Source organism: Bubalus kerabau, chromosome 19 (genome assembly GCF_029407905.1).
Source record: "Bubalus kerabau isolate K-KA32 ecotype Philippines breed swamp buffalo chromosome 19, PCC_UOA_SB_1v2, whole genome shotgun sequence".
NCBI classification, from domain to species: Eukaryota; Metazoa; Chordata; class Mammalia; order Artiodactyla; family Bovidae; genus Bubalus; species Bubalus kerabau.
This window is the reverse complement of record NC_073642.1, coordinates 21,515,231-21,586,053: the sequence shown is the minus strand read 5'-3', so window position 1 is coordinate 21,586,053 and position 70,823 is coordinate 21,515,231. Positions and strand designations below refer to the sequence as shown.

General features: G+C 52.2%; 3 long non-coding RNA genes across 3 annotated transcripts; 1 reads left to right on the top strand and 2 right to left on the bottom strand.

The window, feature by feature from the left end:
* Positions 1 to 13,423: 13,423 nt before the first annotated feature.
* Positions 13,424 to 16,255, bottom strand: LOC129634410 (uncharacterized). Its single transcript, XR_008705614.1, has 3 exons — positions 16,021 to 16,255; positions 15,483 to 15,611; positions 13,424 to 13,608 (listed from the first exon to the last, which is right to left on the bottom strand). It is a non-coding gene; the product is annotated as an uncharacterized LOC129634410 (long non-coding RNA).
* A 28,616-nt stretch (positions 16,256 to 44,871) lies between these two features.
* On the bottom strand, positions 44,872 to 63,687 carry LOC129634241 (uncharacterized). The gene is made up of 2 exons (XR_008705485.1): positions 62,876 to 63,687; positions 44,872 to 46,455 (listed from the first exon to the last, which is right to left on the bottom strand). It is a non-coding gene; the product is annotated as an uncharacterized LOC129634241 (long non-coding RNA).
* Positions 63,688 to 65,456: 1,769 nt separating this feature from the next.
* On the top strand, positions 65,457 to 68,558 carry LOC129634242 (uncharacterized). Its single transcript, XR_008705486.1, has 2 exons — positions 65,457 to 66,481; positions 68,325 to 68,558. It is a non-coding gene; the product is annotated as an uncharacterized LOC129634242 (long non-coding RNA).
* The last annotated feature ends 2,265 nt before the right edge of the window (positions 68,559 to 70,823 follow it).

The following is a 70,823-nucleotide window of genomic DNA, read 5'->3' as shown; positions in this document are numbered from 1 at the left end:
CTCTTTAAAAAAGAAACAAAAGGGGCTCCACCAGTGTAGGACGACCTACAGGAATCCCAGAAACCTGAATCCAGGTGATCACGTGCCTGATAGCCCCAGTGCCATCAAAGTTAATAACTCAGGTGAGTCCAGAAGGATAAATGTGAGCTGGATCTAGGCCCCAAGCTCACCTTATTCCTATGACACCATACGTTTAAAATAACCTTGCAAACAAGTCACAGAGTTTACCAGCCCACCCAGAGGACAGGCTTATTCCCTGTCAAGCCTGCTTGCTAGTGGGAATAAAATAAATGAAATCACTTCTGCAAACAGACCCTCCTGCCAGACTGATTAAATGCCTCTGAGTGTGTGTGTGTGTGTGTGTCCATCAGCCTCAGCTGTCTAATATTTAGACCCTCAGAGGGCAGGCCGCTAAATGGGATAGAATGATAATCCCAGGGATTTCTGCGGGGAGTCTGGGGGAGACCCAAGCCACAGACTTGCAATATGGGTTTGAATTCAAAATACCCAAACTGGTTTCATGATGACTCTAACTTGGCCCCTGCCTCCTCCATCCTCAGGCCCCATCACCACCCGGGAGAGGGACAGTGACTGTCCCTTTAATTGGCAGGTTCCCCACCTCTTGGGGATAAACACACAGACTCACCCATCTTCTCCAGCCACTCCCCCCTCCCCACTCCAAAGCTGATTAATTGCAGGGTTGGGCACCCAAAACTGGCTGGACCACATTATTCCTGATGTTGGCTCCTTTCACTGGTCGCTGCCTTTAAAGCCACAGTAATCAGCAGCTTTTAGCTTGTCACTCTCCTGACACTCCTTACTTAGACCAGGAAATGGCAAATGAGATGGAAAAAAGAACTTCATTATCTGTTTCGTTCTTTCCAAGAGAGGAGAGTTGGAGGATGGAGAGGAGGGCCTGGCTTCAGGAAGCCACCCCTGTGGATGATGCTCGGACCACGTGGGGATCCTGGATCACAGCCCAGGGCCCACCCGCGGCACCTCCACACACATCACTGACCCGGGCTCCTTGTGGAACACTGGGCATGCAGACCATTCCCCCACTCCCTCGGAGACCTGCTGAATACCCACGCCTTGAAAAGGGCTCTAGGCCCAGGGAGTCCTGGAGGGCTTCAGATGCCTGGCTGCCTCTCCCCTGATGTGACCTGCACCCCATCCCAGCTGTCAGCCCAGAAAAGTCTTGTGCGAAAATTAGGAAAAGGTGCCCCCTCTGGGCAGATGTGGCCATTGCAGAGCACACAGGTCAGGGATTGGGTGCAGGCTGAATTTTAAACCCACTTCCGCCTTTGTCTTCAAGACAAGCCCTAAAACAGGTTGTTATCTAAATGGTGGGGAAACTGATCCTCCCTGCTGTAGGGCACAGACCTCCAAGGGGCCTCTCAGGGTCTAGAAAGCATTATCCTACGTCTCCCGGGAGGCTGTCAACCCACCCTCAAAAAGATGTAGGGGACCCAGCAAAGAGAAGGAGCTGATGACCCCAAGATAGCCCAAACACCTCTGTCTCCAGCAGTCTGGGGAGCTCCAGACCCTGGACGAGGAGGCAGCAGGAGCCAGAGAGAAGTAAGTGTTTTTTTTTTTTTAATTTATTTATTTGGCTGTGCCAGGTCTTAGTTGCAGTATTCATGACATTTAATCTTCATCGAAGCAGGCAAACTGTTAGTTACAGCATGTGGGATCTAGTTCCCTGACCAGAGACCAAACTCAGGTCCGCTGCATTGGGAGTGCAGAGTCTAAGCCACTGGACCACCAGGGAAGATGCTGGGCCAGTAGGTTTTATTAATCCCAAACTCTGTTTTCTGTTTGCAAGATGCTGTCCCATTTTCAAAGCACGTGTGCTTCAAGGATCTTGTCTGAACCCCTCAAACCGGGATGTGGGGAACCAGGGCAGGAGCACAATGTCCATTTTACAGATGTAGCCCAGAGGCTCACAGGATAAGACTCACACATCTGACAAGGCTAGACGCCAGCTCTGGTTTCAGAAGGTCCTGGAGCCCCTTGGGCAGGAGGGGCAGCTAATCCAGCCGCCAGGGCCTCGGAGTCCTCCTAAAAGAAGTGACCTCTAAGCCCAGTGAGTGCCCAGGAGCAGTCCAGGCCAAGAAGGAAGAATGGAGTTCTGGCCAGAAGCAGCAGATGCCGAGGCTCCCTGCAGCTCAGGGAGGCTGGAACAGGGGCCCATGGAGGGAGGGCGAGGCAGCTCCTAAGAGGAACCGCCCCTGTGAGCCCTGCAGGGGAGTCTGGACTTCTGGGGGTGAGAGGGATGTGGGCACAGCTGAGCTCAGAGAATGGGAGGGGAGGGGAGGGAGGTGATGTTCAGAAGGGAAGAGAGGGGAGTGGCGAGGGGCCAGGTTAGCAGGAGCACCCAGCTCTGGGGTGCAGAAAGTCTGGGTGTGTTAGGGGAAGGGGTCCTCTTTTTTAATTCAAATGGAGACACCAGGTTAGCTCTAGTGCTGCAGGGAACCTCATGAGTGTTTGAACCTGAGACCCCGTCCCAGTCTCCTTTTTTTAATTTTTTAATTAATTTATTTGGCTGCATCCGGTCTTAGTTGTGACACGTGGGATCTCCGTTTTGTCATGCGGAATCTTTCATTGTGGGGCATAGACTCTCTAGTTGTCGTGCATGGGCTCAGGAGTTGCAGGGCTTAATTCCTCTGAGGTATGTGGCATCTTAGTTTCCTGATCGAGGGTTGAACCCGCATCCCCTGCATTGCAAGGCAGATTCTTAACCACTGCAGCACCAGGGAACTCCTGCCCCCAGTCTCCTGATAGCCTCCTCTAGACTCTGAGCCCTCTTGGGTCTGGTGACCCTATTTGGGACAAGGAAGGGATCCTCTGGTGGCTCTCCCTGAAACTTTCCCCCCAAGAACCAAGAGCCCTGAGTGCCTGTAGTCTCATGTTGGAACCTACAAAATTCCCTTCCCTTATCTAAGCCTCAGTTTCCTCATCTGTCAAATGGACCACTGTTCTTCCTCCTCTTCTACACCCATCAGCAGTCCAGCGACAGGGCTCCCTGCTGCCTGGATCTCTTAATTCCCCACACCCAGGGGGCCTGTGACCTATGAATGCAGGAAACACCATGTGAAGAGCAAGAACCTGCACTACCTCGCCCCTAAACCCCTCTTTCTGCCTCAGCTGGCTCAGCTGGGGTCAGGGCCTCTTTGGGGCTGGCACCTCCACTCATCGAGGGGTAGCTCTTGGTCCTCCCACATCTGACAGGCCCCCTTCTCCTCCAAGGGGCAGCCAGCGGCTGGGGGTGTCCCTGGCCACCTGCCTCTCTCCTTCCCTGCCTCATCCCCACAGCTGTGGCTACACTCCCACCTCAGCCCTGGGCTTCTGCCAATGCTGAATTCATGTGACATCTCAGGGGCTCCTGGGGCAGACAGATGGAAGGGGAGGTACTCCAGGCCCCCACCCCCGTTCTCCCAGGATGCTCCTCGGCCCTCATTTGCAGGCCCCCAGGCAGGCAGGACAGAGTCCTTGGGCTGAACTGATGGCAGGACCTCAGAGAGGGGCCAGGTGTGTGATGGGGCCACAGGACTGGGCTGGCAGAGGGAGGTCTGGCATAACACAGGGGCATAACACTCCCCACTCTCTGGGAGTGTCAGTGACCAAAGAGCCCAGAGCAGGAGAGAGCTGGAGCAGATGATCCTAGCAGACCTCATGGATGGTCAGAGCTTGAGCAGACCTGGCTTGACTCTCTGCTCTTCCACTTCCTAGCTGTGTGACCTTGGACAAGTAATTCTTCTCAGTTCCCTGGTGCAAAATATTAAAAGGAAATAGTGATATCTATTCTAAAGAGTTGCTATCATGCAATAGATATAAATACCTAACACAGGAACTAATATTTCATAGGTGCTCAATAAATGGCACCATGATTCTTTTTCTTTTTAAATTATTTATATTTTCGGTTGTGCTAGGTCTTTATTGCTGCACTCGGGCTTTCTCTAGTTATGGAGAGAGGGGGCTACTCTCCAGTTATGGTGTGCAGGCTTCTCAATGCGGTGGCTTCTCTTGAGCACAGGTTCTAGGTGCACGGGCTTCAGGAGTTGCAGCACTCTGGCTCAGTAGTTGTGGTTCATGGGCTTAGTTGCTCCGAGGCACATGGAATATTCCCAGATTAGAGATCGAACCCATATCCCCTGCATTGGCAGGCAGATTCTTATCCACTGTGCCAGCAAGGAAGTCCCAGGATGACTCTTTTTATTCCCATGGACGAGTGGAGCCACATACTACTTTAGTGCGCTGGGCTTTGTGACCTTGCGTAAATTGCTTCCCTTCTCTGGGCCGTCCATAAAATGAGAGGCTCGGAGAAGAAACCCAAGGCCTCCTTCTGGTATGAGCTTTACAGTTTGTGGGCATTCTGGATTCATGAGGGGGAGGCTGTGCTGACTGCATCATTCATGAGCTTCAAGTCCTGGGTCCCTGGGGAGATTTGGAGGTGGGAGGAGAAAGTGGAGGAGAGGAGGAGGAGAGGAAAAGAGTGGGAGAGAGGGGATGAGGAAGAGGGGTGGGAAGGGGGAAAGGAAAGGGAGAGGAAGAAAGGCATGAGAAGCAGGGGGAAAGAAAGACGGGAGAGTAGAAGGAGGGCAGAGGAAGGAGGAGGGAGGGGGACGGGGGGATGAGAAGGAAGTTTCAGCTGGGCTGCTCCCTTCTCCTCAGAGGAGACCAAGAATGAGTTAGTTCCCAGTGTACCTGAAGGGTTTCCAGCTTGTGGGAGGTGGGGCAGGGTGGTCTTGCTAGAGGCTGATGTCCAGAGTCTGGTCACTGGGGCTGGGGAGGCCCTTCTGGATTCCAGTAATAAACCATGAGTCACTGCCTACCCTGGCCTAGAGGAAAGCAGGTGAGATGAGATGGTTGGATGGCATCACCGACTCGAAGGACATGAGTTTGGGCAAGCTCCAGGAGTTGGTGATGGACAGGGAAGCCTGGCGTGCTGCAGTCCACGGGGTCGCAAAGAGTCAGACACGACTGAGCACCTGAACTGAGAGCCACTGGCCCATAGGCAAGCTATTATTTCCTCCGGAGTGTGCTCAGGATGTGCACATGTGCCCAGGGTGGTCCTTTCTTTGGAGGCCAGGGGGCAGACCGAGAGACAACAGATCAAACAAGGGTAAAGAGCTTTTCTGACTCTTTCCTAGAAGGAGAACCTTCCCACTAGGCAAAGGTGGCCACTCCCAGGGGATAGCTGAGACTGAGCAGTCTGGGCAGATAGGGGCCCGAAGCAGCCAGTCCCAGATCAGGCTCTTTGGCCATAGCCGTGTGCTTCCTACCCTGCTTGGCACTCCTGCTCACTTTCCTGAATTGCAATTAAACTCAGATGAAGAATCTTCCTGCAATGCAGGAGACCCTGTTTCTATCCCTGGGTCAGGAAGATCCCCTGGAGAAGTGATAGGCTACCCACTCCAGTATTCTTGCCAGGAGAATCCCATGGACAGAGGAGCCTGGCAGGCTACAGTCCAAGGGGTCACAAAGAGTTGGACATCACTGGGTGACTAACAGTTTAAGGATGAGAGACCCATGGCCTTAAATGTCACTTTTGAGCTGTGAGTCCTTGAGAAAGTCACTTCCTTCTTGCAGGCTTAGTTGTCTGCAGGAAAGGGTACCACTGGGAGCACTGAACGCCATACTGTGGGGCCAGGCTCAGTCTATCAGTGCTTAAAGGGCTAAGGAGGGGGTGGAGGCTGAGGTCATGATCTCCTGGAGTCCTCTTCCTTTCTTCGCTCTGTTCCTCCTCTGGCCCAGGGCAGCCGTGCGTGTGTTCATGGTGGGTGCAGGGACCCACAGACAGGCACTCTGCCCACTTCCCTACCGCACCCCATTGTCCAGCTGCCCCTCCGGGAGGCCCACACCCAGTGCATCCTTGGCTGCCTGCATCTCAGCAAACCCCCAAAAATGCTTTGCAGCAGGGAAACGGAGAAAGCAGCATCTTCCTGGAACCTCCCCCAGCATTTAGCGCAGGAACTGGTTATGCTGTGTGTCCAGATATGAGCCCTGGGGGAACAGGGAGCCCCTGGCTGGTGTGAATGGTGGGGACTTGGGGAGGGGGCGGCGGGGAGCTGATGCAGGCTAGATGGATGAACAGGTCTTGGACCCAGAAATAGAAGGTCTGGGTCTCCGGCTGACTCATGAGAGCCTGGGAAACCCTCTTCCTGCTGGGCCACAGGCAGGGGTGGGAAGTCAGGGCCCACAGGGGCTTTGTACCCTATACAATCACAGCCACTCTTCTGGATAAAGGGGCAAACAAAGGGGCCTTCGGAAGTGGCCATGCTGCTCAGCACCCGGGGAGGCCCCAGGAAGCCAGCTCTCACTTGCCGCCCACCCAGGCATCCTCCCCCCATCCCACCACCCCACCCCGGGGGCCAGCTGGGCCCCAGCCCCCTAAAGCCTGGGCAGCTGTGCTGGGAGGAACACCCCCCACACTCTCTGGCCAGGGAGCCTGGAAAGTACCAGAAGAGTCCCCACCAGGAGTGAGTGGGGGAGCTGAAACGCTGCCTTCTTATCTTATCTAGGACACTGACCGGAACTGGTGACTGATGAGGGTTGAGGGTGGGCTTCAGAAAGGCCTTTTAGGCCACTGATGAGGGATAGACCCCCCGAGGGGATGCTGGTTTGCAAACAGGAGGCTTACAGATAGCCCCTCTTCTGAGCCATCCTCCCCACTAGTCAGTCACATCTGCAAGGGCCATGTCCTTAGCCAACTGAGTTCTCATAGAGGAATATTACGCTGGGGTTCTGGGACTATGGGAAGCATGGCCCAAGTGCGCGGATTCAAGATGCAGCATGCCCAGGCTCTGCAGCTCCGGCTTTGTGATCTCAGTGGGCTTCATAACCCATCTCTAAACAGAAATACTGCTCATAGGCTGTAATGTGCATTATATGAGATGATGGGTATCAGGCCCCAACACATAGAATATGCTCTATAAATGGCAGCTAATATTTCTTAGGCCCTGTTTGAATGTGGAATGGTTATGAGTTCTAAAAGAGTTGTATCCAATTTTTTTGAAGTTTTTTTTTTTTTCCTTTTGATTTAATATACCAAGAAAGAAATGGGAAGTTGAGATCAGTTTTCAGAGTGCTTTGGGTTGTGTGTTAAATAGCCATTCGTTCTGGAACACAGAACAGGATTGTAATAAAAGGACATGGACCAGTAAAAAAAAAAACAAAAACCAGAAAAAACAGCAAAAGTAGTGCTCAGACTAAGGCTTCCAGTGATCTTAGTAACAAATGTTGTATATCTGGGTGAAAGTGATAGGGTTCCTTCTACAGTATTCACCTGGCCCTTTAAAAAATTTTTATTTTTAATTGGAGGATAATTGCTTTACAATGTTGTATTGGTTTCTGTTGTGCAACAACATGAATCAGCCATGGGTATACACATGTCCCCTCCCTCTTGAGCCTCCCTCCCACCTCCCACCCATCCCATCCCTCTAGGTTGTCACAGAGCAACGTTTGAGCTCCCAGAGACATTCAGCAAACTCCTATTGGCCATCTATTTTACATATGGTAGTGTGCACATTTCCATGCTGCTGCTGCTAAGTCGCTTCAGTCGTGTCCGACTCTATGCGACCCCATAGATGGCAGCCCACCAGGCTCCCTGTCCCTGGGATCTAGGCAAGAACACTGGAGTGGGTTGCCATTTCCCATTTCCCTGCTACCATCTCCATTTGTCCCTCTCCTTCCCCTCGCTGTGTCCACAAGTGTTTCTCTATGTCTGTGTCTCTATTGCTGCCCTGCAGATAGGTTCATCAGTACCATCTTTCTAGATTCTCTATCTTTTGTTGAGGTGCACGGACTCTCTAGTTGTGGCACACAGGTTCAGTAGTTACAGCACAAGGGTTTAGCGGCTCCATGGCAGGTGAGATCTTAGTTCCCCACCCAGGGATCAAACTCACGTCCCCTGCCTTGCAGGGCGGATTCGTAACCTTTTGGACCACCAGGGAAGTTCAGAGCCACCTATTGTTTAGTGGATGGAAGACACTGCATCAGCTTTGCTCACCCCCAAAGGCAGGGCTCCCAGTAAAGCTGTCTCCACCAAGCACCCAGGATCCACACAAGCCATCCTGTGGATGCTGCAGCGTCTCCCCCGTCTGGAAGTGGGTTTCCTAAACTCACGAGTGTGCATAGGACTGCCCTTCACAGAGCTCTGGATTCACGAAGGATTTCAGTGGCTTCTCGCTAACTTGGGAGTTCGCAGGCAGAATTTCAGAGTGGTGCCAGACAATGCTGATGGGAACAGGGCACCAGGAGCATCGGAGAGGCCCTATGGCCCGGCTGTTTGGGGTCCACACGTACCCTCAGCCCCAAGTCAGGCCATCTTGTAGCTCTGAGGGTGGTTCTGAATCCACAACGCTTCCTCCCCACTCGAGCGCTTGAATGACAACCAGAAGTTCCAGCCCACTCTCCCAAGCCTCTCTCCTTCAGAACTAGGTGTTAGTGGCCTAAGGTGGGCACCCCTGGGTCCCGGTGTACTCTGGGAGCAGGGAGGCCACTGGGCCCCCAAGAGCAGGGGAGGGAAGGCCCTGTTAGCCCCTGTGAGGATGGGACAATGCCCCCCCTTTCCCGGCAGCTGGCAGAGCTGCCAGGCCCTGAGCTTCTGAATGCCCATTGCAGCCAGACACTGGACTCTGTTTCCCAGGCAGCCCTGTGCCAGGCCTGCCACCTCCCAGAGAGAAGGAGCCTTTCTTCCCTGTTGGCCAAAGCAAAGGCTCCCAAAAGAGCATCAGCAGCAAGGGGCTGACCTCTGTTCAGAAAGCTGGGGCTTCCCATCCCCCCACCTTGGGAACCTCGGAGCTGCAAAGGGAAGTGAGCCCCCACCTTTGTGCTCCCTCCTGACTCTAAAGCTACGGGATCCCCAGGCCCCCCTGGCTCACCGCCTCTAGCCCCCACCCACCCCTACCTATTCATCAGGGCTCTGAAGGCCTTTCACAAGGCTCATCCTGTTGGCCTTGAAAGGGGCTTGCATTGAAGCGTGCTCAGGGCTGTGTTTGGAGGGAGAGATTCCAACTGGAGCTACTGTGCCTGCTTTGAAGGTGCTTCCTAAGTTGTCTCAGTCGCGTCTGACTCTTTGCCACCCCATGGACTGTAGCCCGCCAGACTCTTCTGTTCATGGAATTTTCCAGGCAAGAATACTGGAGTGAGTTGCCATTTCCTTCTCCAGGGGATCTTCCAGACCCAGGGATCGAACCTGTCTCTTACGTCTCCTGCATGGGCAGGTGGGCTGTTGACGACAAGCGCCACCTGGGAAGCTGTGACAGTAGTGGAGTGCAGACCTAGCAGGTGGCGGTGACCGGTGGGCCCCGGGCAGGGGCGTGGAGCGGGTCTCCAGACCCAAGACTGCTGTCCCCTGTGGCTCCCAGACTATTTTCTCTAAGGACTCATGCCCCAGCTCCATGTAAGGGGTGGACCGAGGTGACCTGCAGAGGGTTCAGTCACTGCCAGGGTTTGCCGTCCACTCCTGACAGCCCAACTTGGATCCATGGATGAGCAAGTGCAGGGCTAGTGGGAACAGTGGAAGGACTGGCAGTCACTAGGTATAGACTGCTGCTGCTGCTGCTAAGTCGCTTCAGTCGTATCCGACTCTGTGCGACCCCATAGACGGCAGCCCACCAGGCTCCGCCGTCCCTGGGATTCTCCAGGCAAGAACATTTCCTTCTCCAATGCATGAAAGTGAAAAGTGAAAGTGAAGTCGCTTAGTCGTATCCGACTCTTTGCGACCCCGTGGACTGCAGGCTACCACGCTCCTCTGTCCACGGGATTTTACAGGCAAGAGTACTGGAATGGGTGCCATTGCCTTCTCTGAGGTATAGACAGTCTCAGACAAAATGTCAGAGACTTTTTGGTGTGGCTTTTTAGGAAAACCAGGCTGTGGGGTGCCCTCCCCCATCAGTGCAACTCTGGGGGAACCCCGAGCTGGAAAACTAGGGGCCACCAACAGCCTTCTCTATGAGCACATCCACCAACAGCCTTCTCTATAAGTGTATCCACTGTGGCACCCCCGCCCACACCCCCAGGCCAGGGAGAAGGAGCAGAGATGGAGGCAGCCACCGTGTGGCTACCACACATGCGACACACAGGTGCAGAGATACCAAGACCTCACCATTGACAGAACCCTGGAGACACAAAGGTGAGAACCCACAAACAAGCACGAAGTGTGTAACAGCTGTTGGATCTTCATCAGAGGCACTGTGATGGGTGCCTGATCATTTCATTGTGGACAGATACACAGACATACACACAAAGAGACATAAATAGACACACGCTGGAAACCTAAAGACAAACACTTACGGACTCAGACACAAAAGAGGATCAAACACACCTTGGACCCACAAAGATAAACACCCCAGTGGTGTCCCAAGGGATCCAGCCTGGGGGCAGCCAAATACCTTGTCTGCAGAGGACTTGAAAACAATAGTAAAAACACACCTTCAGGTCTGCTTTTTCCCACCTTGCACTGGCAATTCTTTAACCATGTCAGTGATAATATATTTCTTTCCCCTCCCCAAATTATTTTGTTAATTCTAACCTGTTGAATTTTTTTCAGGTGATTTTTGTTGTGGTCAAATATACAAACAACTGTGTAAAAAAAATCAACTGTAGTGCTGGAGAAGATTCTTGAGAGTCCCTTGGATTGCAAGGAGATCCAACCAGTCCATCCTCAAGGAAATCAGTCCTGAATATTCATTGGAAAGACTGATGCTGAAGCTGAAACTCCAATACTTTGGCCACCTGATGTGAAGAACTGACTCCTTGGAAAAGACCCTGATGCTGGGAAAGATTGAAGGCTGGAGGAGAACGCTGGGGACGACAGAGGATGAGATGGTTGGATGGTATCACTGACTCAAAGTACATGAGTTTGAGCTAGCTCTGGGAGTTGGTGATAGACAGGGAGGCCTGGTGTGCTGCAGTCCATGGGGTGACAAAGAGTCGGACACGATTGAGGACTGAACTGAAAATATACAAAACATGCAATGACCATTTGTTGTTTTTTATCATGACTATTTTAACCATTTTTAAGCAAACACTTCAATGGCATTAAGTACACTCACAACGTTGTATAACCATCACCACTATTTCCAGAACTTCTTCATCATCCCCATCAGAAACCTTGCACCCATTAAACAACTTCCATTCCCCCTCCCCCAGCCCCTGATATTCTCTTTCCACTTCCTGTTCCTATGAATTGCCCATTCTCAGTTTCTCATATAAGTGGAATCATGTAACATGCATCCTTTCGTGTCTTAACCTGTTGGCTCTTATAATAAATATGTAGGCTTCAAGTTGGGCTTCCCTGGTGGCTCAGCAGTAAAGCATCTGCCTGCAATGCAGAAGACCCAAGTTCAATTCCTGGATTGGGAAGATCCCTTGGAGGAGGGCAAGGCAACCCCCTCCAGTATTCTTGCCTGGAGAATCCCATGGACAGAGGAGCCTGGCAGGCTGTAGTCCATGGGGTCGCACAGAGTTAGACATGACTTAAGTGACTAAGCAGTAGCAGCAGCGAGCTTCAAGTCAGCACATTTTTATTAACTAATTCTGTGTTCTATATGGAAGTTAATCCCAACAAGTCCCGGATCCACACCACACAGTTGACCCCACACTCGGTTCTGGTGTTTGGAATCAACTGTTTTCAGGGGCAGTTCGTGCCTCCAAGCCCTAGGCTCTGTGATGGCGAAGTTGTAGAAGCAGATTTGAATTTCTTCTTTTTATTAGCATGTAAAACAATGAATCAAAATGTGAGTTGTGAGACCATAATAGTTTTGTTAGGAAAGTGTGAATTTTTTATTTTATGGGAAATATTTCACTGAATTTGAACAGTCTGTTTAGAATTGAAGTTTCTTCTTTTAAAGTTGTTAGTCTTTTATTCTGATTTAATTCTAAGGTAATTGTATTCATTATTGAGGTAGACCAATACATAGGTATATATTCCCCCCTTTTAAAAAATATAAGAAGTATGTATCCACTTTTCCCTTTTTGTACTATAATGATTATTGCATTTTTAATTTTATTTTTGAAATGACATGAATTTATATACAAAATTCAGTCAAAAGAAAATTTTGGCTGCTTGCCATTTATTCATTGTTATTCATTTCATGGTCGTTACTGCTCCTAGTTTTGTTTTATAGAGGAGGAGTGGTGTTAAGTATCGGCTCAGCCTATATGCTAGCTACACCCTGAAACAGACAACTACACCATACACATATTGTCCCTCTCTCCTCTCTCTCTTTCTCTCTCCTTCCCTCTCTGCTAAGTGCCCAAAACCAAAGATCATGCAGTAATCTCCTTAGCGGACAGCAAACCCCATAATGGAAAGGTGGGTCACTTGCCCCCTCCTCGGTTCGGCCCAGGTTGAGCGCTGCCTTTGGGCAAGGTGGGGTCTGGAGTGGATGGGCGAAAGAGCGCCTCGGACATGGACCGGAGAGGACGCCTGAAGCCAGGGAAACCCCCGCCCCTAGCCCCAGGGTCCCATTCCTGCTGCACTTCCAAGGTCTACCACGAGGTGCCGCTGTAGCAAAGCGATCCCCACCTATCCACCCCTTCCGAACCCACGGGGCGACGCTTGCGGAGGGAGCACCCTCTCTGTGCCAGCCTCGTGCCCGGATCTCGGGGTTCCGGATGAGTAAGGTACCGCCTCTCGTCCCGGAGCATCGCACAACCTGGAGGGGGAGACTCACAAGGAAGCAGTGACAGTGCCAGTGGCGGGCGCTGTCTGCTCATATAGGCGGGAGCGACATCGCCAGTCAGAGCTTGCCAGTGTAACCGGGGAAACTGAACCCTGGGGAACAGCAGGAAGAGCCAGGGGCAGGGGAAGGGTGCTCCGAGTGGAGGCAGAGGTGTGCACCGGCCTGGAGGTGATCGAGGGCATAGGGGAGAGGTCAGCAGAGGATTGGTCGCTGAATACTTTTCATTTCAGTTCAATTCAGTTCAGTCGCTCAGTCGTGTCCGAGTCTTTGGAAACCCCATGGACTGCAGCACGCCAGGCCTCCCTGTCCATCACCAACTCCCAGAGTCTACCCAAACTCATGTCCATCGAGTCAGTGGTGCCATCCAACCATCTCATCCTCTGTTGTCCCCTTCTCCTCCGCCGTCAATCTTTCCCAGCATCAGGATTTTTTCAAATGAGGCAGTTCTTCGCATCAGGTGGCCAAAGTATTGGAGTTTCAGCGTCAGTATCAGTCTTTCCAATGAATATTTAGGACTGATTTTCTTTAGGATGGACTGGTTGGATCTCCTTGCAGTCCAAGGAACTCAAGAGTCTTCTGCAACACCACAGTGCTTTTAATCCCAGCCTAAAGAGTTTGGGCTTTATCAGGTAGGACTCTAGGAAGTCACAAAAAGGTCCGGTTGGAGGTACACTTAGAAAAGTATCCTGCTGTTATTTGTATTTTTTTTTTTTTAAGAAAAGAAGCAGCTGCAAATATTAAGAATATGCACACATACAGTCCTGAGTATTCACAGAGTTTATCCAAAAGATACACAGCAATGATAGACATTAGTTTCTTCTGGGAGTAAGACTAGGGGCTGGGCACAGGGGTGGGATGGAAATCTTCTCTGTGTGTATTAGTATTGAATTTTGAGCCATGTGAATGAATCACTTTTCTGAAAAATAAAAATTATTAAATTGAAGATTGTAAAGTCTTTATAATTAAAAACAGATCATGGGGCTTCCCTGGTGGCTCAGCGGTGAAGAATCCACTTGCCAGTGAAGGAGACCCAGGTTTAATCCCTGGTCTGGGAAGATCCCACATGCCTTGGAGCAACTAAGCCTGTGCACCACAACTATTGAGCCAATGCTCTAGAGCCCAGGAACTGCACATACTGAAGCTCCTACTGAAGCTCCTGGGCTTCAGTAGTTGCCTAGAGTCCATGCCCGGCAATAAGAGAAGCCACTGCAATGAGAAGCCTTAGCACCACAACCTCAATGAGAAGGCAGTGGCACCCTACTCCAGTACTCTTGCCTGGAAAATCTCATGGACGGAGGAGCCTGGTGGGCTGCAGTCCATGGGGTCGCGAAGAATCGGAGAACAACTGAGCAACTTCACTTTCACTTTTCACTTTCATGCACTGGAGAAGGAAATGGCAACCCACTCCAGTGTTCTTGCCTGGAGAATCCCAGGGACGGGGCAGCCTGGTGGGCTGCCATCTATGGGGTCACACAGAGTCGGACATGACTGAGGTGACTTAGGAGCACAACATCCAAATGAACAAATGTTTAGGTGTCTGTAGAATGGAACTAGTGCCAACCAGACAATTTACTCATAAAATAAATTATATTCAATGTGAGTGCATGTTAATAGGTTTGATAAGTAGGGGGAAGGGATGCTTAATGGGAGCCATGTGGGACCTGCCTCCATTCCATACTTCCAGGGTATGCAGTTAGCTGCAGCACTGGGACCAACCTCGGCTCCTCAGCCTCCCAGTCCTCGATGGCCTCCCCTTGACCGCATTGATGCCCTGCACGAAGCTGTTAGTCGCTCAATGGTGTCCGACTCTTTGTGACCCCATGGATTGTAGCCTGCCAGGCTGTTCTGTCCATGGAATTCTCCAGGCAAGAACACTGGAGTAGGTTGTCTTTTCCTTCTCCAGGGGATCTTCCTCATCCAGGGATTGAACCCAGGTCTCCTGCATTACAGGTGGGTTCTTTACCATCTGAGCCAGCAGGGAAGCCCTAGAATGTCTCTGAACAGATACAAAGGAAACTGGTGTCAGTAGCCGCCACTGGAGTGGGGAACCAAGGGTTGGGGAACCAGGTAGGAAACTCACCTTTTCTGTCTACCCTTTGTACAGATGGTATATTTCACAATGTACTTAAAAAAAAAATCAGGAAGAAAACATAACATCCTAGATAAACATCCAAGATACCTTGTTATCTGAAGTGATAAATTTAGATTTCAAAATCGTAGGTACAATATGACCCCTATTTTTGTAGAGAAAAATGTACACTGTATCTCAATGTATGTACAGCAAAGTGTTGCACTGTGTGCTATTTTAGCTTAGTTTTATTTGACATTCTCCTGATAAAAATTCCAACAGTAGAAAAGGGGATAAATATAAAAATATACCTCCCCCTCCTGCTTCCCTCAGTTCAGCTCCCTGTTGCCTCTGCTCAGCTCATCTTACCAAAAGCATTAACAGTTATTAAGTCTGGGGGCAGGACTGCAGAGGATATTTTCTTTTTTGTGCTTTTCTGAAAGTTCCAATGTTTCTCAATAAGCATATATGCTGCTAAATCGCTTCAGTCATGTCTGACTCTATGTGGACTGTAGCCTGCCTGGCTCCTCTGTCCATGGGGATTTTCTAAGCAAGAATACTAGAATGGGTCACCATGCCCTCCTCCACGGGATGTTCTCCATCCATGGATTGAACCCACGTCTCTTATGTCTCCTGAATTGGCAGGCGAGTTCTTTACCACTAGTACCACCTGGGAAGCCCCAAGCATATATGTTACTACGGAAATAAGAAAAAATACATACATTTTTAAAGTGCTCAGAATTAAGTGAGGCCTGTCTGGGACTTTGCTGGTGGTCCAGTGGCTAAGGCTCCAAGCCCACAAAGAAGGGGGCTCAGGGTCCATGCCTAGTCAGGGAACTAGATCCCACGTGCTGCAAGGAAGATGGAAGACCCCACATGCCACAACTAAGGGTTTGTTTTCACATGCCCCAACTGAAGACTCCTCATGCTGAAACTAAAAGACTTCACGTGCTGCAACTGAGACCCAGCGTAGCCACAAAAATAAAGAAAAAAATTTTAAATAACAATAATATAATTTTTTTAAAGTGAAGTCTTCCTTCCTTCCTTCCTTCTTTCTTCCTTCCCTCCCCTTCTCAACTCTGGAGAAACAGGCTTGGAGCCCCTCCACCATTGTTTCCATCCACACCAACCTCCCTCACTTTTCTAAGTTCCTGGAAAGGCTTCCAGCTCCATTTTAAATAAAATCCTCCTTCTTCACCTCCTGCTCAGGCCTCATGGTCTCTACCCTCCCCTCCATCCTTAAACCTCAGCCACCCAGACCTCCTTTCAGATGCAGAGCAGAACCAGGGGGAAGAAACCTGTTGATTTTCTCGAGGGACTGAACCCAAGAATTCTGTCTTGTTGGTCCTCAGAGATTCTCTGGAAATGGATCCAAAACACAGAAAGGCAGAAGGGGAAGCAGCCTGAAGACTCCTTTTTCACGAGATCTTGTGTTAAAAACAACAGGCCTTGTTAAAACTGCACCTTAATGAGGCTCCTTCCAGGCCTAATTGTCACCATGGCAATGACCCCTAGCGGCCATCTTTAATTCACTCCGAGTCAGAGTCACCAAATGAACTCCTCCAGTAAATTGCCCGCCAGCCCAGGCAGTCACGCGGCCCCTCCTCTGTCCTTTGGCCTCCGGCACAGGTGATGGGGCAGAAAATTTCCTGACTCTACCTGGCAAGGTCAGGGGAGGGGCTTAGATCCATGACAATACTAGTAATAATAATAATCATAGAAATGATAAGAGCTACAATGCTAAGATAATTTGCATTATCTCTCTTCTGAAAGATTTACTTATTTATTTTTGGCTGTTCTGGGACTTCCTTGCGGTGCGTGGGCTTCTCATTGTGGTGGCTTCTCTCCTTGTGGAGCATGGGCTCTGGGTGTGCGTGCTTCAGTAAGTGGTGGCTCACGGGCTCAGTTGCCCCATGGTATGTGGGATCTTCCCAGACCAGGGATTGAACCTGTGTCCTCTGCACTGGCAGGCAGATTCTTAACCACTGGACCATCAAGGAAGCCCTGCATCATCTCTTCAGAGTAATCCTATGAGGATTGCACTATGACTACCCAGCTTTTTCCAGATGCGGAAACAGAGGCACAGAGAGATTCAGGCAGTAAATGGCAGAGCTGAGATGTAAACACAGACTTAGAGCCACCCTTGGAATCCCCCCACTGGAGATGAAGTTCACAGGGTCACCTGCTTCTCTTGAGCACAATAAATATCTGAGGTTTCCTGTCTACTGCTTTGCAGAGGTGTGATCTTGAGCCACTGGGTTCACATCTCTGAGCTTGATTCCTCATCTAGAAGAGGAAGGCGGATTCAAGTGGGTTAGGGGGTTGTAGCCTGAACAGCCTCATCAGTTCTGTTCAGTAATGACTCCCGACTCCATCAGAACCTTCCTGTTGTCTTTACCCTGGTGTGATTTCAGAAGCAAGATGCCATGAAGGTCAAGAAATAATAAATGTGATCATCTGTGCAAAGCCCCGAGCCCAGTGCCTGCCTATAGTAAGTGTTCAGTGAAAATTAGCTGTTACTGTTTCACTAAGTGAATTAAGTGGTCTCAGCTGTCCAAATGTGGTGATGGCCCTGAGAAAGACCTCCTCCAGGACAGGGCTAACAGTCGGGAACATGGGGGAAAAGGAAGCTGTGGAGATGGCACCGCAGTCTTTTAGGGTGGGTGGGTGGAAGGCTCAGGCAGCTATGGGAGAACACACTGGAAAAGCACATTATAGCTGTGGACCAAAGATGAGAGCCACCATCTTGCCCTGGCCTTGCCCCTAAACATGCTTCCATCAGCCTAACCCGAGCAGGTCCAGAGACCCATCCACTGAGGCACATTCCAGCCAGAAGGAAGCTGTAGAGGTTAATAGGCACTTTCCCTTCCACCAGGAACACTCCCTGGAACGTGCACAGGCTACTTCTGCTTACACCCAATTGGCCAAAATTCAATCACATGCTCATACCTAACCCCAAGACAGGCTGAAAATGCAGTCTTCCTTTTGGGCGTGCAGGGGGAAATGGAGACAACCCAGGCTTTGCCACAAACCTTCAAGTTCTTCACACCACCCCAAGCAATATTTTTAAACTAAAATTTCTGACCATGTCTAAATCCTAAAGACAGTTTCTCTCTGCTGTTTTTAACATGAGTTCCAAATGTATGAGCATGGGTTGTAAAGTCCTGCTGGATCCATCTTCATTACTTCCCACTGACCCTTCATCCTAGCTACTCTGGACCACTGGCCTTCTCTAAATCAGCCGTGCTTCCGTGACTCTACCCCTGTGCCCAGGCTTGGAATGCCATTTTCTCTCATCATCATTTAGTTAGATGATTACCTCCTCTCTAGAGATTTCCAGGGTCAGAGAGGAAGGGGTGAGCAGGACAGATAGGAAAGGCTGTGCCTTCAGACACAGGCTGGAGAAGGAAAAGGAAGTCTGCAGTCCAGGGCTAAAGTGGGGACTGACCTGGAGGTACAGCAGCCTTACATGTGCAGCAGGTGGCAAGCTGGGGTACCCTTGAGTCTGTGAGATGGGAAAAATTATGGGTTCTAATTAGTTCGTCTGCCCTCATTTGACAGATGAGAAAACTGAGACCCAGGACTTCCCTGGTGGTCCAGTGGCTAAGACTTTGTGCTCCCTAGACTGGGGGACAGGGTTTGATCCCTGATCAGGGAACTAGATCCCACATGCAATAACTAAGACTCAGTGCAGCTAAATTAAAAAAAAAAAATAGAAAAAATTGAGACCTGAAGACAGGCAGTAACTTGCCCAAGGTCACACGCAAAGGCATACCATCGGTGCCCATACCACACTTGTATTGTATTACTAGGTTTAGCCTGCATTTGGGTGTTTTATGGGACAAGGGGGCAGTCTTGGGGGCATCATGCCAGGAGGTGTGGTTCATAAAGGGGCTGAATGGGCAGGGGGTACCCAGAGGTCCATTCTCTCAGTTGCAATGTTGGCAGCCCAAGAAACACACACACACACACACACACACCATGGGGCCTGGGACCTGCACTTGGTCTGGGTCTGCAGTTCTCCTATGACTTCAGGAAGGGACACAGAGCCACTAAAGAGAGGCTATGGAGGCCGAGGAGCACCCAAGGGAACACACTTGAATTCATCTGCTCCACTTCTGCACCTGGGTACCAAAAGCATGAGGTTGGTCCTTGTCTCCATCTTTGGTACTTGAGACTTAAGACATCATGTGCCCTCAGTAGACAGTCACAGCCATAATTACAAAAATGAGCTCTGAGTGAGACAGGCCCCCTCTGCTTCTCAGGACTGCTCATCAAGGCTGCTCAGGGATCACTGAAATCCTAAGTTCTGGGGACTCTCACTGAGCCCAGGGTTCCAGAGAGAAAAACCTGCTACCATCTGCCTAAATAAGAGACCAAACAAAGCCTGACCACATCTGCGGGCATTATTTCTTTCCCAACTTGAAAAATAAGACAAAAAGAGATGTCTACTACCTCCCGAAGGGAGGCTGAACAAGAAAGGTGGCTCAGAGAGCCTCAGGACTGGGCATGGGGCCTGCCAAAGGGTATGTGGTCCAGGGCCACTCAGACTCAGATTCACAGGTTGGAGAGAAGAAAGAACATGCCCTGATGCTCCCAGTGCCCACCCCAATCTGGTCTTTATAAGGTTAAAGGGCTGTGAAGCTCTGATCCCAGAAGGTTGGATGTCAAACCATTTCATCAGCTAGGATCTTGACTTCAAATAAAAAAGAAGAGGTAAATGAAAACTCCCCCAAACATGTGTGCCCTGAATGTCTTACTAAGGTTTAGACAGGTTCTGAGCCAATTTTAGAGGCATATAGAAGGTGAGGGCATGGTCTGCCAATGGGACACTTACCTGGCTGAAAATATTTAGCCCAGGGTTTTACCACTTCTTGGGGTTCCTTCCCTTTGGCCTCCCTACCAGCTCCATTTCCCTCCTCCTTAGCCTGTCTGGCCATGTCAGTGCCAGCTACCATTTCCTCTTACTCTCCTGGTCTTCCCTCTGCTCACCAACTTAGACCCCCATTTCTCAAAACGGATCTCTTTGGGGATATATCCAAGGGTCAGTTCTCAGTCATTGTACTTGGCCTGTCAGTATATAGACACTTTCAATCTCTCTTTCCTTCTTAAGGTATTATTCCCCAGACCTCAAGGACACCACTTTCTTGTTCTCCTCCTACTCAATGACTCTCCCTTTTGGTTTCTTTTACTGATTCTCATCTTCCTTGTCTCAAAAAAGTATCCCAGTGTTCAGCTCCTAGAAAAAAATTTTTTCTTTCTACACTCACTCCCTAGTATTCTCATCTTGCCTTGTAGTTTTAAATAAGACCTATAAGGTAACAACTTCCAGATTTAAAATTCCAGCCTGGACCTCTCCCCTGAATGCCATGCCTATAAGTCCAGTTCCTATGGGACCTTTCCCCCACCCAACTATCTGATAGGCCTCTCAGACTTAGCATGTCCAGAGTCAAGCTATCTTTTTTTTTTCCAGTGGCACCGCTTGTGGGTTGTGGAATCTTAGTTCACTGACCAGGGACTGAACCCAGGCCCTTGGCAGTGAAAGCATGGAATCCTAACCACTGGACAACCGGGGAATTCCCAAGCTGATAATGTTGTTGTTCAGTCACTCAGTCGTGTCCAGCTTTTTGCGACCCTATGGACTGCAGCACGCCAGGCTCCTCTGTCCTCCAGTATCTCCCGGAGTTTGCTCAAATTCACGTCCATCAAGTCAGTGATGTTATCTAACCATCTCATCCTCTGCCACCCCCTTCCCCTCTTGCCTTCAATCTTTCCTAGCATTAGGATCTTACCCAATGAGTGGCTCTTTGTATCAGGTGGCCAGAGTATTGGAGTTTCAGCATCAGTCCTTCCAATGAATATTGAGGGCTGATTTCCTTTAGGATTTACTGGTTTGAGCTCAAGCTGATATCCTCATCCCCCAGGTTCTGCTCCTCCTTCTGTCATCTCAGTTCAGGAAATAGAAGCCTTATCCTTTCAGGAGATCAGATAAAATCCCTGTGATCATCCTTGATTCCACCATTTCTTTCACATCCCACCTCCAGTCCCTCAGCAAATCATAGCAGTTTTGTCTTCAAAATAAATGAGCAATAAGCCAATTCTCACCTATCTCCACTATCCTCTTCAGTGTTTAAGGTGGGAGAAGTAGGCAGGGGCTAGAATATTGAAAGAAAGGAGAGGTCTCTTGGCTGAGCAAGAAAATTTAAGTTTTACTCTAAATTATATGGGAGACCATTGGAAGGTTTTAAATATGATGAGATCTGCCTCTTAAAAAAAACTTCCCTAGGTACTGAGTGGGGAATGAATTGAGGGGGCAAAACTGGAAGCAGTGAGACCTGTTAGGTAGCTATTGAGATTTGGTGGCAGGATGATAATGGGGTGCATTACCTTCCTTACATGAAGAATCCCCCACCTCAATTCCCCAGGGAGGAGCGGGTCTCAGAGGCTGGAAGGCGGGCCAGGGTGTGGCTGAACCAGCTCACTCTGTGGGTGAACCCAGCAGAGGCGGTCTGTGTTTCAGCACCACTGGGTGGACAGCTCCTGCCCCATCTCAGAACTGGGAGCCTCTGGGTTCAGCCCTCTCCCAGTGCCCTACATTGAGGCCGGTAGCTAAGGGAAGTGGCCCTGAACTGGGCTTAGGTGAACATCATTCCTTTGGAAACCTCCATTTGCTGCACTCTAAAATGGAGGTGATAACACCGTCACTCCACACCACAAGGCCGCTGCAAGGGCCAATGAGTCCTCTACTCAAGGACTCTGGGCACCAGTGGATGGGGCTGCCTGGAGTGGCTGCACAGGCTTGGAGTTCATTTCCCTGACACTTAAGAATTTAAAATGAAGCTGAATCTTCCCTTGAGGGAAGGAGCTGTTGGAAACCTAATCTGGGGTGTTTCCCCGGGAAGTTCCTGGTCTCCTACACCACTGTGTCACGTCGCTGCTGACAAAGCTCCAGGTAACTAACTGCTGCTCTGCGAGTTGGACAATCAGTCTGAATTGTTTCAGGCACAGTGCAGATTTTCTCCCTCCAATAGCAGTTTCTCCAGGATGAAATGGCAAGAGTTAGGGAACCCATTCCTGCCCTTCCCCTTGCTGGGCAGTAATCAAATCTAGTTTCTCTCAATGTGTTTGAACTGGCTTGGTTTTCTTATTTGGAGATTGACAGAATTCCTTTTTGTGGAGTTGGTGTGCACGGCTTGGGGTCAGCAGACCAAAGAGACCTTGCTGTGCTGACTCAGGCGATCACGAAGACACAGTCTTGCTGAATCAGGGAAGACAGGAGATTTCCCTTTCTGAAATGAACTCTGGGTTTTGGGTCCCCACAGAGGAGCTATCTCTGAGCTTCCCTGAGGGATAAGGGAGCAGAGAGTCAGACTCTAGCCTTGGGTTTACTGGCAAACTACAGCGAGAGCCAACCTGGGCATCTGGAATGCCCCCACACTGCTAACCCTGCATCAATCTGGCTCTTCAGTCTTGTCTGCCACTGCCCAGGTCCACACAGTCATCTGGCCACCCACTTCCCCCTTTCTCCTTCCCTTCCCTCCAGAGTGAGGCCCAGAAGTCCTCTAGGAGCCTCCCCACACTTTGAGAGGGCTCAGTCTTTAGGCCTGCCAGTCTCTAAGAGGACCAGGGCTTAAGTGTCTCAACCTCAGAACCACCCTGCCCCCAGGAGAAAATGAGGTGGATATGGAAGTGCGGAGGTAGCTGGGAGTAGGTATCTTGGTGTGAAAAGGTGGCCAGACTGAGACCTCATTCAAACTCCAGCTCCTTTTCTTTTTGCTCACTCACTATGTGACCTTGGGCAAGTCCCTTTTCATTTTACTGCTCTCAGCCTCAGTTTGCCCAACTGTGAAATGGGATGAATGTGGTTCCTCCCAGGGGACTGCTATCAGGAGTCACTGAGATAAAGTAAGCCTTTTACCACAGCCCCAATGACTCATTAAAATGTGGGTGCCTTCCAGAAAGCAAAGTGCCTGAGGAGAATCTCAGAGTTAAGGGAGACTTCCCTCACCCCAACTAGTTCATTTCCTGGTATCTCTCTAGATCTCTGTGACCTCCATTGAGGACTAGGCAGACATGTTCACACTTATTGTACAGATGGGAAAAGTGAGGCCCTGGAGGTGACCTACTCTATCTAGGATCCCACTCTGGCTCCTCTGACCAAGACTCAAGATGAAGGGAAATGTTCACCCTGAGCCAGAGTTACCTTAAGTGCCTCTCTTCACTTCCAGGGGCTCCAGAACCCCATTTCAGAAACTTCTAAAGGAACTTGGGAACGACTGCTCCTTCATCTTTAAATGAGGAGAAAAAGACTCCTTAGATGAGATAAAAATGCAGCAATGCGTCCAGGATTTACAGACGCCCCAAAGGAACCCACATTTCCGTCCCCCTCCCCCGCCCCAAGGGGCTGATGTTTTGGCTCCAAAGGGTTTATAAATGGAAACGTGTGGCTTCACCACTCCAACTCAAGTTCTCTTGGAACCCCTGAGAGAGCAGGAGCCAGGCTCCAGAAGAGTCGGTGGAGGGGCGGGGGCAAAAGGCATGCGCGAGGAGCCCCTAGGGCCGGCAAGGCCGCCCACACCTGCGCTAGAGTCGCTGGCTCTGACTCGTTCCTTGGGTCCCTTGGGCGGGCAGGAAGCTGAGTAGAGGCATCCGAGACGGGTCCCCCGCTCCCACCCCTACTTCAGATTCCGGTGCCAGACCTCATCCTCAACCCTCGGGGCAGGAGATCCTGGGGTTGGAGAACCCTCCTGCGGTGGGGAGAGAAGATAACCATCTTAGGTCATTCGTTTCTCAGTGTCTGACGCCCGCATTTTCAAAGCCCAGACTCAAACTGGTTTTTAATTAGCCGAGATGATGGATTGTCAGCAGCTCTGATATTTTAAAATACCTTTGAAAACAACTATTACGTAGATAGACATGCATATATACATACCAGGACTCCCGAATTAGCTCTTCTCTCAGCTGCGGACCGCCACCGCAGGGTAGCGGCGGAGAAAACAGCGCGGCAGGAAGTGGAACACAGAGTGTCACGGTCAAGGCCAGATTGCACGTTGGCACCGCCAGGTGCCAAAGGCGCTCAGGTTTTACCCCTTCCCGGGTCTGCCCAGGGGTGGCGTGAAGGGCTGGGGGAAGGATACGGTTTTCACTTCCAAAATGCCCGGAAGAAGGCCCTGGCACCCACGCCTCGCAGGCCACAAAGTCTCCCCGAGACTTTAAGCGAGAAGTACAGGGTGCCTACTCCGACCGAGCTGGGTGCTGAGGGCGCAGCGGTGAAGCACCAGCGCTGGTCACCACCAACTGGGCTTCCCTGGCTCAGGCCGGTGCAGGACCCAAACCTGGGACCCTGGCACTCAAGAAATCTGGCCTCAACGTCAGAGTTATTTCCAAGTAAGGCGCCACACGCTTCTACCTGAGCCCCCAATTTCCCGGCTATCCGACAGCTGCTGCCCTGGCAGGTGCCCAGCCCACAGTGGGTGCTCCGTCGAGCGTAATTCTTGCAGGAACCCGCTATGCTGCGGCGATTCGGGCTCCCCCTGCTGGCGCCCTAGGTAAAGACCTGAGCGCGCACCGGCGGCGAAAACTGGAAAGCTTTTTTTTTTTTTTTTTTTTTTTTAAGCTAGGGGCTCCTCCAATCATTGTCTATCAACCCCGACCCCAGCCCCGCCTCCCGCCAAGGTTGCACACGAGAAGATTCCGGGAAGATCTTATGTTCCTACAACTTACCCTAAATGCAAACAAAATAAAGAATGCATTCGTCTAGCCAACAAATATGTTCTGAGCACTCTAAGATTAACCACCTTGAGTGGGTAGCTGTTTATTTCTCCAGGGGGGTTTCCTAACCCAGGGATCGAACTATGTCTCTCGCATTGCAGGCGGACTCTTTACCAGCTGAGCCACCAGGGAAGCCCAAGAATACTGGGAGCACCCTAAGATTAACCAGCTTGATTGGGTAGCTGTTTCCTTCTCCAGGGGATCTTCCCAATCCAGGAATTGAACCGGGGTCTCCTGCATTGCAGGCAGATTTTCTATCTGCTGAGCTACCAGAGAAGGCAGATTGCTTACTAGCTGAGGTTAACCACCTTGGCCTAATTGAGTGCTTACTGCATGCAAGACATTGTTGGGCTCTTCTACATGTGTTAGTTCATTAAACCCTCACAACAGCGGTAGCAGGATGGCACAATTATCTCCACTTTACAGTTGAAGACATTCAGGCTCCAAGACATGTGTCCAAGGTCACACATAGCTGGTAAATGGCTTTGAATTTAGGCTGTCCCCAGTGCCCAGGCCATCAGCCAACACATTACATATGGGACACTGTGGTTTTAAAAAAAAAAAAAAAAAGACATTGAAATTGGCTTCGAAGCATCTTCTCCTCTAATTTCCCTGAGGAATTTCTCCTAGAAAGAGAAACAGATGAATGTTTCATCTAGAGAGAGATGTAAGGGTTTTCTTGGTCACTTCCTGGGTATGCGTTTCCTTGTGACACCAGAATAAGATGGTTTCCCCACATTTCAAAGAAGTAAAGTTAAAAAAAATTTTTTTTTTTCAAAACATGTAATTCACTAGCAGTTTTAAGATCCCCATTTATCCCTTCAAAATTGTACTTCCTTTCCAGAAGGGAAGAGAATGAGGCTTAATAAAATTCAGTAGCCCATTCCTCACTTCTAAGATGAGCCAAGAACCATGAAGGAAACTGACCTATCACTGCCTCAAAGTGGACCTGTCACACTCTTCCTGAGCATCTCCTTTGTTCCTGGGGGCTGGCAACAGGCCCCAGTAAAATTATACTGTGCAGAGTTGAGTTAGAGAATGACTACCCACCATGGACAGTGTCACAGTGAGAAAGCCACAAACCCAGATGGAAGTCCAAGACTGTTAGAGTAGAGAGAGGCCTTGGATACCAGTGACTCTATCATTTACCCGACACAGGGACTTAAAGGTGCCACAACTGCACCTTAGGCACATGACATAAAATGGGCCATTCCAGTCCCTGATATTGATATTCCAATGTGGAAACTAGAAACTCATTTCACCGCCTTCTACTCAGCCCCAGTGTCATGCCTATACCCTGCCCCAGGCCCAAAGATTGTGTGTGGTTGCCCCTGTTAAGTGGAATAGGAAACGGCAACCCATCCAGTGTTCTTGTCTGGAGAAGTCCATGGACAGAGAGATCCTGGTGTGCTACAGTCCGTGGGGTCACATGGTCAGACAAGATTGACCAACTGAGCATGAACGCATATACTCCCCATTTAAGACTCTAAGGTTTTTTATTTATTTATTTTATTTTTGGCTCTGCTGGATGTTTGTTGTTTGTTTGTTTGTTGGACTGCACACAGGCTTTCTCTAGTTGTGGTGAGTGGGGGCTACTCTCCAGTTTCGGTGCGAGGGCTTCTCATTACAGTGGCTTCTCATGTTTCAAAGCATGGGCACTAGGACTCATGGGCTTCAGTAGCTGTGCTCCTGGGCTCCAGAGTGCAGGCTCAGTAGCCATGGTGCACCGGTTTAGCTGCCCCTCAGCACGTGGGATCTTCCTGGACCAGGGATCTACCTGGTGTCCCCTGTATTGGCAGGCAGATTCTTAACCACTGGACCATCAGGGAAGTCCAAGACTCCTTCTTAAGTTTTTTTGAAGACGGGTTTGTATGTTACTCATCACTGTACTCTGAGCTCTGAGCACAGGATCTGACACAGAAGTACAGGTGGGGCTGAACTATTAACAAACAAATTCCCCCAAAGCATCCCTGACTGGTGATCATCTTGTCCCTATTTGAATCCTCCTGGAAATGGGGCACTCATTACTTCTCCATGAGAGTGCTTCCCCTGTGAGTCACTTGGTAGGTTGGGTTCTTCCTTTTGTAGCTTCCTAGATCTAGTATCACCCACTGAGCCTTTCCCGAGACCTTTGAAAAGCTACTGATTGTATTGAAGCCCAGTTGGAAGGGGAAAACTGGAAAAGGGAGATTTCTTTTTCCATGGGGAAACCCACCTGAGTCCCAGAGGAGAATCCAGACCATGCAGAAGTTGAATTCACACACAAGGGGTAGTTTGTTGGGGTTTACTCTTGAAACTCTCCTGCATGTCTGGTCACGAGTGTCTGGGAGAGGCTGGCCTGGCAACGCTAAAATGCCACTGTGATGGCATTTCAGATCCACAGTGTTTCCCTGTAGTTTCACATCAGTGTGAGCTAAAGGAAGTACATATGTCCACACATGTGTGTGCATGACAGTCTCTGTATCTGAACACAGAGATTCATTCTTGGATTTCCATCTAGGCTAGGCAGGATCCAAAAACATGACCAGGAACAAGCCTATATTCTGGGGAGGGAAGGGGTGTGGCATCACCACAGTGTGCACAAGCCGGTTAATGCCCTAGAGCCAGAGAAAAAATGGGGTCCGGAAAACTAGGGGTATATACGCACGTATGTATGAGTGTATAAGGAGCTTCCCTGGTGGCTTAGCAGTAAAGAATCTGCCTGTCAAAGAGACAGGGGTTCGATCCCTAGGTTGGGAAGATCCCTTGCAGAAGGGAATGGCAACCCACTCCAGTATTCTTGCCTGGGAAATCCCATGGACAGAGGAGACTGGTGGGCTACAGTCCATGGGGTTACAAAGAGTCAGATACGACTTAGTGACTAAACAGCAGCATGAGTGTATAAGAGTGTGTGTGTGTGTTCACAAACAAACCCATCTGGGTGGATAGTGTGAATGCGTAAAGACAAAGACAAATTGGTTCTACGTCTGGGTGACAGTGCATGTGGTATGTGTGTATATTTACAAGCATTTCTAACCTGGTTTTATGACAATTGTCATTTTGTAGCTGAGCGTGTATGTATGCATGTGTGTATATGTGTTTATAATGTAATCCCAAGACTATATATGAATGACTAGGGGTGTTTGTGTATTTAGATGCAAAACCATATTTCAGTCAGGGTCTGGATGATTCTGTATGCGTGTGTGTTTTTCCTGCACACCCCAGCGTGTTCCATATTCCCCAGCCTCACGGACATATGTGGATGTCTGACTACAGAGGCTGAGCCCAGGCAGGCCCCCAGGTGGGCTGAGCATGTAGGAGAGTAAGTATGGGTGACTGCTGTTTACGGGCAACCTCACAGAGGCTTTGTCTGATGCCCACTCCCCATGGCCCCTAAATTCCTCACCCTGGCAGGACATAGGCTGTCCTTCCTTCCAGACCATCTTCCCCCAAGGAGTCCCTTTAACTCGTAGCCCTTTCCTGGCCAGGAGGCTGAGAGTTGAGGGATATTCATCTCCGGGCGGGTTTTTGTTCCGTCTCATGAAAGGCCTCAATGGCTGGGAATACCATTCTAATTACAGGGAAGCCCAGCTTATGTGGGGGACACAAAGGGCTGTGGTCTCATAGCAGCTCCTTCCATCCGTCAAATAAGGCTGTCTAATGACGGGGTGAGAGCTGTGAATGCCTAAAACAAACTCGAAAAGGAGGGAAAATAAAGCCGCTGGGGGCTTAAAATATATTAAATTACCCTGATTAGGAGTCGTGGCTTTGCAGGAGCTGGTTGGAGAGGCTTGGGTCCCGCTATTCACTTGGGGGGGGAGGGGTCAGTAGGTCGGGAGGGGTTCACAGAGCCCGGCCCATTCTCATGCTAACACCAGGGTCGCGCTGCAGGCTTAGTGGGCTGGAAAATAGAAATGAATTTGCCATAATCCTCCTCCTCCTCCTCCTCCCAAGCCCAGGAGAAGGGTTGCTTAATTGCAGCCCCTTAGAGCATGCTGGGCACTGGGGCAGAGCCACACCCTGGAGGCTGGACCTCTCAGCCTTCTCACCCCTCACTCATTTTTCCTATAGGGCAGGTTCAGGGCCTCAAAGCAGATTCCAAAGCATTGGTGGAGGGTGGGGGGGTGTAGTGGGTAGTGTGCATGTACACGAGTGTGCACACACATTCACCCTCCCTCCTTTCGAGGGTGCCAATATTCACAGTCACCCCTATTCATGCCATGCACAAACACAAATACCCCTCCACTCCTCCAAACACACCCCTTCACACACACTTCTATAGACACAAATGCAACTCCACACAATCAGCAGACACCTGTACCCCTTCCAGGGTGAACACACACAGGCCCTGCCATATCTTCACAGGCACCCATTGCATGGACACACACTCCTCCTTCGTGTGTGTCTCCATGTGTGTCATGGACACACAGGCTGCTTCCCAGACACCAACATATCCCTCTAGACACATCCCCTCAAACCACTGACTTAGTACAATTTCAATGCTTACAGCAGAGGAAACTGAGGCTTAGAACACAGCCAAGGGACAGTGCCACTGGTGTCAACCTGACTGCTGCAGGCCCTCGGACTGGTCTCTTTCCCACCTGGGCCTCAGTTTCCTACTATTAAAAGGCGGAGCTTGGACTAAATGTTCTAGAAAATTCCAGCCAGGGGTACATGTGCCTGCAGATTGTGTGGTGTAGTGTTTGTATCTACAGAAGTGTGTGCGAAGAGGTGTCTTTGGAGGAGCGAAGGGGTGTCTTTGGAGGAATGGAGGGGTATTTGTGTCTGTGCATGGCATGTATAAGTGGAAAGGGGTGACTGTGAAAAAATCACCCTTTGGCTAGGAGGGGTCAAAGGTTAGGGGTTACTCCTCCCGCGCCGTCCCTGTCTCTGTACTCAGGTATGCTCTCCACAGTACACTCCACAGTGCACACAGTCACGATTTTCTCGTTTTTGCAGGGTTACAGACTGGAGGGCGGGCCTGGGAGTCCAGTGGCCTGCATCCGCGCACGTCCCGCTGCAGGTGGCGCTGCCGTCCCGCTCACCCCACCCACCTTCAGCCGCGCCTATCTGTGGCTCCATTCGTGCGACTTGGCGGGTTTAGGACGCCACAGAGCCCCACAGTGTGGCGCGCAGAACCCAGGAGAGACATCCAACCCCGCGCTTCCTCTGCCCGGGACGCCCTCTGCCGGCGGATCTCGAACAGACTCTCCCGGAGGAGGCCGGACGAATACACTTGACCCTCGGGCCTGACTCGAAGAGTCAGCGCCGCGAAATTCACTGGCCCCCGTACTGCGCTCTGCTGAGAAAAGCTAGGGAAGCGCTGGCCAGACTGGAACGGAGATTGCGAAAGTAAACTCCGCAGAGGGAGTGTGGGAACCACAAGGCCTCGCCGCCCCCTTCCCTCTCGCGATCTCTAAGAACATAACCTATATTCTTGCCTAGAGAATTCCGTAGACAGAGGAGCCTGGAGGGCTACAGCCCATAGGGTCACACACACACACACACACACACTTCTTTCAGCGGCGCTCGGTGAGCCCTCGGGAATGAATGAACGGAGGGGGCTTACTGTCAGGGGCCAGTGGCCAGGGTGGGCGGTCAGGGGCCCGCCGCCAGCTGCTGGCGAACCTGAACCAATCGGCCTCAGAGTTTCCATCTGAGCCATGGGCGAAGGATGGCTCTGGGCAGCCGAAGAAGCCAGGAAGAAGCCCCAGAACGGAAATAAACTTCCTTCCAGCCACCCCATGCAGAAAAGACAGGGACCGCCGAAGCCTCAGAACCCTCACCCCCCTACCCTTGGGGGTCAGCCGAGGCCGCTGTCGCCCCTCCTCCCTGGAGGGCAGCGCTAATGCTAGTTGCTGACAATAGGGGCACGACCCCCACCCCGAAAGCAGTGGGGGCAGAAAGTGCAAGTGAGATCCTCCGGGCTTGGACACCCAGGCGTGCGGCGCGGTGGGCCGGCATCACTGGGGAACTAAAGAGGCTCGGGTTTAAGGTAGAGGCGGGATTGATTCACTGAACCGAGAAGTTTCAGAAAAGCAGACGGAACAGGAATGGCAGATCCCTCCCCATCTCCTCTAAGAGGTCCATGGTAACTGCAGCGTGAAATTTTCAGGGGCCACCAGTACCTCCGAGGTAGAATTAACACGCAAGGGTCTAGGCAAAAGCCTAGTTTTGAGGTCAAATAACAGGTTTCGCGTGGCCTCTGCACTCCCTTCCCGCGGGAGTATTTGCACTGCTCCCTCAAGTCTGGTTCCGAGGAGTTCTGTTTTGGGGATTTATCTAGGCCGAACTTCCGGGCCTGGAAGCCCCGTGCACTCTTATCTTGGGGACAGAGAAACTCCCCCGGGGCCACTCTTCCAGAAGAGCCCAAATGAAATGCGGGGAGGAGTTGGAGAGGCTGAGGACAAACCACGCTGAGTGGAGCGGACCTGGCTCACGACCTTTGCTGCGGCCAAAGTCTCCAGCGGAGGGCCTCGCCTGGGATTGTAGCTTTTCCCAAACGACTGTCCAGGCCTCGGGCCTGGCTGCACCTTTGGGTAAGGGAACTAGCTCGGGACCCGCGGGGCCCTGATCCGGTTCAACTCCGCTCCTCCTAGGTCTCCTGGGGAGGCTGGATCGGAGCCCCGAGGGACAGCAGATATGGAACCAAGGGCGTGGCTGAGAAGGCTGAAAATGGGGGAGCCGACTGGAGAAGATTGAGCCCTTATTGCCCCCAAATCAGGCTTTAGCCGCGCCTCGGTGATCAGTCCCGGTATTTGGGGAAGCGCTCCTCCCGCCCCCCACCTGCCCCTCACTCTCCAGGCACAGTCAGCCGCCCGGAAATCCGTAGGTTCCTGTGAAAGCGCACACAGCGACTCCATACAGTTTATTCAAAGCAAATTTATGGGAGCAACGAATTCGAATTCCAGAATTTTCTCCACATAAAATAAAACTTAAAGAGGCGACACTCAACCTCTAGACCGTGAGGTGGGGTAGCCTCTTGCCGGCGGAGAAGGTATTTGTTGGATGCCCTGTGGGGCGAGAGGGAACCCGGCCCTCCCGGAGGCACCCCCTCGGCCCGCGGCCTGTTGCCCCAGTTCACAGGGCGAAGAAGGCGCCCTCCAGACTCCATGGCCATAAAAGGAGCCTCAGTGGCCTGGAGGCGGACCAAAAGCGGCGGCGCAGAAATGCCTGGGTTCTCCCAACACAGGAGCCACCCGAGGCCAATGTATAGCCAGAAACTGGAGACAAGGGACTTTCGAGCCGTCCCTAGTTTAGAGCATTTCTCCCGAAGTCACCCTCATCGTTCCCTTGTCTGCCCTGACGCCAAAGGCTCACCCTATCAGTTACCTCCTTTTATCACAAAGAGATGCGGGATCTTGTTTTGTTTTGTTTTGTTTTTTCCTAGAATACTCCAAAAACGAGCGGCTGTATTTGGGTGAATTCCAGTGGGACCGAGCTTGCGTCCTTCGGCGTGATGGCGCTGCCAGAGCTTGGGTAGGATCTCCGTGGGCCCGGCGCGGGCACCGGGAGGGGCTAGGGACTCAGGGCCACTGGCCCTTTCTGGAGAGAAGCGCAAGCCAGAGTTACCGCAGCTCGTACCACCGAAGCCTCTGGTTCTCGTGCTCAGACCCGGCGTTCTCCGCTGTCTTTAGAGGAGAACCCAGTCCCCACCGCAGGTCTGCCCCAAGCCGAGATGGTCACACCTGTCAGCAGTATAGCAAGACCCCAAGGGTTCTACCCAGTCGTCGGCAAGAGACTGGAGCCTGGATTTGCAGTGGCTGCCTGCGTTCAGTATAAAGGGAACGGGCTACGAAACCCCAATAAACTGCGATTTTCTAAATATCCCGGGTTCCTAAACCCCGTGTAACAACCACCAGAAGCTATGCAAGGGCTAGGCGGCAGAACGGGGCTCTCGGCAGTGGCTCTGGGCTTCTATTTGTAAAACAATAAAATCCAGAGAGCCGAAGGAAGACAAAGCCATTTTAAAACGTTCGATTGGTGAAACCTCCACACTTAGCAAACACTTTCATTTTCAGAGCTGTCTGTTGCCGCACACAGGTCCAGAAAATCGATTGTGTTTCCTGGTGAATTCCACCCAGGGAACAGAGTCCTGGGAACGCGCGCGGGTGAACAAATGTTAGAAGGAATGGATGAGAGGCTAACAAGTGAGCCCCCAGGACCAAACGCCTTTATAAACTCACTGGTGTGACTTTGCGGGCATCTACTTTTTTTTTTTTTTTTTTGGCCTGTTTACGCTGCTTCTATACCCTCCGTGGAGCTGTCATGGTTGTACGGGCCTAGCCAGCCTCCCTTTTTCTCCCTTTGCTAGGCAGAAACCTCAGTCGCTTCTACCAGAAGCTCCCATTCGGCCCAGCGGGGCCAGAAAAGGCCCCCTTTCCTTGTACTGTGCAGATCCTTACATCCTGTGTCCTGCGTGCTCACGCCTTAACAGTCAGACACAGGTATGGGGCCCTCCTGGAGAGAGGGGAGCAGAAGATAAGACGTGCAGGGGCCCCAGCCAAGGTTGACAGGCACCACGGACACCTCGGGCCAGCGTTTCCAATATATGGCCCCACGTTTGGGAACTCCTGGGTTTTGTGCAAGTGCGTCCACAGGACCCGGTAGCCAGAACACAGGACTAGCCTTTCCGAAGACCGGGCGTTCTGCGGGCTGCTGACTCCTGTCAATAGGAGAGAGGTGGGTTATTGACCTAGCGGCCTCCTCCTCTCCATCTATTGTAGCAGCTCAATCACGCACTTACCGGAAAGAAAAGCGAGTTTATCTTAGCCTGGAGGAGTCTCGTGTTGCGAGTGTGTGTGTGTGTGTGTGTGTGTGTGTGTGTCTAAAGGGTGGGGGAAGTCCTGCAGCCACGACTGTGCAGATGGGTTGAAGATAGACACTTTCAGAAAAGGGCCAATTTCCCCTTCACAATGAGCGCTAAGTACCTGATAAATGGGGCTGGTGTTTATTCATGAGCAGGTACTTTGGAGATGGCGATTAGAACAGCCGCCCTCGCCGCCTCGCCAAGGTACTTAAAGCCGGGCAGGTGCAACGCTGCGCGCGCCCGGAGCGCACAAAGCCCGCGGCCGCAAAGGCGTGGGGAGGGGCGTGAATGAGGGCCGCGCCGGGCCCCAAGGGCGCGCGGCGCGCTGGCACCTTAGCCCTTTGTTCCCCGTCCGAAGCCAAGGCCACTTCACCAAGGGGCGTCCCGGGAAAACCTCCCCTCTAATTACCAAGAATTCCCCTTCGTCCCTCCTCCCGTAGCCCAGCCGGGCAGCTCTCGGTCTGGCGGACGCAGGGACTCAGCGTGAGACCAGACTGGGCATTTGTGTAAACGCTGCCTGTAAGCTGGCTATTAGCTAACCAGCTAACTCAACAACTAGGAAAGCCACAGAACCCGGGCCTGGGAACAGCGCAGGCACGCGGCTCGAGCCGCCCCCGCCGCCGAGGCGCCACCTCTGGCCGTGCGGGTAACCTCGGGCTTTCAGGTTTTGTTTCAACTCCAAGGGGAGAAAATTGGGGTCTGTCTCTTTCCACAGCTTCCTGGCGCCAAGGTCGTGGGACAGACCGGATCTCGGCCTCGGAGTGGCTCTGGAATCCTTAAGAACCTCCAGCTTTTGCCCACGATCGGCGTCTCGGCGCGCGAGGAGGACGCAGCTGGTGCGCGGGCCTTGGGGGACTGAGAGTCGGGTCCCCAGCCTGCTTGGATGTGAGCGGCCGAGTATCTCCCTTGGAGTCCCATAGGGTAACCTGTGTCTCTCACCCCTCTGGGGCCTTACCCCCATCCCAGGCAGCTAGGGTGCTTCGTATTGGCCATGTCCAGGGGTCTGGGGCACTCAGACAGTGGAGGGGACACTGTTGGCCTGTTGGCCTGATATCCTCAGGCTGTCTGGTTGCCTGTTTTTTTTTTTTTTTTTTTTTTTTTAAATAACTGTTTTGAAAACAGATTTCTCTCCAGTTCGGAGAATCAGAGAGGAGAAATCTATTTCAAGCAAGTTGGATTCCTGGTGGGGAGAAAAATTCTTTTGACCGTAAATAACAGGCAGGGACCTGACCTGACCCATCACAAGGCAGTTTTTTTCATTTTCTACCACAAATAAGAACCAGGCAGCTCTGCCACTCGATGCAAATTGACCAGGTGATTGTAGACATTAATGTTCATTATAGATATTTCTTGGAACCTTGGGCTTAGAATAAATTGCAGATATAAGAATCCCAATTCCCCAGAAAATCCGCCATCTGGGATGTGAGTGCAAACCAAAAGTGGTAACCCAGAGGTGAGGCAGGGAGGCAGGTGGGGGCCAGTCCAGCACCCATGGACCAGATTGTGCCACCATCAGCCAGTCTGCAGCCCAGCACGACCCAGAGCCAGCCTGACGGGCAGCCACGGTTAGCTTAAAGGGATCACTAGAGAAGGAATGGATAAAGATGGTTGGATAGCATCACTGACTCGATGGACATGAGTTTGAGCAAACTCCGGGAGATGGTGAAGGATAGTGAAGCCTGGTATGCTGCAGTCCATGGGGTTGTAAAGAGTCAGACACGACTTAGCGACTGAACAACAGAGAAGCAAAGCTTCCCCTTGTGTCTCCTGCTAGGAATTGAGTTTGGATTCCAGGGAGCAGTGTTCTCCAGGGTTACAGCCTGCATCCCCTGCTCTAAGGGGATTGTGGGCCGCTAGCCTCGGACAGCCTGAGATGTTTAGATGCGGCCCCCTCCTTGGAGTGTCACAATGATTCCAAGGCCATGCAAGTAGCCTCTGCCCGGCAGCCTGGAGTAAGATGGAAGGGGCAGTTGAGGAACTCGGGGCAGAGCCTTGCCACTCCCTACGCCCGAAAGACATGGAGTGGATACTGCAGGGCCCTGGAGGCGAACCTGGGACAGATGCAGCGCGGCTCAGCCTCCTCTGTTGTTACCGTAAAACGCTGCTGGCCCCGGCGTGGGGCCCCAAATTTAGGCAGGAGTGAAAGATTGGAACGAGTGCAGGCGGTGGTGGAGACTACAGATGACGCACCGCAAGGCAGTTTTTATATTTCTATTTCCAAGACCTTTAACGCGCACCCAAAAGATGCAGGTGTGACCAGGAGGAGGGCCAGCAATGCTAACGCCCACGATTGACTTTCTTAGCATTACAGATTTAGAACACATCAGAAAAATAGAATGAATAGACTTCCTGGAGAAGTAGATAAGCCCGGATGTAATCTTTGGCCCTCCTCAGGTTGGCTTCCCCCAGCTGAAAGTTTGTTTTTCTAAGGAAGCTTTTTGGGCAAATGCAGTTTGTGCTCATGTGGGCATGGGGCATCTCGCTCTTGCAAAGCCCCACTAGGCAGTCTAGTGAATTAGGCCATGAGGCCTGCTAAGCTGGAGCCCTGGGCAGAGTCCCTCAGTAGGGTGCCCCCTAAGTCCGACCTTAGACCCGCCAGTGCCAGAACCCTTTTACCAGGAAGAGCTTTATCAAGTTTTGGAATAAGTTAGGGCAGGAGTCTCCTATGGGTTTTGTTACTACAGCTGTTTCATCAAAAATGACTCATACATTGATCAGTTGATGATTGCTCCTGGAAAAGCTGGGAATATCTCAGTAACCTAGCATCCTGCCCATCACTCTCCCAGTGACTGATGTAGAGTGCACACTGCTGAATGCCAAGTTCTGACCAGAAGGCTTCAGACTAGAGCTCAAACTCCTTGACCTGCTGGTCTTGGTATGTGTTAGCTCTTCCTGGGGTCTACCTCACACACCAGCTTCCTCCTCACAGCACCAAGGCTCACCATGGATGGAGTCAGACAAGGTAGCACTCAAGATGGAGCCTGTTATGGGAGAACCCGAGGAAACCCACCTCTTCCTGATCATCTCACATCTTCCCTCTGGGTTTGTGATGAAAGAGATGAGGGTCAGGTTTCTCTGACCCTGAAGAGTCTACAGTAAAGGAAGCAGCCCTTCAGCCCAACACCTTGACATGCAGGACCTGTGAGGCAGTGAGTGGGCTGAGACTACAGTCTGATGTCCGCTTTGATAGTGACCTTGGTGAAAGACCCTCCCCATCTTCAGTTTCCTCATCTGCCAAGGGAGGAGGGTTTTCAAAGAAGACCCTTAACATCTCTAATCTGAGGCTCAAATAAGTGTGAGAGAGGGTTGCACTGGGAACTCCTGCAGACTTCTGAGGATGCTTGGTGTCCTCCCAGGGAAGTGAACATTTCTTTCTGAAACCTGGTCCTTTGATAAACAGTGTGATAGTGGAGTTAGTGGAGCCAAGTTGCCTGGGTTCAAATCTGACCCAGATCTGCCATTTACTAGCTTTGTGGTCTTGGGCCACTTTATTCTCTGGGCCTCAGTTGCCTCATCTCTGAAACAGAGATTGATAATAATTAAGGGTAACTGAGCTAATCTTCATATATACATGTAATGCCCCTAGAAGCATGCTGGCATGGGCAAGCTGTTAAAATGATCTTCCCAGACCCTGGATGCAGTCTCACCCCTTCCCATCCCTCTTAGTCTCCCTCACTGATGATCACCATTTCTGCCCTTGCACCACTGCCAGGATCACAGCTCTGCCTGGGTCTGGGGAGTCTGGGAATGGGATGCAGGAGGGCAGGACTCCTGTGTATTGCCCATCTGATGAATACATTGCCCATTTGATGAGTACATTGCCGGAGGAATCTCTGCCTCAATCCTTTACTTATTTTCTGAGATGGAAGGAAGTTGAGTCATCTCTCTCTCCCCTTCTCTCTCCTCAATTCCACCCGTAGGCAGAAACAGCTGTGTGAAAACACATGCCCTTGGCTCTGAAGGGTGAGCAAGTAATGGAGGCCCAGTTGATCTATCCCCACTACAAGGGATCCTGCTCAGAGGTGAGTAGCGGTGTACTGCACAAAACAATTGACATTTTCTTCCCCTTTCAACACAACAGGGAAGCTCCAAGAATACTGGGTGGGTGGCCATTCCCTTCTCCAGGGGATCTTCCCAACACAGGGATCAAACCTGGGTCTCCCACATTGCAGGCAGATTCTTTACTGTCCGAGCCATCAGGAATAGATGTATGTGTACTCGGTCGTGTCTGACTCTTTGTGACCCCATGGACTGTAACCTGTCAGGCTCCTCTGTCCATGGGATTTTCCAGGCAAGAATACGGGAGTGGGTTGCCATTTCCTTCTCCAGAGGATCTTCAAAACCCAGGGATCTAATCTGAATCTCTTGCAACTCCCGCATTAGCAGGCAGGTTCTTTACCAGTTGAGCCACCAGGGCAGCCCTGAGCCACCCCGAAAGCCCTCTCTAAATACACACATACACGACTGTCAGCTCCCCAAGGGCAGGGGTTATTCTGTTCTGTTTGCTGTTGTAGCTCCAGTACCTAAAGTGATGCCTGCCCACAGAATAAGCACTCACTAAATAACTATTAAGTTAGTGAAAGTAAGAAGTGTCCCCACTGATCAGATCAGCTTCTGTAGCAGGGTCTAGTGTTCATTTATTTTCCTCATCTAGAGGCAATGGCCAGATTTTAAAATAAGAAGGAAAAAAAGAGAACTCTTCATCTCAGATTTCTCTTCTTAGTCATCTTCTGGCTCAGCCTCTAATTCTCTTGATTATCTACAAAGTCCTTCTTCGAACATCCCCCCAACATACAAACATCCCTGTAAGGAGTTAGACTCCAGGAGGGACAAGAGTTTAAGGGTCTGTGTTTAATTCATCACCTTCAAAGACACTAGGGATCCGTGTGCCCTCCTGGGGGTCTGGGTTATCTTGTACAGAATGGAGCAGCTGTCCTACCAGAATCCAGACACCTCCTTAGATGCCTGGTTGAAGCATGTGCTACTGCTAAGTCACTTCAGTCATGTCCGACTCTGTGCGATCCCATAGATGGCAGCCCACCAGGCTCCCCCGTCCCTGGGATTCTCCAGGCAAGAACACTGGAGTGGGTTGCCATTTCCTTCTCCAATGCATGAAAGTGAAAAGTGAAAGGGAAGTCGCTCAGTCGTGTCCGACCCTCAGCGACCCCATGGACTGCAGCCTTCCAGGCTCCTCCATCCATGGGATTTTCCAGGCAAGAGTACTGGAGTGGGGTGCCATTGCCTTCTCCGTGAAGCATGTGGAGACCAACTAGTATCAGTGTTTTATTTTCTGAGGGGAGGGAATGTTGCTTTTTGATAATGCAAAGTGACAGTAACATCATTGTCATTAAAGAAGACTGCTGTTAAAACAATAATGGCTTTCCCTCTTGGAAACATTTACTATGTCTCAGGCACTGGAACAAACACAACATCTTATTTTATCCTTACAACAAGCCCCTGAGATTGATTTACAAGCCCATTTTACAGATGAGGTAATGGAGAGCTGGCAAAACTCATATAGTTTGTAAGGGAGAGAGCCAGGGTTTGAACACAAGATTCCAAAGGTTGAGCTGTTCACCCTCACCTTGTCTACCTTCTTTCTCTGATAAGGAAAGCAAGAGTGTCCATGTGAAAGGTGATTTGGGAGGCATTTGCAGTGACTGGCTCAGAAACAAAGCTCAAATGCTGGTAATCAAACACAGTGAATTTGAAACTAACAGAACATTGTAAGTCAACTATACTCCAACAAAATTATTTCAAAGAAATAAAATAAAACAGCCTGCCCAAATTCAAAGCCCACCTAAACCGCTTTCTGCTGTTACACTGAAGACAGTTTACTTAACCCCTCACATCCCAGTTTTCTCTTCTGCAAAAGGAGGGTAATAACAAAACCCTGTCTCCTTTAGTTGGAAGGGCTGAGTTCATATATATAAATTATAAATTATTTTCTCAGCCTATATCAGAGTAGTATTTATATTGCCCTCTGCGAACTGCTGCCTTAAAGTTCCTCATTCTACCCCTCCATGAATTGGACATCTTGGCTATTGGGACCAAAAAAAAATAGCCGTTTATCCAAGATGTCATGATAACCCAGAGAGAATCACATTAGACTCAGACCAGAAGTTCTCACGAGGAAGAGGAAGGGTCTAGAGCAGACTTTGCAGAAGGTTTTGAGGGAAAAAACGCTTCCTTTTCCCTTTTTAAAAAGATGTAAACATCTTCCCAGGCTCCTCTGACATCAGCTTGTCAGTGATGAATCATCGGGAGCAAAAAGACACGCACTAGGTAGGTCACAGTCTCCATTTTTAGTCAACTTCTTGGTGGCCCGGCTGAAACCTTGCAGGAGGGCCCAAGATCTGATGCAGCTCAGGAAACCTCAGCCCCTCCAAGTCTTCAGAGGACTGGGTTAAATGGAGAGGGAAAGACTAACAGAGACTGAAGGCCTCCCTTCTGGTATTTCTTTTTAAAATCTTAAAGCAATTTGGTTTTTTTTCCTTTCTTTTTAACAGAGTACATGGACCCAGCATTTTCCTGTTAATGCCTGTTTGTGAATGAGACCTTGTAAGTAATAGAACAGAGGGAAGCAGTCCCTGGGAGATCTCTCAGTTTGAACCAGTGTTTATTTAAAACAACAACAGCAAAAACCCCTCAATCCTCAGTGGTTCCTAAATTTATATGTACTTGATTCTTTTTTTTTTTTTAATGAATCCATCTAGAAGCCATTTCATTTATCATGTACCAAGCCCTTGACAGTGCAACTGAAGATGTTAAGAGAAGCAGAGATGTGGAGGAAATCTAGGCAGATCTCCTGGAGGAGGAGACACTTGCTAAAGTTTGGCCAAGTGAAAAATGGAAGGAGTATATTCTTAGAGGGAGAAACTTCATCATGACTAGAATTCCAGCAGTAAGAAATCTGGGAACTATACAGAGAAGCAGGGAAGGAACGCAGAAGGGGAACAGTGTGAATTGAGGGAAAAGCCCATCTCCCCCTCTCTATCTTGCTGCTTCTAACTGGCTGTGAATTTAGAAACCAGATAACATGGATGTTAGGATTGTGTCTAAAACATCAGTATATAAACAACCTCAGAGTGAATATCTGACAATGAAAGGCAGGAATGGGAGGGAGGCAAGGTTTGGGCCACTCAGAAGCCTCCTGTGCCCTTTCAGCCTTGAAGAGTGCTGGTGGGTGAGGTACCAGCTAACACCTGTCCCTGCACAGAATCCAGTAACCAGCCACAGTAGGAACAGCCAGAAGTCCTAAGCCATAAAAAGAGAGGATATCTTACGGGCCCCTGCACCACCACTAAATCACAGCCCACTCCCACCCCACCCACCACCCTTTGGCCCAGGACCTTAATTTAGGTGCTGGAGATGAGGGGGAGGGAATGTCCATAGTTGATTCTCCCTAGAGCCGAGCCACACTCGCGCCCCTGCAGTTCTCCAGAAGGGGCCTCAGGGCCTGGGGAACTAGATTCTAACTGCGGCCCCTCCTGCAGAATCCGAGAGAAGGCAGAAGGCGAGAAAGAGCAAGATCCGGAACTAGCGCGCAGAAGCGGAGACCAAGGAGGCTAAGCCGACCAGAGATGGATGAACTAGACGCTCCTGGGAAAGGCCGGCGACTTCACCGGATAGACACGGGGCACCCTTGCCCTCTGTGCCCCCCGCCCCAGGCCTGGGACCCTTCAGAGCCCTGGAGAGGCAGCGCCCACCCCGCCCCCAGACCCGGCGGGGCTCCCTCCCAGTCTCCCATTCTCGTTGCAACACACCGCCCTCCGCCCTGTTTCTCTGGGTCGCAGAGTGCGGGGCTGGGGGGCGGGGCAGAAGGGGTGCGGCGAACCCCGCCAGGGCTTCTTACCTAAGCGCGAGCATCCGTCCGACCGAGCTCGGTCTGCTGCTGGGACTGCGGGGCTGGGGAGGCTCCCACGGACTCGGATCGCGCCTCCCCCCCGCCCCGAGCCCCCAGGCCCTTCGGTGGCCCCGAGCTGGGGCGCCGGGACCAGGGGACAGGCGCCGCGCGGACGGGAGGAGGCGGCTCCTGCGGGGCTCGGCGGGGCGGGGCGGGGGCGTCTGCTGGGCCCCGCCCGGAGGGGACTTGGGAGCGATTCTCCCTGGAAGGACAAAGGCGGCAGGGGAAGGCTTGGCGCCCCCCAACCCCCATCCCCGGGGCCTGGCCCTGAACTTGAACTTGTACTTGACACTTTGTCCGGAAGGTGGCGAGGGAACCCATCTGAGCTAGGACGGGGGGCTCGTCCGTCCACCTCTCCTCCTGGGGAGGGAGCGAACCCGGCCTCTTCGGCGCCGAGAGGGAGCCCCTGCCTCCCCAGGTGCCCTCAGGGCCCGGTGCGCCCCCAAGCGGCCTTGGGCTAGAGGGTCGTGGGGTTCCTGCCCTCCCCCTCGGAGAATCGGGGTGCGAACCAGGCCGTGGGTCTCCCGCCCGCAGGAGTAGGCGCGGGCCCTGCGCCCCCGCCCTCCACCCCACCCTATCCCACCCGGAGCCCGGCCCGCAGCCGGAGCCGCGCGGGGCCGGTCGGATTCTCTGCACGTCGCGTCGGCGGCCGCTATTCAGCCACTAATTGAACGTTAATGGCAGGTGCGGATGAGGTCACCGGAGCTGGCTTTTCTCACACATTTTTCATGCAAATTCGCGAAACTCTAAACAAATTTAAATAAAAAGCTCTTTGTGCCTCGCGCCCCTCAGTCTTCTCCCTCCCGCCCGGGGTCCTGGCTCCTCCCGGAGCCCTGGGGCCCCGAGCCTGCTGCCCGGCGGAGCGCGGCACGCGGGGGGGAGCTGGGCGCCCAGGGGCAGCGCCGCCTGCCGGACGGCCGGGCCCACCCCGCCGCGCCGCCGGCGGCCCTGACCGCAGCCCCCTGGGCGCGGTGGAGCGGGGATGAGAGACGTTTCACTAGGGTTGCCCGGCAGGGGAGGCTGGTAGGGCGCCAGGCACTTAGGGAGGCCGCGTGGGCAGGGGTTTGAATGCTTGGCATCTGGGCAGGTGTGCCTGTGCCGACATCCTGGCTGCACCCATTCCTGCACCCATCAGCTACCTCAGCCTCACTCTCCCCGTTGGTTAAACAGGAATTAATACAGTGCCCGTTTTGAATAGGGATGTCTGAGGATTAAACCATGATTTAGGACATGAGCAAGCACTTAGTGCCTGGCGCAAGAAAGTCTTGATAATTGTCTGGGGTCCCAGGGCCTTGTGAAAAGGGATGCTGTCATATTGCACATTCATAGAGAACCTTGTCAGGGTCTTTCAGGAGATTTACGAAGCCTTGCATCCCATTCTGGTCACAGAAATGAGATCTGGAGCCCAGCGCCATTGCTTCCCAGCTGTGTGAGTGTGCACGTTTCTTAGCATCTCTGAAGCCTCTGTTAGCTACTCTGTAAAATGGGATTAAGTCTTATGGCAGTGGGGGTGTTTGTCACTATGAGGATTAAATGACAAGACACTGATGGAGGTTTGGGAGCTGCCTCAAAATCCAGAACCTACAGAGCCCCACTTCTGAGAGTAGCACACCTAAGATTGCCACCCTCAAGGCTAGAGGTAAGCCTGGGACCCGGCAGCCAATGGCCTCCGTCCTCTTAGCCAGATGAGCCTAGCCCAGGTCAGGGAGACACTTCCCCAGACCTTGGGAGGGCTTCTTGGATCCATACCAGGGACCCACCACACCTGACACAGCAGGAATTGTCTTTGCTAGTGGCTAAATCTTACTTTCCTCACCCACATCCTTCCCACAGAACTGACCAGACACATGGAAGGCTTTGCAAAGAAACTTTATTTATTGTGAGTTGGGAAGAGTGTGTGTGTGTGTGTATGTGTGTGTGTGTGTGTGTTAGTCACTCAGTTGTGTCCGACTGTGCAATCCCATGGACTGTAGCCCGCCAGGCTCCTCTGTCCATGGAGTTCTCCAGGCAAGAATACTGGAGTGGGAAGCCATTCTCTTCTCTAGGGGATCTTCCCAACCTAGGGATCAAACCCGAGTCTCCCGCATTACAGACAGACTCTTTACTGTCTGAGCCACCAGGGAAGCCCATGGGGGTAGAGAGAGGTGAGGTTTACAGGATGAGAAGAGGCTTTTCTTGCAGAACTTGCCAAGTCCCTCAGGACCATCCAGGGGGCTCCCTCTGGCCTTGCAAGAGCCCCAGTGATTCCAGATCCCTGAGTGAGATCTCTGCTGACTGACTGCTGCTTCTGCAGCTTCAGCTTTCCTTGAGGACCTCATCAGGCCAGACTCCGGGAAGCACTGGGGCAGGCCCAGGAGTGCCCATCAGGCTTCTATCAGGTCTGGGGAGAAGCAGAGTCTGCAGAAGTGTAGGTGACCCGCAGCCAGGGGACTGGGGGGCTGCAGCAGTTAGACCCTCTGACCCCACCTACTCCCACTTCCCATTTCCCACCAGGTGGAAGCCCTGAGCCTTCCCCAGTACCTTGCCCCCACTTTCCAATGCTCATTCAGGCTTGTCTTAACCAGCTGGGTTGTGTCTTTGCCTCCAGGCCACCACCCCCAGGAAGTCCATCTGAACAACCCTTTTGGCCCTGGACAGCTCTGGAGGAGAGGCTATACTAACCAAAGTCTCTATAATCCTCCTCCCCATCCCCCACTGCCCAGTCCAGGGGCAGGGATACTGCAGGAGCTACATGGCATTAGTTAAAATTGGGGGAGGACACCAGGCAAGCAAATACTTGAGGAGGTGAACTTGCAGAGGAGGGGTTAATATCTCTATGAATGGGAGGTGGAAAGGAGGGGTTCCAGCTTTGGGGACCTCCTAGTTGCCATGCCAAGCAGGATTTCTTTGCAGTCTGGAGTAAGACTTCACAGTCCAAGAGAGTTGAGTTTGAATCTTAGTTCTGGCACTAACTAGCTGTGTGACTTGGGACCTAAAACTTAATTTTTCTGGGCCTCAGTGTCCTCATCTATAGAATGGGTGGGTAACAATAATACTGACAGTCTATAAAGTTATGAGGAGTCACTGCAGTCTTCTTTCCTGCTCACTCTGCAAGCTCCACAGCTGATTTGGGTTGACTATAGGTGTCGCCCAGGTCCCAGGGACTACTCTGCAATCCTGTGGATTTCCCAGGGTGCTCTGGGTGGCTACCTGGTCCAGATCTATGGCACTTTCCCCCCCAATCCCACCTAGGGCCCACCCAGGCCCATGAGGGCCCAATGGAGGGCTCCTCCAGTCGCCGTGGCCAGGTCCTGGCCTGTCATGTGTGGAGTCAGACCCACACCTCCCACTCCTGAGACCTTGTGTCCCTCCTCAGAGACACTTGCTGGGCCCCTTGCTTTCTCTGGGGTGAAGCAAACAAGGAAGGCCAGTGGCAAAATTCTTGTGGAGCTCCTACTCCAACTTGGTTAATAGAGGTTAAGCCTGATATATTCAATAACCTCTTTACATTTCTCAGTGAAAGTATTCCACAAGCATGGAAAGAAAATGGAAGACTGCATTCATTCCTTCTCACCCCACCGAGGTTAGTCTTCTAATACACCCAGAATCTCTTCACATATAAGCATATTTTTTACTTTTAAATACACACAAATAAGATCATGCTCTATTGCCTGTTCTGTGATTTATTCTATTCACCCAACAATATATACTGGCCAGCCTTCCATATCAGCTAATATTTAGAGACCTACCACATTCATTTTTGCAGCTGCGTAGTATTTCACACAGTATGAATGGACCACAGGTTCATTTCCATTTCTTTATATTCTTAAAAAATAAATGCTCAGATGAACATTCTTGTACATTCTTCTTTGGGAACGTCTACATGTTAACCGTATAGTAAATTTCTAGCAGTGCAGTTTGCTTGTTACTAAGTACACGTGTCCTTTACATTCTGATATTGCCACATTTCATGCTTTCCCACCAATGGTGTTTGAGTGTCTTAGAAGAGATACGTGATGGTAGAGAAAGGCATTGAGAGAGGCAGCAATGTAAGACACAGGTCATGGAAGCATCCAACCAGCCCACTGAGCATGGTGCTGGACTGGCCTGCTGCCCTGAGGGCAGTGCCTAGTGCCTCTGTCTTGTCCAGGCCTGTGTGGTCTAGTAGTCCAGGGGTACCCTGAGTCAGAGGGGAGTGGGCCCACAGGGGCGCTGGGGGTGGAGGGCGGGCCAGCATGGCTGGAGTCCTGCCTGAATGGTTTCCTGCGGCCATTGTCTCTGCCCTGCCTGGTCTCCTTGGGGGGAGTTTATTTAGGGGCCTTTGGAGAAGAGTTGGGCAGGAGGAGGAGGGTGTGAAGCCCTCACCAAAGGCACCCAGGAACGTGTCACAGGAGGGAGAAGAAAAGGGAGGGAGGACCCATCCCTGGGAGACACGGACGTCAAGAACCCCTGACTAATGAATAGTGAGTTTGCCCTTGAACCTCACTGGGCTTCGCCATTCTCAGGCACAGAACAAGAGCAGAGACACGTCTGAGCCCAGCTGCACGGGGACGGCGGCGGTTCATCTCAGACACTTTGACAGGCCAGGCCTTTTCCCTGCATAGCTCGGATCTGGCTCCCGGCTCCCCTGGCAACAACACAGCGGCATGGCTCCCAGGTCCAGGCCCTGCCTGCTGTGAGCAGGAGGAGGGAGGAAGAGGAGCACCAAGGGGAGGACAGCTGGGGAGAGGGCATCGTTAACTCCTAGAAGGCTGGAGCCCCTTGCGTGGGCAACCACCTGGCACACTGCCCTCAGCCCTCAGCCCTCAGGGGCAGAGATATGGGGCGGAGATTCTGTTTGCTGGAACACCCTGTGCTGGAACAGGCATACAATGTGAGGAGGGCAGAAAGGGTGGCCCACAGAGCAAAGGCCAAGACCTCCGCAAGATGGGTGGGGGGTAGGGGCACGTTTCCCCAGGTCCCTGGCCAAGTCCCAGAAGGGCAGGAGTGGGAGCAGAACCCGCGCTGTGCTCTCTGCCCCAGTCCTCCTCCTCCACCCTGGCCCCTGACCGCTGCAGCTTCAAGACAGCAGCGACTGCATCTTCCCTTTCTGCTTGGCTCTTCTGCCTCTGATGATGGTGCGTGTCCTGGAGCGAGGGGCATGGCTCTGGACTCCAATCCTATGACCTTGGCAAGCAAGACCTACAGCTCTTCTGTCTCCATTTTCAGAGAAGCTGAAAAGAGGCTGTCCCATCACACTTCGCAGGACAATCTAGAGATAAGAGAAATAATATGTGAGAAGGAGCTTGGTCCTCTGGGGAGGAAAGTGTCCTAGAAATCTCATTCAGGTATTATTAGGGCTGAAAGTAGGTATTTCTGCTCCCTGGGGCTGGGGGGAGGAGCTTCTTGAAGCTGTCTCAGAACCTCCTCAGCAGAGCAGGCTGAAACTCAAAGGCAACAGGTTAGGAAGGCTCAGCTTGGACGGGAAGGTAAGACAGACTCACTGTATGCTTTCAAAGAACTTTTCCTGTATCATTGCTCTGCCTTGCTGCAACTTTATGAGAAGGGTGTGGTGATCCTCATTTTAGAATTAGGAAAAGAGAGGCTCAGAGAGGTTAAGAGCTAGCCCAAGGTCACCCTTGTTATACAAAGACCTGAGCCCATGTCCCCTGATTCTGTGGCCTCCATTGTGTCAGCTGTATGGGTGGCAGAACCACCAGGCTGGGGCCCTGGGAAGGCGGGGGCAGGCAGTGAGAAGCAGAATTTCCCCTGTGGATTGCTTCTTGGGGCTTGGACCTTCTGAGTCTGAAGGGCCTGGCCGAGGGAAATAGGACAAGGCAAGTCCCAAGGAGAACAATGCAAGCCCACTGTGAGGGTCTCTGGTGGCAGAGTCACAGGACAAAGGCTAGCCAGAGCAAACAGGAACAGAGGAGGAGGCCCCAGCTCAGAAGCTGGGGACACACTCAGCTAGACCTGTGCTCTCCAGACACAGTCCTGCCCCAGGGCAGGTCACATCCCAGCCTCAGGTCCCGGCCGGCAGTGAGCTGGGTTTTTGTCTGAAGCCTCTGGATGAAGATGTTGCCCTTCATCCAGGGAGCAATCTGAAGGAGACCACACTGGTTGGGTTTCCTGCGAGCCAGGGGGCTGAGGCTGAGGGTTACTGGCAAGTAGCAGAAGAGAAAAAGCAGGAAGAACTTCCAGATTACAAAATGTCACAGCTAAAAGGGACCTTAGGTGTCATCCTAGCCAATGCTCCTTTGCCAAGTCCAGAAAGGGAGAGGGTTCACTCAAGGCCAGAAGAAGTTCAAGTCTCTGACTTTCAGCTAGGTAGGGTTGTGCCTTCCCATGCGACTTGGCATTCTACCAGGCCACCCTGTGTCCTCAAAAGCAGGGATTTCACTCAATGAGGCACAGAGAAGGACCAGACAAAAGAGGTTACTGCTGGCAAAGCACACCACGTGTCAAGGGGTGGCTGCTATGCCTCTTTGAGCAGAAGCCTTCCTGGAAGACACCATTGTGGGACCACAAACCTTACCTGGCTGATGACAAAACAGGCATGAGGAGATGGATCAGAACACAGACCGGCCCCGAAGCCTGACCCGCCAATGCTTTCCAGAAGGGTCAGGGAGGAGCAACGGCGCTGGGGCGGGTGGGAGCTCCCAGGAGAAGCTTGTCCCCACAGAGCCTGATGGTGGAGCCTTAGCCAGGGCAAGGTCTGGAGCTGGGGAGGACTTCGGCTTGCTGCCCTTGGCTGCCGGGTCCTCTGCCAGGTGGAGCAGGGTGCCCCATTCCAGGCAGATCTGACCTGCTCAAAATGCAAAGGAGGTCAGGGACCCTGCGTCGTGCAGCCTTGTCAGGAACCGCCCTCGAGGGAAGTCTGTGCGCTGGCTGATGAAGGGACACGTGATGGGAGAGAAAGACACAAAGACAAATGAACTTCTCTCAGCCCAGCTGTGCCCTCCTTCCTGGGCTGCTGGTTTGGGCCAGCTGCAGCCTGACTGGCCAGTGCCCACAGTTAAATATCCTGCATATCACTACTGTCCTCATCCTCCGAATCATGGCTGCATCAACCCAGCTGGAGAAGCTCAGATCCTCCATACCTGCCCCGGACCGTAGGGGATAGGAGAGGAAGATGAGCCCTGTTCAGTGGTGAGCGACTCCACTGGGAGGCAGGAATTATTATTCCCATTTTACAGATGAGGGTTTAGAGGCTCTAAGACATTCAGGGGTCTGTTGCACAGTGGTGCCAGAAGCAGAACGCCAATCTGGGCCTCTTGCCAGCCCCTCCTCTCCAGCCAGGGTCCCAGGCTCGGGCCATCACCAGCCCATGGGGCTGCAAGGCTCTGAAGGGCCTGGACCCAGCACCCCCACCTCATTTTCTTTCCTCCCTAGGGTTCTCTCAGGGTTCGGTGTAAGCAGGGGTGGTATACTGCCCAGCACACTTGATTCATTCTAGAACAAATACCCCAGCCCCTGAGCAGCCCTGACAGCATTTTCCTGGCTAACCAGGGGAAGGAATGTCTGCCATGTTCAGAAACGGCTTCTCCTACTAAGATAGGGAGCCTGAGGATTTGGGGGCTGGGGTGAGGGTGGGGACAGCTACCAAACAATGAAACCTTAGCCAGGCAGCAAGGGCAGCAGAGCCTTAATCTCGGGAGGTTTCCTCCTGAGGGACAAAGCACAAGGTCAGCCTGGCTGCACGCAGGCCCGGCCCAGCCCCACTGGGCACCACCCATGCTGGTCCAGCCTCAGAACAGTGAGCTGCGCTTGGAATGTGATTCCCAGGCTTTATGTGATGCTCGGTTAGCAGAGTGCGACTCCCAAGATCCCCTGTCACCCCCTAAAGCCTCTGCCAACCCACCCCCCAGCACCACACTGATCACCAGATTAAGGAGCTCAGGGCTACAGCTGAGGCAGCTAACACCCAGGAGGGAGGGAGGGGGACGGAGGGGAGGGGAGGGGTAGGGAGGGCAGTGGGCAGCTCTCCCCAGGCCTGCCTGCTTTGCCTCTTTCTCTCCCACCCGTACTGTGGGCCCTGGTCTCTGTTCCTGCCTGAGCTCTAACCTCTACACTCTTCCTCATGTAGCTTCTGACTTCCCCTCCAGATCCCCAGATGGAGCCCAGGTCTCCCCGGCCAGGACTGCATGCCCTCTGAGGGGGATCCCAGAGGTTCTCTAACCGCCATCCAACTCCACAGCAAGGTGCACCCCCACAACATGAGGAAGCAGGAGGGAGCACCGGGGATGGGGAGAACGGCAAAGAAGGGGCAAGAGAAGGCGTTTGAAGCCCTTCCCTAAGACCCCAGCACTTCCTGAACCAATGCCATCCCCAAGCATTTAAAGCACAAATACAGGAAAAGAAGTTCCCTTCTGTCTGCAAAGAATCAAGGTCTGTAGAAATGAGATGGCTAGATTCATAGAGACCCAGTGGAAAGAACTGGAGGTTTTGGCCTAGGGAATTTTGGACTGTGAGGGTCCCAGACTCACCCTTTCAATCACTGAGAAGCTGTGAAGAGAGAATAGGACCCGTGGGGCTGGGTGGGGGAAAAGCAAGAAAAGGGCCTGGAGCAGCTCCCCTGGATCCTAAGACTCCTGCACCTGGACAAGAGGGGCCATGCTCCAGGTCCCCACTCCCTGACCTTCCAGCATTTCTGTGCGGGGCTGTGCAGACCTGGAAACTCTGACCCATAAAGTCATCTGGAGGCCCAGCCCAGCAGGCGTCCAGCACCCCCCACCCCCACCCCCACCCCGTCCTCCATGCCAGGGCCTGCAGGGGGCGACCAGGACACACCCAGGGCCTCGGCCAGCAGCTGCTCTCACTCCAGTTTCTCCTTTGCTGCCACTGCCAGGCTCCCCTCTGCCAGCCGGGGCCTGCTTGCCACCACTGCAGGGCAGGGGCAGCGGAGGAGAGCCTGGGGGCCTGGGGGTAGGGGTGGTTCTGTGAAGACCTGGGCAGAGAGGCTCTACCCGCTCTGAGAGCAGAGGCCCACACTCCAGTGTCCGCAGGGGTAAAATCCTTCCTCTAAGGTGCGCTCACCGCCCGCCAGAATTCACTGGTCCCACGCCTGTCATTGTGCTCAGGGAGTGCGAAATCAACACAGGTTCGAAATGATCACAACCATCACAGACTTTCCGAGTTAGAAGGAACCAAGAGATTTCTGAAGTTTTCCTCACTCACTGCGCCAGGGAGAACACCGGGATCCAGTGTGAAGGATGAACTGGCCTCCCCGGGGTCATGCAGCAAGCACGTGCTCCTGCCGCATCTGCTCAGGGCCAGGCTCCTGCGAGGGCCTAAAAGAGGGCTTCTCCATCATACCCCAAACGAGATCCTGGCCCAACTGTGGGCGGCAGGGGTCTGGGGCCAGGGGAGGCCGTAATGCGATAAGCAGACTGGCCATCTGGCTTGGGGATGGAGGAGACTGGCCGCTTCTGCTGCCTGGTCCCGGGGGGCCCTGTGTCGCGAGAGACAGACGGCCAGATGGACGGGCGCTGGCCTGGGTCTGGGTGGAAGCCAGTGAGCTCCCTGTAGCCAGAGCTAACCAACTCGCAGACATGGCAGGGTGGGAGTATAGAAGGTATGGGGATTGCCGCCAGGCCCCTCTAAAATGACAGAGACAGGAAAGCGGGCTGGGGAGCCGAGATTCCTGCCCAGGCACAGAGCCTGGCTCCCCAGGTAAGCCCTGGCCCGGCTTAGCCCCACAGCCATAAACAGGTCCCCCTCCCGGGGAAAGGCAAATGCGTCTCCCCTGGCACCTTCTCAGACATGCATGCAAAACTAATTAACATGGGGAGACATGCGAGCAGCCGGCCAGCTCCACACCCTCGAGTCCACGCAAACAAGGCGAGCCCTTGTCCAGGGGACGTGCACAAAGCTTTGTTGCTAATTTAGGCATCTGTCTCTGTCTGGTCTGGTCCTCCTGCCTGCGCTGGGGTTTTTCCCAGCCCCTCGGACAATGCTGGGAACAGGCCTGCCGATCCCTTATTCAAATCACACCCAGGACAATGAGCTCATTGTGCAGGCCACAGAAAAAGGGATGCTGGGGGGGTGGTGTGTGTCGGGGGGTGGGCAGTGGAACCGGGCATCGGGAGTGGAGAAGGGTGGGATGGTAAAGAAAATGGGAACCCAGGAAAGTGTTTACTAACACAGCCCCTGCAGCTGCCTTGGGCCCCTCTCCCTTCCCCCACCAGGCCGGCAGCCGGGGAGAAGTCCTGGGACTTGACTTGCAGATGGGGGGTCCCCGCAGTAGATGAGGGGCCTTGCATCTACGGGGCTGGTGGATACAAAGTCTGGCTCAAATCTTTGCCTTGTCGCCCTCTCCCACCTTTAGCAGTCTACAGCTACCCCTGAGTGTCCATGGCCGGTGTGCCTTTTGTAACTGGGTTTGGGGGTCCTTTTTCCTCTTACAGCAGAACGTACAGGTCCGGACTGCAGACAAGGAGACAGGGCTGCGGGGAGAGGTGCTGGTGGCTGCTTGGGGTGGGACCTGCTGTCTCGGCCATTGTCTTCAGGCAACATTTCATTTTCTCCTCCTTCCTGGCTAATAAATTAGAGAGGAGGCCGTGGGCTTCGAAGGGACAGACTCCCCACGGATGTCGGGCAGGCAGGTGGGAAGGCAAGTCTGTGAGCTCTTGGCAGATGGGCTCACCCAGCGCTTGGCTGCTCACGCCACACCTGGTCAGACACTTGCACAAAGCCCAACAATGAGCAGCATAAAAATACCCTGTGTGTGTGTGTGTGTGTGTGTGTGTGTGCTCAGTTGTGTCTGACTTGCCGTACAGGCTATAACCCACCAGGCTCCATGGGATTCTCCAGGCAAGAATACTGGAGTGCCATTTCCTCCTCCAGGGGATTTTTCCAACCTAGGGATCAAATCTGCATCTCCTGCCTTGGCAGGTGGGTTCTTTACCACTTGAGCCATCAGGGAAGGCCCATATATATATATATATATATATATATATATACACACACACACACACATATATATCACATGTAAATTTATATACATTATACAAATCCTCCAAGATTCCTGAAGGGGCGATCTAGGCTTGAGCCCTTCATCCTAACAGTTCCCCAGCTCCTTGTCGCACTGAGCCCGCCTAGACAGGACGATGTAAACAGACATGCACAGCCTGACACTGACACGCAGACATAAAAAGAAACACACACACCCAGAGGCAGCCCCCAACACACACACTGACAATGGTGTAATGAATGCAGGACGGCGACAGCATTCAGTCCCAAGCCCACACCGCTGGTCGCCCAGCACCAGGGTGGCTGAAAGGTTATGGAGCGGCTGCAGGCCTGCTCCCCACAGTGTCCTGTCCCAGGCTCTCGGCTCTGCGGAGCTGAGGTGCAACACCATGCCAGGCACCCAGGTGGGAGCAAATGTCTCCTGAGACAGAAAGGCTTGGAACTGGACTCAGCCCTTAGTCAGGGCAGTCTGAGCTGCCCTGAAGGATTTCCTTAACAGTGAAAGAAAGGTGTTTAAAAGTCATATCGACTGTCCTGCATTTTGAGACATGTCTTGAAGTTGGGGCAAAGTGGAAATGCCACACAAGATCACCAATAGTTGACTATTTATGATCTATCAAAAAGAAATTTCATATGGGCCAACCTAACAGGCAGCTGGCTCCAAGAACTATTGAGTGTATTTTCCCTTTTTAAACTTCCTCTCCAGACTGGGTTATTTTTTTCTGAAAGAAGAAAAAAAAAAAAAAAACACACCCAATGATCCAAGACCCAGATCTACTTTTGGAGCATCTGTCTATAGCCACAGCCACATCATGCAGAGACGTCACAGTGGCCGCTGGAATGACCTGTGAACACACACGCGCGTGCCCACGCACACACACAGCCTGTGGCCTGTATCAGGCCAAGACCCACCTTCAGGCTCCCCCACCAGGGCTCCTGCTTCTCCTTCTCCATCGTCTGGCTCTGGAGCATGCCCTAGGGAGGACGGAAGGAATAGGAGACTAGAATGGCATGGGCAATGGGGCAGCCGAGCTACTGGCTTCTTCTCCAGAGAGGTGTCCAGGCTAGTTGAGAGTCTGTGCATGTACTGGAGGAGACATCAACCATGCAGCTTCGAGACTAAAGCGTGCATTGTCAACTGGCCACCAAATACAAACCCAAGGCCAGGCTCTGTGCATATGACACTCACTCCAACTACCTGTAGGAGAGCCATGCCCAGGAAACTAGAGGGGTACAAGGCCACCCAGTGTGAGGAAGGCCCACTCCTTGCCAGCGGTTGAACATTTATGGTCCTGTTGCTCACAGAACACAGAACGTACCACATCTTCCCAAGAAATCACTCTTGCCAATCTCTCCGGAGTTTCTCAGGGGAGGAAAGATGGAAGGTTTCAGAAGCAGAGTCCAGCAATGCTCTGCATATTGCTACCTGCTTCTTAGTTGTCCAGAGGGGAAGGCCTGTTTCACAGATGCTCATCTTGCCCACCAGAGACAGCTGGCCCATCCCTATAGAAGCTGAGAGCAAGACACTTCCTTGAGAGTCCCCAGGTGACCTGGGATTCCAGTTCCAGACTTCCATGCAGCAGGAAGTCGCGTGGTCTCTCTCACACCTCTGACAAAGTACTCTGACCACAAATGCCCTGTAACTCCTCGTGTTACCGCGTTAACTTTCTAAACACATACTACATTAACCTCAACAAGAAAACCACCAAAACATGACCACCAACAACCACAGTAAGAAGAGATCTGTTTGGCCTTCCCTCTCCTGAGAGGCATGTGAGAGAATGTGAGCCTGTAGCCGGGGCTTCAGAGATGGTAGTTGCATTTGCACGGTGGGCTCCAACCTAGCGGCTACCTGGATGACTCTTCCAAATACCAGACGTGTTGAGAGCAGGTATCTGGGCGCCCACCACTGCTACCTTATATGCAGGTTCACCTCCCAACCACTGCATGTGGGCTCCAGTCTGAGCAGAACCAGGAGAGAATTCTGGCCTTGACGTCCCAAACAGTGTTGGATTCCTTCTGAGGAAAACCTTCTGCACAAGAATTAGAGGTAATTTATCATTTGATTGCATTTAAGATGCTCCTCACCAATCTCAGGGACTTCTCTGGTGGCTCAGACAGTAAAGAATCTGCCTACAATGCGGGAGACTCGGGTTCTATCCCTGGGTCGGGAAGATCTCCTGGAGGAGGACACAGCAACCCAACCCACTGGAGAATCCCATGGACAGAGAAGCCTGGCGGGATACAGTCTAGCCTCAAATGCAAATCTTGATAGGTGACTGCTATGCTGATTCCTAGGATCAAAGCTGTGTTTTAAATGAAGAAAAGGCAATTGAGATGTCACAGTTCTATAAAGAATCAGTGGAATCTGGAAAATTAAAGTTCTAGGCCAGGCTAAATGGCAGCTTAAGGTCACCAAGGGCAAAACATGACATGGCCCCTATCAGGCTCTGGGTGTGGAGAGGGGCAGGGAAGCCAGGAAGCTGCAAGTGGGTGAGAGCTGTCACACCCTCAGTGCCCGCTAATCCAACACCCCCTGCCCAGGGCCTAGCCTTCCGGTCATGAGTGAATAGATGAAATTTTGTATCACACAAGCTTTAAAGGTCTGGACAAGGGACTGTGGTTTTCTTCTCTTTATCCTCAAGGCCTTGCCCAGAGCCTGACACGGAATGCCTGGTCAATGAAACCTGAATGAATAAATGAATGAAGTAGAAAAAAACAATCTGGTATGGGAAGAGTTCCAATTCCTGAGCTCCATGGTTCCCTTGCTAACTGGGGTATGGTTCCATGCACAGCCCTAGAAGCACTGAAATCTAGGCCAAGAGCCAGCAGAGGTGAGAGGCCCAGGGTGGATGTGTCTACTCAACTCAGGCTGGCCTGGCAGCACACACACCCACCGTGCACAGGGTGACAAGACCACCTCCCTTAGCCTGCCCTCCACTGTCACTGTTCTTGCCTCCACCATCTGACCTGCTTTTCATACCCAAATTTCTAGGTCAGTCCTGTAAGACTCATGCCTACACCTGAGCCTCTGTTCAGGGAGTCCTGCCCCTCCTCAGCCCAGAAGACCTCTTTGGCTACAATGAGCCTGCTCTGATGCTCTGCCCCACATAAATTCCTCCTCTCCTAACTCTGATGGCCTGAGTCAAGCTCTGTACATCTCCAATGTGTGCATCCTTAAGCTGCTTTCTGCCCCGAGGGCTTAGGGAACACGTCGGGGCTTCTCCTGGGTTCTCTCTGGACCTCGGAGCTAGGAGCTGGTGCAGATAGGACACCATGACTTACTGTAGACTGGCTGAGCCTGGCCTCTTGCTCACTGCCTTCCCTGCTCCTTCCCTCATCCCACATGTTTGGCCCACCAGTGAGATGGCTCCCTGCAGAAACTTGCTGGTTCCTCCTCTCAACACACACACATACGCTCCAGGACAGCAGGTGGGGGATGCAAACTGACATTTCTTGAGAGCTACAAGGTTAAGTATTACTATCCTCAATGCTACAGATGGGAGAACTGGCTGCAAGAGAGTGTGCCAAGGTCCCAACTAGGTCAGACAGACCTCCGAAGCCCACTGAGCCACATGCACTTCCTTACACCACCATGACCTTGAAGCCTGCAATCCAACAGCAGAAGAGAGAAAAACAGACTGGAAACAACTAAAAATGGGTAAGAGAAGCTGCAGACTCAAAGGGCGGGGGTGGCTGTAAACTGGAGACCTCCTCCTTTTTGCTCTCAGCCTCCCAGCACTCCCCACATGACACGCCCTCAGGGGCACGCACCACCTTCCCTTTCCTGTGCCGCCAAACTGGGTGAACAGAAGTGGGTCTGAAGGTCTCTGCTTAGGGACAAGATTAGACAGAAGACGTGGAGACCTTTGCCTTCTCCAGAAGACACAAGTCTGGGACTTCCCTGGGGGTTCAGTAGTTAAAAATCCGTGTTCCAATGCAGAAGACAGCATGCCACCTCAGGGCATGTAACACTGCAGAAAGCAGAACTTCTCTCTTGTCCCAGGGAAGGTGTAATCCCTTGGCATCATGGGCAGACGGGTGGGCTTGAATCCACCCTTGACTTCACAGACTGAAGCATAGCCAGGCTATGGACCACATGGACAATTAGGAGAAAGTCAGGGCTGGTGGGTGCTTCTCACCCCTCTGAGCACCTCACCAAGACTCCCAGGGGCCCAGCACTCAGCCTTCCTACCTGGATCATCCAGGTATAATACCAGCCCAAAGCGGAGACACTACAGAGCCATCCCCTGGCAGTCCAAGTGAGCTCCTGCTGCTTCCTAAAGCCCAGGCTGACTCCTAAGGACACGAGGACTCACGGGGGACTCAGACGCCCCCACCCAATGGCTCTAGCTTCTGAGACACACCTCATGTGAACACCCCAATGGCATCTGGCTTAGAAAAGAAGGGCAGATTCTAGATTACTTTTATCACTCTCTCTGCTCCCCAAGAGACAGGCCTTAAAGGAGATAAAGTATGCAGAGCGTTAGCGCGGAACTTGGCACAACATAAGTGCTCAATAAATGGTTCCTGTCACCATTATCATGACTCATTATGGTTTCCTGGCTGCCCACTCCTCACCTCCCTGGCTTGTGTGAGGAGCCCTCTTTTCATAACCTCGAGGCTTAACAGAGCTCAGAGGCCCTTAGCCCAGCCCAGGGTTTCCAGGGCAGGAAGTTTCAGAGATGGGGAGGTAACTGGGAGTGAGGCTGGACCCAAGGTCAGGAGTCCTCCGAGGTGAGAAGGCCCCTCTGCCCTCTGACAGCAGGATGGGCCCAGCGCCTCCCCAGAAAATCTTGCTGAAGACCCGAGGCTTGGCAGAGAGCCAGGGCAGGAGGCTTCTCCAAGAAGATGCTGGCTCCAAGCCAAGGCGCATCCCAGAAGCTTCAGCTCCCAGAGAGCAGCAGAGGCGGAGGGGAGGAGGGGTTGCCAGAAGAGGGGCAACAAGGATCCCTCAAGCCGAAGGAAACCTGCTGCACGTGGGTCTGGCATGAACCTGGGATGCACGGCTGTCTCCTCATGCCCTGAGGGCTCCACACATCTGGGAGACGATGAAATGACTTTGAGGACAGGAGTTGATGGGGGGCGTGTTCCACCCCAGGACCACCCTCCTGTCATCTACATCTGTGCCCCTACAAACTCCACCAGGCACCACTAAACCTCCAAGCAAAGACTTCTGGGGTTCCCCATTGGCTCTCCTCCCCCCACCCATCCTAAAACCTGAGAAACTCGATGCTGCCTGTAGATTCAGGTCTTCTGTCTCTAAGGACTGAGGGGTGAAAAGTGTTAGTCACTCAGTCGTGTCCGACTCTTTGTGACTCCATGGACTGTAGCCCACCAGGATCCTCTGTCCATGGGATTTTCCAGGCAAGAAAACTGGAGTAGGTAGTCAATCCCTTCTCCAGGGGATCTTCCCGAGCCAGGGATCAAACCTGGGTCTCCCGCATTGCAGGCAGATTCTTTACCATCTGAGCCATCAGGTCTTCTGCGTCGAAGGACTGAGGGTTAATCCCCATTTAAAAGGCTATACCAGCCTTCTGTCTGGCTTTTCCATGCACAGATATCTCATGGCCAGAGACCTTTCAGGGGTAGATCAGCATTAGTTACTGAGCGCTGGGGCTGGAAGAGGTCTTAATTCTCTAGTCTAGCTCAATGAAAATATGAGTGGCATGTATCACTTTAAAATTTCCTAGATACTTCCCTGGTAGTCCAGTGGCTAAGACTCTGTGCTCCCAATGCAGGGGGCCCAGGTTTGATCCCAGTCAGGGAACTAGAACCCATATGCCGCAATTAAAGATCCTGCATGCCCCAGCTAAGACCTGGCGAAGTCAAATTAATTAAAAATTTCTGGAAGACACAACAAAAAGTAAGAACAATTAAAACTAATTTATTTGATTTTTTAAAATATTTGACTGTGCTGGGTCTTAGTTGCAGCACGCAAACTCTTGGTTGTGGCGTGTGGGATCTAGTTCCCTGGCCAGAAACTGAACCCAGGCCCCCTGCATCCACAGCGTGGAGTCTTAGCCGCTGGACCACCAGAGAAGTCCAAAATTAAGTTTATTTATTTATTTAAAAAAAGTTTTTTAAATGCAGGAGGATTTTAATAGTAAAGGGATGATTAATATAAGTTGCATGTGTGCATGCTCAAGTCATTGTCATGTCCGACTCATGTGCAACCCCGTGGACTGTGGCCCACCAGGCTCCTCTGTCCATGGGATTTTCCTGGCAAGAATACTGGAATGGGTTGCCATTTCCTTCTCCCTAAAATTCACTTTAATAATATATTTTAACTCAGTATTATCATTTCAGCATGTTGCACTCAAACAACTCATGAGACCAACAGTGGTTAGCATCCTGGACAGCGCAGCTCTTGACTCCAGCAACCTCCCCCATTTTTGGAGAAGGATGTGACCCAAGTATCTAAGGAGAGGGCACCGGGGCAGAAAGGGAGGCCCCAAACTCGATCCCTACAGCTGGGCCCATGGGCCTTTCCCTTCAGCCTCCTGGTAGATACTTGTGGCCTATGAAATAGATCATTTTATGATAAATACAATTCAAGGGGCCTGCGACTTAAACCTACTTGAAATAGACAAGCCGGAGAGGAGCAGAAATAGATATACTTGACATCACGCGCTCTGCTCCGGAACAAAGACCAACAGGAAGGAACAGACGGGAGGTTCTGGGAGATCTCTGCATGGGAGGCAAGTCTTGATGAGGACCTCTGTGTGTGGCATCCGTGAGCAGGGCCACCTGGCTCCTGTGGGTTGTAAATACCCACACTCCAGCCCTGGGTCTGGTGATTCTGCTACCATGTCTCCCTGGAGGAACTACCCACAAAAGCTTCTCTCTGCTTTAGAAGGCAAGAACAAGTCGTGCATTTACCCAGTGCTTCTAGTCTTCTTACTCGGAGTCGCCATGCCAACACACAGTCATAATTACGGAGGAACGCGCCAATAGTGGCAGCATTGACAAAGACACTATATCAGGGCCTGTGAGCTAAGCAAGGTCAGGCTCCTCGCGGCCCCCAGCTTCCTGCCCACTTCCTTTATTCCACTCTGATCCATCTCTTTCCCTTCATTCTTTCTCTCCCACCCAGATGGTCTTTGATTATATTTTCTCTGCAAAGAAAGGCGCTATGGCTCAGTGTATAAAACACTTTTATAGCAATTAGGAGACAGGTTCTCCTTTGAGTCCCGATTTTAACTTGTGGGAAAAGTCACTTGAACATCTAGGCCTCAGTTATTTCGCTGTGAATGGGGAGAATATTTTTCGGACAGTGTCTATTCAGTGGGTGGGCGCCTGCATCTAATTTACCTACTAAATTTAGAGGCTGATGCATGTCCAGTCAACTCTAAGATCTTTATGATTAGCCCCAGAGGTACCAGAAGCTCAGGGAAACAAAAGAAGGTTCAGATCAGAGAGGGAGCTGGTTCTATCTAATACCCTGAGAACAGCAGGGCTTATATCTCCCCCCAGGAAGGGTGCAAATCTCAGAAAAGGAGCCAGGAGCCGCTGAATGGTGGCCTCTATCCGATTATAAAAAGATGAGTGGGATGGATGAGAACTATCAGACTAAGTGGCAAGCATCCTGAGGCCCCTGTGAGAACAGGGACGCACACCCATTTAAAATGAGAGGCCAGGAAAAGAAGGCAGACAGCCATCACCTGGGCCCGGCACAAGAGCGCCCCGATTTCAGAACACCCAGTGCACCAACATCTGAACTTACAAAGGAGATAAATTGGAGGCTGATGATTAGCATCACAAAATGATTATTCCCTTTGTAAAAGGCTTCACTGCAGGACTGCTTTAAATAGTGCATTTAAACCATGATCTGATTTGCTAAATTCGATTTATACACATCTACTGCCTAAGCTGGCGTGCGGCTGTATTTACATGTCTTCCCTTGGCACGGAGGAGGGGAGAGGCCAGCCATTATTTGGGGCCTTTAATCCTTGTAGACAGTAACTAAGCTGGGGAGCTGAACCCTGTTTTTCTTCCACAGCTGGGGCTTTAGCTGTAGACTGGCCTCAGCTCTCCACTCTGCTATGCCTGGGCAGAGCCGGCCCAAAGACCATGGTCAGGATTTGGATAGGGTCTGTTGGAGCCTTGCTGATTCCATGGGGGCTCCTCACCAAGCAGCAGACCCCTCCCCACGTCCCCTCCACGCCCCCGCCACCCACCACACACAGGAGTGACAACTTTCTAGTACAAATTTCCAGAGAATCTGGTCTATGACATGCTCACTAAATGTACTTAGCACCAACAGTTATCATGCCAGGGGTTCAAAGGCTACCTTTTGGGAGCCATGGAAATCTGCTAATCTGTATCAGTTCTGGGGATCTGATGAGCCACAGTCTGTGACTTGTACTTAAGCTGCAGGAACCAAACCTGAGCAGGCTCAGAGAGGCTGGCTTTGCACTCAAAGAAGACAAAAGAATGGGTCCACCAGGTCTCATAGCAGCTGTGTGTGCTGGGGCCATGGGAAAACCCTCCTTACTTCACAAAAAGTGACTTGCAGGTCTCTCTGATGACATGTCCCTTCAAGAGAGAAATGACCCAGGGACTTCCCTGGTGGTCCAGTGGTGAGGACCCCGCGCTTTCACTGCAGGTGGCACAAGTTCACTCCCTGGTCAGGGAACTAAGATCCCACACACAATGGAGCCAGAACAAAATAAAAACAAGAGAGAAGCGGCCCCTTCCTGTTAGGTCCAACAATGTGATAGGAGCCGGACAACTACCAAAAGGGGGAAATATACCACCTAGTTCACACCATCTGCCAAGAGAGGTCTAGGCAATTCATGGGCTCAGGGATGTTCAAAAAACAAAGTCCCTCCAGAGGACTGAAACCAGAATGTCTCTCCACCATCAGATATTCACAGACACCCACAATGAAGAGACCAGCCTAGCACCAGGAACCAGGGCAAGCAAATTTATAGTGGAGATGGAGCAGTCACTAAACACAGCTAAACCACTGCTGAGAACCCCACGAAAGCCGCTCATGAGAGGATGGAAACTGGACTGGGAATCAGGACTCCTGGGTCCCATTCTTTGCTCTGCTAAGCAAACTTCATGACGTTGGGGAAAATGAAACTTTCTGGGCTGGATCCTCATCTGTGACATGAGCTGCTGACCTATGTAATCACCAAGCCTTAAATTTTCTATAAATCTTCCAGAGGAAAAAAAATGTCCCTATCTCTAAAAATCCTGATGAGCTTCCTTTTTTGAACAAGGTTATAAATCATCATGCTTTCTTCTTTCTCTTGGCTGCCAGGAGGCTCAGAATCACAATATTAAATTAGAACATCTATTTTAGGCTCAGACAATAAAGAATCTGCCTGCATTATGGGAGACCCGAGTTCAATCTCTGGATCTAGAAGATCCCCTGGAGAAGGGAATGGCTACCCATGCCAGTATTCTTGCTTGGAGAATTCCATGGACAGAGGAGCCTGGCAGGCTGACAGGACAGCGACTAATACATTTAGGTCAAGAGGTTGGGGATGACGGGGTGAGAGGAGAGTCCTCTTCTGTGAGTCCTCATAGGTGATGTGGGGATGAGGACTTGGATTTGGGACAGGCTTGGTGTGTGTTTGAAAGATGAGACCACAACAGATGAATCCATGAGTCTGTTGTTATTTATGCAAGTGCAGTCTGTGGGTAAGAACTCAGGCTTTGGGGAAGACAGGCCTGAATCCACCTCCTGGCTCTGCCACATCTTAGCTATATAGCCAAAATCACAAAGAGGGAATCATCACCTTATTTATCAAGCTGAGACTCCGATGCATGCTTAGCAGCGGGCCAGGCACAAAGCAGGACTCAAACACAGAGAACATTACTGGAGTTTCGTAGTCTGGACAAAAGCATAAGCGTGGAACCTGCTTTAGGGCAGCGGTAAGACAGCTTAAATTTTTCAACCAGGTGGACGGGGTTGGGGGCGCATTAGAGCCATAGCTCTGACCGAGACCTGGGCCGAGACCTGGAGGGGGCGACCTCAAAGTGGCTCCAACTGGCCAGCGGAGGACGCGACGGCTCCGAAGCAGTCCCGGATGATGAGAGCTGTGCCTCCAAGCCCGTCCTCAGTCCCGCACCACCGCGGCGCGGCGGAGACCCTCCGAGAGACTGCCGCCCCCGTCGGCGGGGCTCTCTGCTCCTCAGCACCCTCTGTCACTCTCTTGAGCTCCGTGGCACACCCAGTCCAAGGAAGAGTGGCTACGGTGTGCTCGCCACTCGGGCCTCGCCGTTTCAAGAAAACCGGGCGTCAGAAATGAGTGAGAAGCAGGCCCGCGGCTCCAGGTTCCAACATAACCTCCCTGTCCGCTCCAGCCCTGCAGCAACCTGCTCGGGCCGAGGGGGAAGGCCGTCTCAGCCCCCGTCTGATGCAGGTTAAGTGAGGCGAGCTCCAGCCTGGCGCCTCTTTTTTCGGCCGCAATGTGCAACCGCCGGGCTCCGCGTCTCCGGCCGGGTGGGAGCGCACGGAGCGGCCTGGGGACCCGGGGAGCCGCGACGGAAGGTCCGGGCGGGAGGTGGGAAGGAGGACGGCGGCCGTTCCCCTCGCCAGCCGCCCCACCCACCGGGGTAATTAATGACCGAGGGCCTTCCCGGGGCGAGCGGCGGCCGGGACGCGGCGGGGCCGGGCGCGCTCGACGCGCTTCCCGCTTCTGTGGGCCCGCGGCCCGGCGAGCGCAAGGAGGGACGAGGAGGAGCTCGGCGGGGCCACGACCTACCTGGTGCCCACGCAGCCATCTTGCCGCCGCTCCTCGCGCTCTCAAAATGGCCTCCCGGGCCCCGCAGCGCGCCCCACCCGCGTCTCGGCGCCAGTCAGGAGGTCGCGGCTGCGGGCCCGCCGCCGCCTTTCCCGCCAACCTCGGCCCGCCCCGAGGGCCTCCCGTTTGCTCAACCCCCTTCCTCAGAGTCCACGCTGTGCGGCCCGCGGGCGCGTCTGGTTCCGAAAGCCGTAGGCCCAGGCAGTGCCCCGGGTATACATGAGGTGTGAAGGCTTACAAAGGAGTCTCGCTCAGCTTAGGCTCGCGCTCCGCTGCGGCCCTCGAGCCTGTGCCGGGGACTCCATTTTATTCAGCTCCACCCTTCCCAGGCCAGCCGCGCACCCCCAGAAAGAGGGGCAAGGCGCGGGCTACTGGGGGCCTCGACCTCCCGCAGAAAGCCGACGGTGTTGGGGGGGAGACCGGGTGTCCAAGAAGCCAAAGCCGGAAGCGTCAGGGCCGCCATTTACTTGAGGCCTACTGTGTGCTACCCGCATGCTCCGCGCCAGCCCTGCCGAATTGTATCACAAAGCACCGCAAGCCAGAGAGTGTGTTGTTAATGGCATCTCACAGGGCGTTGGGCGTGTGTGTGTGTGTGTGTGTGTGTGTGCGCGCGCGCGCCATTGGATCTGGGCTTAGGGAGGAGGGGACGCCTTTCTGGTAACCCAGGTTAAAACACAGGCGCTCCACCGTCCCGAGCTGGGAATCACCCAACCCCCAGGCTGCTGGCCTGCGAGTCGGCTCTTGGAGACAACTCAGGGCAGAGGTGGGATGCGGGAGGACAGCTCCTCCTTCCATTCCCTGGCTCTTGGCCACTCACCTTGCCTGCGGCGCGCCCTCCTACGACAGAGCCTGTGCCCACTGCTACTTCGTGCCCGCGAAGAGGGCGCCGAGCGCAGGCGGAACGGCGCCAGGAGGCAAGCGCTTGCAGGGCAGTAGCTGCAAAACAGAGCGGAGAATCAGGAGCCCCTGCCTCCCCTTCTCAACCCATGCCGGGCCAGAAGGGTGCCCGCGTCCACTTGAAGGTCAGGTAGAGGCGTATGCGTCCTCCAGGTCAAGACCACAGCCCAGGGAGGCCTCTGGGCGCTCTCCGCGAGTCTCTCTCGTCCGCCCAGGACTCAGGAGGGAAGACGGGGCGGAGGGGAGGGGGCACTGGTGTACCGGCTAAGGGGGATTCCGGCCCGGCCCGAAGCTCCATATGGCCAGTGGGCCAGGCATCCACCCACCAGCAAGGATGCCTTGAACCCCTAGGAGGTTCGCTAAGAGCTGGAGCTCCAGAAATGGAGAATCGTGAGTGGAGCACCTGGATTAGTGCAGAGGCTACAGCGCCCCAAAACTCTCCTGGCTCCCCTCACAGATGTTCATGAATCCTGAGATTCAGAACCTGCCAGAGCTGGGATACCAGGCGTCGACTGTTAGAAATCCCCAACCCCCGAACTGACAAGGACCAACTGGTTATGCCCTCTTGGCGAGAAAGTCAATCCTTATCCTGCTCCCTTCAAGTCTGTAGACATTGATGTGTCCTCCCCAGCCTGCCAAGCTTGGACCTTTATACCTGGTCTAGCGCCCCGCCCCGCCCCCCGCCCCCCAGAAAACTGGGTGCACCTTGGAGTCCTGTTTTGCCTCTTACTTCAGGGGCCCAGGGGGTAATGGCAGGCACTGGTCAGTTCTTCCAGGGGGTTCTGGACATCCATTGGTGCTTTCACTCTGTCTCCAGCAGGTGGAGGTTTGAATTTCAGATCCAAGTATTCATGTGCACCCCGGTTTGACCCTGAAGGTAGCTATCATTGACTTAGCACCTACATATGCCAGGCGCTTTATTTGTATATTTTACTTAATTCTCCCAGGACCCCTGGACGTGTGGGGACTATTATTCCCATTTCACAGATGGGGAAACAGAAGCCCAGAAAGATGGTGTGACTTGTCAAGGATACACTTGAGTTGTAATGGCTAAAGCATGTCCTCAAATCCTGCCTCACAGGCATGGGCAGCCCCACCCCACCCGCAGCTGCTGCCCTTCTGAAATCTGGACTGCTGGATTATTAACCCATTCCAGGATAGTCCTGAGCTCTCCATCCTAGTGCCTGAACTCAGGATTGTCACCCAGAGGGGCAGAAAGGGTCACAGAGGAGAACATGTCATCCTGCTCGCCCCGTGACCTGTGATGGGGAAATTCTGCAACCCATCTGCCCCCCAGCCACCCCCCCAGGGGCATTTCCACCCTCTTTAGACTGGGTCCAGAACCTTGAGGGAATCTAGCAAAGCCTCAGACTGGTCATTAATCCACTCCTGATTTTTAAAATCCCAGTCTACACAGTCAAAGAATTGGGTGACCTGTATTATAATCAAGATAATTCAAGCAGGAGAAAATGAGATGAAGGGTCAGGAGGGCATGATATTTTTACACATAACCCCAGTGGAGACCTGGGGGGATTCAGGGGCTATAAAGATGAGAGTTATGAGGAAATGCCCCTGTTTCTGTTTCTCTGTAAGAGATTTCAATCCCAATTGATAATCAGACAGGAAGCTAGCTATAACTCCCCCAGCCTTCAAGCTGAGAGGTGCTTTTTCTTTAAATGACGTTAATGTGACGTTAATGTTTTTTTTCTTTCTCTCTCTCTTTTTTATGAAATCTGTATAAGAAACAACCTCTAATAATTAAAAAATTATGTCCATTGGACCAGAGGTGAAAGAAAGATAAAGCAAAATGGTGAGGAGGAAGTTTGGGCTTTTTTCAGAAGAGGACCAGGGAGACAGCCCCCACCCTCAGCTGCCTGACACAGCAAAGATGGCAGCTGAAGGTTGCGATGGGGTGGGTACAGCCAGACTGGAGAGACACTAGGAACAGGGGAAATGGAGGGAACAAGAATGTGAAGTCACACACACTTTCCAGGGGACAGAGGAGAAAGGTTCCTTTCAAAATAAACTCAAGTGGAAGAGTGGAAGACCAGCTTAACTTGGGGCAATGGCCATGGTACCCAGGCCCCCACCCCGTTCCAGTTTGCAGTCCATCCCCACCCTAACAAGACAGAGAAGGTTTGAGAAATGCCACTCTGCACATTCCTGCAACACACAAAGAACCCGGGTTTGGCCAGAGACAGAGGAGAGCAGCTCCACTCACAGTACCTCCTAATTCATGGAGGGGGGAGGGACACAAACTAGGTTGCACGCTGATTGCGGGGGCAGGGGGAGGTGAGGCTGACCAGTGAGGGCTCCAGTGCTTGTGCAGATGGAAACTGAAAGGAAGTTCTAATTAGCACAAAGCCGGCACCTTCCATTAATAGCTCTCCATCAGCTCCTAGATGCCGCTGATGGGAAGCAAGTTGCAAAGGCAAGTGTGAGCTTCACCTGTCCCCATCGTTAACAGACCTCAGGTGAGATCAGGGCTGTCGTGAAGGAAGACCACCCCAATCCAGCTGCCCCACCCAAACAAATCTAATTACAGGTCGGGCTTCTGGACTCACTCAAGGGGAGCATGTTTAACTCGATGCATCCACAAACATGAAATCTAAGAAGTCCTGGCACACACTCTATGCATATGACACTCTAGATGGGTCAAACAGATCCCTGGTAGGTGATGGCAGAAGGGGGTTGGGCAGGGATTTACTGGGAAGAGGCAGGAGGGAAGTTTCTAGAATGAGGGAAATGCTGTCTTGAGTGTTGGTTACATGGATGTAAATGCACTGTACAGCTATAGCTGTTTCTACGTGTAAATTATACTTCTAATAATATATATGTAGGTGTAGAAGTATGTGGCAGTATATCTCAAACATATGCACACAAAGGTCTCAGCCGATGACTGATTTCTCCATAGCCTGTGATCTCCTGGATGTGAAGGTTCACACCCTTTTCAAGGGTCACAGTAGAGAAAGGGGTCGGAGCAGATGGGGAAGTGGAGCCGCGCGCATCTCCCAGACACAGGGCCTGGGCTGGCTGGGTAGGGAGGTTGAAGGTCTGAATTGAATCAATTAGCTGCAGAAAACTTCAGAAAAGAAGTAAGGCCCTTCATAAAAACAAAGCCCCCTCCTTAATCCCCAAAGGCAATCCTCTCCCTCATTCCCATGGCCATTCCTCAGTAAACAAAGAAATCCTCCTTCGACATCCACACCTCAATATTCATTAGGAGCGGACGTTAGAGACTGCATTCCAGCCTCCCTGAGTGCCCTAACGACTGGAAACCCAAGGGCAGAGGACTGCAGGGGTCTCCTCTCTCCGTCTCTCCCTCTGCTTTCTCTCCACAGCTCCTCTCCCCTTCTCACGGAGGTCTGTCCTTTCTCTCCTCCCCTCTCTCCCTTTCTTTTCCTCCTTTTCTTCAAATTAGTGAATCGGCAAATCAAGGCAAAGACATCACAAACTGTACTTTGTTCATTTATTTTGACAAGTGCAGTTTAATTTTAATTATTTATGATAATACTTCATAGTAGACGAGTAAATGTGCTGGGGTATATTTGGTAACATTAATGAAGTCTGCCTAATAGGAACCTTCACTCCAGCACCCTGCCTGGGAGCTGCCTGCTGGAGAAGTAGGGTGAGACCAGTGGTCTGTGATAGGGTTTGCAATTTTTTTGTGGGGGCAGGGGTGGGGGTGGGATGAGGAACTTAATGGGTTTGAGGATTAGCGAATGGAAAATTAACCCAATTCTAGAGAAGAGGCAAATATGCGAGCCTGTAATCATGTATCGATGTGGACTGTGTGTATTTAAACACCAAGAGAGCACACTTTGTGATAAGGAAGCCCAGGCGTGCACACATGCCACATGCATATTTACACATGAATCTCAAATATGCAAATCAGCAGAGGCCCAAAGAAAATAGGCTCTGGGCAATTAAAAATTGAAATAAAAATGGAAAATGTGATACACAGAGTTCTATATCTCTTCAAAGTACCTTCTTCCTACTTATCCTACGTTTCAAGTGGGCAAACATGGTGCAAAATGTGGAAAATAATAAGAAAGGTAGAGAGGGTTTCCTTCACTGGTGACTACTTGGGAATGTTCCCTCTAGTACACACAATGGACCATGAAAAACAGGTCTCAATCAATGCAATGTTTGAAATGGGAGTGATCTTTTTACAGCTCTTCCTTAACCCTGCCGCCATCCTTTTAACATAACTGATTGTCATGTAAGTGTATGATTCAGTTTACAGATCACATATATACAAAAATGGGTATACTGTACATACGGATGTTCACTCATTTGGTCCACGCACACAGATATCTGGTACACCTCAAGACATAAAGCTCCAAAGCATTTATGTTATTATCTACAATAATGATAGACTTATCATAATACAATTAATGCTTAATTTTTAATGTAAAGAAATAGTTGACCCTTCATTTAAAAACAATAGGAAAAAAAAAAAGTACCTCAAGGTTCCCTGTGTCCCACCTCTGTCTTGCTTGCTCATACTCAGGGTGGTGTAAGGACATTTCAAGAGACAGAAGTGGGTTACCTTAAGACCAACTCCACTGCCTGCCTCAAGAAGAGACCAGGATTCTCCCACAGTCTACAGACTAAATTTGGTCCAGCTCTGGGGTCAAGAATGAAAACTCAGTGATTGCTGGTTTCTCTTACTGGATGACTGCGATGGAAAAAAACAAGGCTGCTCCTCAAATAAGGCGGGCCAAAGGTGCAGATAAAGGGGCGCTTTTCTTGGCATAGCCATGTGTGTGAGAGAGGGTTAGTAGAACCTGCCTGCACCCATGAAATGCCTTATAATAACTCCCTGCCCTCCAACCAGAGGGATATCTTGGCCATTAGAGCAGGATCATCAGCTGGAGACACCTGGCTCCCAGCCTTTTCGCCTGGCTCCAAGCTCCTCAAGCCCGTCTCCTTAAAGCCGTGGCCTGGCTCTGGCGTGGGAAAGGCCGTTTGGAGCTTTTCACAAATCCAGTATCCCCTTGAACCAAAACCAATTAGCCTGGCCCAAGGTCCTGTCATTGAGGCCCTGGCCCTCTTTTCAAACCCCTGCGGCTCAATTGCGGTGAGGGGCTGGCCAGTGAATGCCGGGACCACTTAAAGTGGTGCTTAAGCCGAACCGGCCTGGAAGGAAGGAGCCAGCACTATAGGAACTGCAGCGGCCCATTCTCAGAGCCACTGACCAAGGTTTTATTCCAGGCACAGCCCCCCACCCCCGACTCTATTTTGAAAAACCCTCCCCTCCTCTCCAGTTCCCAGCTGTCTAGAAGAGAAATGAAAAGCTGGCTCTAGGAAGCCATGAGACACCCAAACTTGGCTACCCCAGACAGAGAAGACATCCCTGAGTTCTGTCCCCAGTCATCTTGCCCTCCCTGCTAAAGGAGGAGGTCTAACATTGATAGAGCTCCCACTGTGCACTCAGTATGTTCCATCATGAGCCAGCACACCAGCCCACCTTATGGATGATATTAAATCTAAGAGGAAGTGACTTGCCCCAAATCACAGCACCTAAGAGCAAGGCAATTTGGAGGGGAGGCGGATCTCTGAGAGCCCCAGAACACCACTCTCTGAGGAAGAGAGACACAGAAGAGGGTAAGAGGTTGACCAAGATGAGAGACAGAGGGGAATACCACCTGGAGGAATGGGAAAACTCCTGAAAGAGCAATTCCCAGCACAAGCTCAGGTCTCTACCAAGGCACTGCCCACGTCATCCATTCTCCCCCTGCCTGACCCAAGCTGAACTGACCCTAGAGAGAATGGGATAGGAGTAAGGATGAGGTGCCACAGCCTTCCTCCAACCCCCCACCTGTCACCACCTTCCTGTCCAGGCGGATTGAAGACTCACCCTCTGTGATGGGCGGCACTGCCAGGGCGCCCTGACTGTCGCCATGGTGACGCGCATCCCACCCTAGGCCAGAGCTGATTGGTCACTCCATCCAGGCTGATGGAGGGGGGCTAAAGTCTAGGCGGGATGGGGGACCGAGACACCCCGACACACACACACACACACACGCGCACACATACACGAGAAAGAGAAATGCCAAGGGGGAACTGAAGGCTATTAAAATGGCGCCGCGGCCTCTACGGGGCCGCTGCTCTGGGTGCGCATAACCGGGTTGGAGAAATCCGGGCGGTTTCCTTGACCGCGCCGCGTCGCCTGGGACCTGGAGGGCGCATAAATCCCGCTGGGGCTGCCCCGGGGTTCGGGGCAGACCACTCCCTGCCTCTCCCCGACCTAGGCGTACAGGACTGCACACCCCAGCTGGCCGGATCCGCCCTGCGCACGGCACGTTCGGGCTGGGCGAGCGCGGCGGATTAGCCCTGAGCCCGCAGACCCGAGGGCGCGGGGCCCGCGCGTTTGGGGGTGTGAGGGCGGGGCGGGGCGGCGGCCGCGCCTCTAATCCCAGCGCTGCGTGTGGGAGCGGCCGGATCAGGGAATTAGCGCTGTAACTTCGGATTAGTAACGCTCGCTAAATGAGCGCCTAATTCCGACCCTTCATGCTTTTCAGCGTCGCGGCTGGGCCCTGAGAGGCCTTCTGGCCTCGTTCCCTCCGCGCTCAGGTCCCATTTCCCGGGAGGTCGGCCCGCGACCGTGAAGAGCTCCCTGACCAGCCTAAATCAGGCCTCTAGCCGCGCCGCAGCCTGATTTTCGGCGGCGCCCAGCGATGCCAGCTTTTCATTCGCTGGGCAGAGGTCCCGGCAGGCACTCCCGGTTGGGAGTTCGTAGACTACTGAGAAGGAAACCCTTTATGTCTCACTCACCACGGTGGCTACCCTGATCCTTGCCCTACTAGTGGCTTGCCTGCCGTGCGACCTTTGGCGAGAAACCGCGCCTTACCGAGCTCGCTGTTACAGATGTCAAATGAAAGAGGTTAGGTAAAGAGCATCTTTGAGACACCAACCATTCCCAGCTTCCAAGCTCCATCTTTAATTGCGTTCTCAGGCTCCCTAAAGCCTTTTTGAGTGGGTAGCGGAAACATGGGGCAAAAATGAA